This window comes from Ursus maritimus, unplaced genomic scaffold, assembly GCF_017311325.1.
Source record: "Ursus maritimus isolate PB19 unplaced genomic scaffold, ASM1731132v1 scaffold_6, whole genome shotgun sequence".
In the NCBI taxonomy this organism is placed as follows: Eukaryota; Metazoa; Chordata; class Mammalia; order Carnivora; family Ursidae; genus Ursus; species Ursus maritimus.
The window spans coordinates 19,090,948-19,163,036 of record NW_024426774.1 but is presented as its reverse complement, the minus strand read 5'-3'; the positions used below and the strand labels follow the sequence as shown (position 1 = coordinate 19,163,036).

General features: G+C 43.5%; 1 protein-coding gene across 1 annotated transcript; it reads left to right on the top strand.

The window, feature by feature from the left end:
• Positions 1–16,996: 16,996 nt before the first annotated feature.
• On the top strand, positions 16,997–46,096 carry DNAJC27 (DnaJ heat shock protein family (Hsp40) member C27). Its single transcript, XM_008700366.1, has 7 exons — positions 16,997–17,165; positions 24,558–24,640; positions 28,769–28,838; positions 36,279–36,443; positions 37,097–37,219; positions 42,569–42,729; positions 45,722–46,096. Exons 1-7 carry the CDS (start codon positions 17,079–17,081, stop codon positions 45,852–45,854), a joined length of 822 nt encoding a protein of 273 aa, XP_008698588.1. The 5' UTR covers positions 16,997–17,078; the 3' UTR covers positions 45,855–46,096.
• The last annotated feature ends 25,993 nt before the right edge of the window (positions 46,097–72,089 follow it).

Below are 72,089 nucleotides of genomic sequence, written 5' to 3'. Positions count from 1 at the left end.
TCTAATCCATGTAGACGGCCTCCCATTTATTTGTCCATGCCCTTTTTGAATTTTTAACTATTGGGTCAAAGTTTTCTTTTCTTTGTAAGGATCTGGTTTCCTAAAATCTAAGGTACTGCTCTTACTATGCCCCGAATTCCCACCCATTCCTTCCACTTTCTCATGACCTCTCCATCAGGGGTCAGTTCTTTCTCAATATTTACTGATACATTGTTGGCAAGTCAAGTCAAGAATCTATCAGATGTCCTCTCGACAGACTAAGACTAACAGGGATGCTAAAAAAAGAGATCCCAGAATTAGGTGAGACATTGAACTTGCTGACTTGTACACTTTTCACCAAGATCAAGATTCTAAGATATCTCTTTTCTCCCCTTAGACTAAACATCACAAACTTTTTGATCATATTTCATAAATATTAGTAAATGTTTAGGCTTTACTGGCCATAGAGTCTGTTACTGCTATGCCAATAGAGCACAAAAGCTGCCACAGGGCCATATAAAGAGGTACTGATACATGCTACCACGATGAACCTTGGAAATGTTACACTAAGTGAGAAAAACCAGACACAAAAGGCTGTATGATTCCACTTAGATGAAATGTCCAGAATAGGTAGATCGGTAAAGACAGAAAGATTAGTGGCCTCCAGGAGCTGGGTGGGAGGGAGAATGGGGAGTGACCCTTAATGAATATGGGGTTTTGGGGGGGGTAAAATCAGATAATGGTGATGATTGCACAACTCTGAATATACTAAAAACCACTAAATTGTAAATGCTAAAAGGGTGAATCTTACCGTATGTGAATTACATCTCAATAAAACTGCTTTTTAAAAAAAAAAAACAGCTATAGATAATATGTAGGCAAATGGGTGTAGGTGTGTTCCGATAAACACATATAAAAACAGGCTGGATTTGGCGGCAGTTTGCCTAGCTTTGCACGGTAAGATTCATATAGTCAGAGCTGTGCCTTATTTATGATTAACCTCCAGGACCTAGTATAATACCTGTCAAATAAGTAAGGACTCGATAAACGTTTGCTAAGTGAATGAATTCAAGGCCAACATGGAACCACTATGCCTTTAGTGAGTATCTTGATAACATTATCTCTGGTGTCTGCATGAAGCCACATCCAGTTCCACCCTCCTGGACTTAGCTTTTCTAAGCCACATAACCACTCCTTGTCTTTATTTCAATCATCTTCTAGTCTCTTATCCTCCAAGAACAATGACCCTGCTTGCCCATTAATTGCTCTACTGCCCTGTATCAACCTTACCTCTCCTTCGGTTCACTGCTTATCCCTCTCATATGTCATCCCTTCTCTTCGCTACCTGCGATTCCTCATTAATCAATTCATTGATTTATTCAACAACAAATATTTATGAAACATAAAATACTGTTACTTATATTCTCTTCTGCTTCCAAAAAGGGTGGAGCCTGTTGTAACCCAGAAGTTAGCCTGAGCTCCATGGTCCCCAGTCTCTGCAAGGTGTCACAGTCAAGTAAACAGAGTCTGGCAACCAAAAGTATTTAAAAGAAAATAGCAAACTCTAGTTTGCCCCCTTCAAAGGCTATTAATAAAGACCTAGTCTTAACTTAAGAGTAATACTTCTTAAAAATCTCCTTCTCCACTATTCCTCTTGCTCTTCATGTCTCTCTTTCACCACTGTCAATTCTTTTTCCTTCTCCCCCAGTACAACATCTGTGGTTCTCCACAAAGAATGATATGTATCATTTTAGGCCATCCACTGTTCCTTGTATTTATACTCCAGCCCTCTCTTGGGGGAGCGCAGTCTTAATGGAGGACTCTAGAGCTGCTGCCAGATTCTTAGTTATTCATAGTTTCTGCCTGAAATTCTTAAGGTTGAGGAATGCAGAATTTCTCTAGGAGGAGTTGCCTTATCATATACAAGACAAGATATGTTCGCTGGGTAAAAATCCTCAAGACTGCAGGCTCCCACCCGCTGTTCCTCTTGGCCATAGCTGAAACAAATATGGGGCCATACCCTATCTGTCCAACTTTCAACTGTGGCCAATAAATTGGGGTCTGAAAAATGCCAAGGGGTGGGTGACTGAGTATTCACAGTGATACTGCTTGTAACGCACTCTACACACTGAATGCAAACCAGGTCATGAAGTATCCAATCTGAGCCCACTTGGCTTTTAGAGCCCCTTGACTGCGTTTGGAGGGCCGCTGACCCCCAGGCACTGAAACTCACTGACCAGAGATCTGGCTTGAGACACAGAGGCCCAGCTACATCACCTCATTTGCTGCTCCAGGCCTTAATCTGCCCATCTGTTTTCTTTTTCTAAGAGCCATCTTGGTTTCTTTTTTGCTTCTTCATCCCTGAACAATTCGCCAATACTGAGAATCAATGGGACCCTTGAGGTTATGATACATCTTGAGTACATATTTTCTAGTATACGATCATTCTTATGTTATCTTGATTCCAGTGCCCCTGATTCTCCAGACCTTGTTCCACTGACCCCTGTGAATATCCCACTCTAGCAGGAACACATCATAGATCTGTTTTCCTCTTCTTGCTGGTTATGACTTTGACATTTGGATCCCCAAAATTATCCATCCACCTTGTATTCTTTCTTTAGAGAATAAAGAAGCTTCGCATCAAAATTACAGTTTTTCTGTTTGGAGGTCCATAAACACCTTCTCAGGAGGGGACTCTGGAGATTGTCACTTGGCTAATGGCATTTCTTGGCCCCCAGGGCTTTTCACTCCTGTACCAGTGCCCGGGCATGTGTTGACCAGGACTCAAGTACTCTTCTCAGATCTCTGACCTTGCCCTTTCTGTACATTTCTTGGCTGTCTGGCAACCATTAGCCTGAAGTAGTAGTTCCACAGCCCACTTGAGAGCAGCTGTGGATGTTGGTACCTGGTCTTCTTCATGGGCCGAGCTGGGCAGAGCCTTGAGCTGTCACAGACCTCCTGTTCCTTTCCAGCAGAAGGCACGTTAAAAACAAGCATCTGGTTTGCAACTACACAAGGGCATTTTTTGGCTTCCTCAAGTTAGTGTGATTATTAATGTAGTTCTCTTTCTGGAACCAACCAGCCAGTGCTAAGCAACCCATTCTCTCCCAATTGCATCTCCGACGCTAGTATCTTTTCAGAGGCATTGGATTTCGCAGCCAGAGCTTAGCTCTGTCCTTCCTCTGCTTCACATTTTAGTGAAGGTTTTTGGTCAGGTTAGAAGGTCTGTCCTGAACACATTCATCTTCATCTTAATGGGGAGCATGCCATCCCTCACTAGCATTCCTTTTGGCCTCATAAGATGTAGCACAGAAAAAATCCAAATTTTGTTCTTTGGCACCATCTAATTTGCTGTTTGTTTCCAATATCTTTGCTGCTTATTATTTTCTCCTAACATTTATTTTTTGAGTAGTCAACAACTGCACATGGTACAAATACAAAAGGTACCAAAGGGCATTCAGTGGGGTCTCCTCCTCTTACTTCTCAACCCTCAGCCCCTCTCCCCAGGCAGCCACAACTGCAGTCTCTGTGCAGGTCCGAAACCATGGGTGTGCATATTCTTTAAACAACAACAACAACAACAACAACAACAACAACAACAACAACAAGAAACCTACACTTGGTGGTACTGCTTCGCACCTGGCTTCTTCCTTATCTATTCCTTGGAGAGAATTTTCTGTCACTGACACAGAGCTGCCTTGTTCTCTTTCCTCACTGCCTGTGGTCATACCATCATAGAACCAAAGTCCCTCCCAATGGACATATGGGTGGTTTCTGATCTTTTAGTCTTTGTTTTCATGATCAAAACTGTTAATCAGATGAAGAGAGGTGAAAACAGCTCTTGAATACCAATAGCCTCAAGGTTGCCACCCATCCTACATAAGGCTTTATCCTACTCTATGACATTTCCCACACAAATCAGCTGGTGAGTGTTTAATGACTCTTGGCAGGCTTTCTGTCAGATCTTGGATATCTGTTCAAGGAGACTGAACACCTCCTGGTGGGGGACAGCAGGCATACATATGGCCAATTCTGAAGACTCATCTCTAGGTTCCCTTCTCTCTTGTCTCTCCTCTGTTTTTATGCTATATGTGATAAAATAGCAAAATAAATGGCAGAAACAATAGGGAGCATGAGAGTTTGGAGGGAAGAAATTTATATGAGCTGGAGAAAAACAAAAAAAAGGTGATTTTGGAGAAAATATTTGAACGAGGCTGGGCCAGGGGCTGGTAGAAAGGAGGGATTTGTGAATTAAAGACAAGGAAAACAAGGGCACCTGGCTAACTCAGTCCATGGACCATGCAACTCTTGATCTCAGGGTTGGGAGTTTGAGCCCCACGTTGATGTGGGGATTACTTAAAAATAAAAATCTTAAAAAAGAAATAAAGGCAAGGAAAACAAAAAGAACAAAGTCAGAGAAGGCAGGTAATAGCCCAAGCTTAGAAGATAGGGAGAACACCAAACGGACTGGAATGAGCATTTCATGCTGAGGAACGATGGACTATGAGGTAGGTTCCAGAAGGTGGGGGATGGTAATGGACAATCTGAACTCATGGATGATAAGTTTATACTTCATGTCGGAGGGTCTAAAATAGGCCTGGCTACCTGGCAGGACAAGTTTACCCAACTTGTTCTTTTTCAGGAATGTCTTAACAATTATTGGTCCTTTTCTCTTCCATAGAAAATGTAGAATCATCTTGTCAGGTTCCTTTTGGGATTGTACGTGTAATGGCATGGATTCTATAGATCCATTTAAGGAGAACTGACATCTTTATACTTGTTTGGGACACTTTCGTACTCTTAATTTTTTTAAAATTCTTGGGAGATTTCATTTTAATTCTCAGGAGAGCTCTACGAATAATTTTCCAACTCGGAGTCAAAAATAACCAAGCATAAAGGGAAATAAGCCAGCACAAGAGAAGGCTGGCAGAAAGAACAGGCAGTGGAGACAGACCAGCAGGGACTTCAGATATAGAGCTTCTAGGTACAGATTATAACATAACCATGTTTACTCTATTTAAAAAAGTAAAAAAAGGCTCCTGAATATCTGCAGGGATAAGGAAGCTATAAAAGTTTGCAGAAACTTGGTTTTGTTCACTGCTGAATGGCCAGGGCCTGGACCATTACCTGGCACATAATAAGTACTGAGCAAATAGTTGTCGGGGAAATGACTGAATATCTATACCCTCAGCCTCTTGCCTGGGCTCTTGTCACATAGCCAACTGCCTGGCAGTCATCTTTGCTAGGATGTTCTTTTGTTTGTTAGCCTCAACTCATGCTCAACACACCAGAAAACTGCAACACGTTCAACACAGACCTCACCATCGTCTACACGGCTTACCCTTATTTCTGTCCGTGTTCTCCTCATTATCTCCGTCACTTGGGCTCTAAAACTTGGGTCACCTTTTTCTGCTCTCTGTTTCCCCCATGCCTAGGGTTCCCTGAGTCTTCTTCCATTGCTCTTCCTCTCTCTGTCCCTTGCTGTCTATCCCATTGTCATTAGAGTGTAGGGTTGTTTTTTTTAAGATTTTTAATAATTCATTTGAGAGAGAGCAAGTGAGAGCATGAGCAGGGACTCAACCCCAGGACCTTGGGCTCATGACCTGAGCCGAAGGCAGATGCTTAACTGACTGAGCCACCCAGGTGCCCCCAGAAGGTCTGTTTTTTTTACTACATACCTGGGTAACTACCGGGCTTCTGTTTGTCAACCATCCCTACTTCCGTCTATGCTTTCTTTTTTTTTTTTTTAAAGATTTTATTTATTTATTCGACAGAGAGAGACAGCCAGCGAGAGAGGGAATGCAAGCAGGGGGAGTGGGAGAGGAAGAAGCAGGCTCATAGCGGAAGAGCCTGATGTGGGACTCGATCCCGTAACACCGGAATCACGCCCTGAGCCGAAGGCAGACAATTAACCGCTGTGCCACCCAGGCGTCCCCCGTCTATGCTTTCTACAACTCCTAAATGAGTCTTTCTAAAATGGCATTCTGTGCATGTTATTCCCTTCTCCAAAATGTCTATCAGTTGCACAGAACAAAAGCCAAGCACTTTGGCCAATACGGAAGCCACACATGCACAGCTTTCTCAAACTATCAATCTCTTTTAGTCATCCAGCTCTCCTACAAATACTAACTGAGATTCTGTTCCGTACCGAGCTCGCGGTAAGTGCTGGGAAGTAAGGGAGTGGCAGAGACCCAGTTCTTGCCCTCAGCAAACTTGCTGTCTAGAGCGGAGGATAGCGGCTTCAGATAACAACTGCAGTTCCTGTGACAAGCGTTATCATAGAGGAAGTTCACAGCTGGTACAGAAGCCCATGGCAGAGAACTTGGGGAGGGCAGGTAAACAAAGAAAGTGTTGGAGAAAGCTTCAGAGTAAAGAACTTTTTAAAGGAAGCTCTACGCCCAACGTGCAGCCCAGCATGGGGCTTGAACTCACAGCCCTGAGATCAAGACCTGAGCTGAGATCAAGAGTCTGACACTTAACCGATGGAGCCACCCAGGCACCCCCAGAGTAATGGACTTTTAATCTCTTTTCTTATTATACCCCCCTTGCAACTTTCTGTTGTGTTAGTCACCATTCCTTCTATATCTTATCTTTCCTTCCAGATCCATGGGTGTGAGACCTGGTGAAAAAATTAAGATCTCCTTCTCAGCTCTGATAGTAACACTAAGGTGGTACAGAGACTATGTTGAATTTATGTATGTACGTAATATGTATACACATGTACATGCATCAGGGTGAATCACACAGACATCACTGAATATTTAACCATTTTTAACCCACAAAAATGGCAATTCCTTATGGCCCAACCATATGACTTGAAAGCTTTGCCTAGAGCCCTCCCTGCATAAATCCATCATACAGACTTACAGTTTAGCTCCAAGACACAAACTTACAAAGCAGCCCCACAAACGCTCTCTTATACAGCCTACATATCGCCGTAAGTGTAAATTCTCATTTACATATTTTACATCTGATCACACGTACGTATAGAAAAACACGAAACGACAAACTCATTCACAAATGTCCTCGCGCACCACACACCCGATCCACACACACAAAACTGACAGATGCACACGACGCCATCTGCACATGCTCTCTCACACACACTCATCAGAACCAACACATTGCTATACACATAGACTTCCACAGATATCTTACTTGTCTCCAGATATAGCCAGAACCATTCTCAAGCTGAACAAAGCCAGACATGCATGCACCGTTTCGGGGAACATTCCACCACCCCCCACTTTTAATTGGTCTTTTTATAGACCTAGAACACTGGATAACGAAGTGTTATAATTATGTTTAAAATAAGAATTAATAAGCTCTGCGCAAGACCCGAAGAACTCTACTGCAGGTGAAGTGCGCGTGCCCGGACGCACGGACCCTGGAACAGTCACTGGCACTGCTCGAAGACATTTGCACCTGCTGGCAGGTTCCACTTGGGAGCTGAGGTCAGCTCATAAGTGAGCTCTAGGTAGTGAGGTGTTAGCATGCCTCATCCAAAGGAAGCCTTTTCTATTTCAAGCCCCTGCCAGGCCAGCACTTCTGCTGGGTTAAGTAAAATGGAAACCAGTCACGGAGAGGACGAGCAGGAGCTGGTTATGGGGTGGCTTCCCAGTAAGTTATGACAAGCAATCTTTGTCACAGTTGTCCTAGGCAGACAGTTGTGTTAGCAGGGAACTGGCGGTGGCTTGAGTGGGATCCGAGAGTATGTTGGGGTGGGAGGAGATGCCAAGAGTGTCTGCTCCTTGGTGGCACGTGCCTCTTCCCCAGGCTCCAATCCCTTCCTGCTTGCTTCCCCACCACACACTCTGTCTGGTTTCCATGGACACCAAGATCTATCACAGCAACAGCACGAGAAACTCTGAGCAGAGAAAACCATCAAGCCAAGGCTGCTTTTTTAGCTCTTAGACCCTTCTGAAAATTAGGTAAGAATTGTTCTTACAAACTTTTTTGTGTTGAAGGGTGGCATACTACAGGGACATGCACAAATCCTTAGTGTGGAGCCCAGGGAATTTTCACGACATGCACACACCTATGTGACCACCACCCAGACCAAGAAACGAAACGTGACCAGCATCCAGAAGCCCTCTTTACACCCCTTTTCATTCACTATGCCCAAAGAGAACCCGGATCTTGACTCCTAATACCACTGATTAGTCTTATCTATTTTTGAATCTTATATAACTGGATCATCCAGTAATACTCTTTTGTGTTTAGTCTCTTAAAATCAACATAATTATGAGATTCGTACCAGTAGTACAGTATCGTACAGCAATAGTATAGTATTCCATTGTAAGAATATGCCGCAACTTACCCATTCTGCCACGGCTGGACAGATGAGTGGCTTCCAGTTTCCAACTACTACTTATAGGACTGCCACTTCTGCCAGCTGTATGCATCTAGAATCCATAAAGACTTTCAAATCAATAAGAAAAAATAAACAACTCAATAAAACATTGGACAAGATGATTGAACAGACATTTCCCATAAGAGGGAAAGACCTATGAAAAGGCACCCAACCTCATGAGTCATCAGGGATAGACGAATTGAAACTACAACTAGATACTATTACAAACCTATAAGGGAGGCAAAACGTAACAAACTGACAAAATTCCATGAGAATTTGGAAGAACTGGAACTCTCTAGTCACTGTTGGTGAGTATAAATTGATAAAGCCTACTTTGGAAAACTGTTTGGTACCACCTACCAAAGCTGAATATATATCTACTCTATGACAAAGCAGTTCAGCCCCATTGACATGTGGACACCAATAATTTTGATGGACTTTGCAAAACATTAAAATTGCATCAAGCTACTAATATGCATGACTAATCCATAGCAAATTGGTCATTTTAAATCTTTCCAACACAACCATCAGAGTTCCTATTTTTTAATGATTATCCACAACTCTTGTCAACCTCCCTGCTCTATCTTGACCCGAACTGCTAAAGAGAGCTGGGCAAAAAGCAGAGTCCTATGGTAGCACTAGTGATTTCCCTCTTTGAGGGGGGATGTGGGCAGGAGAGAGAATCCAAAGCAGACTTCACACCCATCTCAGAGCCCGGAGGCGGGGCTTAATCACAACGTGAGACTATGACCTGAGCTGAAATCAACAGTCAGATGCTTAACTGACTGAGCCACCCAGGCACCCCCCTTGTTTGCTTCTATTTCTTGTCATTCCCTTCCCTTCCCTTCCCTTCCCGTCTTTCTTTAACTTATTATTAGGCAATTCAGTGCCATTAACCACAACTAGATATGTAAGAGGAAACACTGGTTTGGGCCAAAGTCTCTCCTCCCTGGGGGGACTCCAGACCAGTGTGCCTAGAGCACTTGGAGATCTGAGGAAGAGCATTTTAGGCAGAAGGAAGCTAAGTACAAAGGCCAAGGAGTTCAAATGAACTTGGCATTCCAAGAACATAAGGAAGATGGCATTTGAACTCTTTCTGTAATTCACCTGGTACCCCAGGATGTCTCCCCCAAAATTGGCACCTTGCTCTGAGCTCAAATTCTTTCGTGAGCTTAATGGCAATGTCTACCTGTCTACATTACTGAGTATCATCTGCTATATATTTCTTAATTGCTACATTCCGCTTCTTATTGGCATCCTTGTTTCATTGCCTTGGCACATTCAAGATGGCTCATTCCCATGGCTGGCAAGTTGGTGTTAGTTGGCATATGGGAACTCAGCTGCGATTGTGGGTGGGTGTGGAGGACCTCTGCTCCTCTCTATGTGGGCCTCTCCATGAACTGCTGGGGCTTCTTTACAGTTGATGTCTAGATTCCAAATGAGAGCATTCCAAGAAAACTAGAATTTGCATTGCCTTTTACTAGTTTTCGAAGAGTCATAATGTTAATTATGCCACAGTCACAAGACTCCCCAGGTTCAAGGGAGAGGGAATATAGACCCTCCCTCCCATCAAGGGGAGAAGTGTCAGTCCCATTGTAAGACGAGCATGCGGGAACCTTGAACTCATTATGCTAAGTGAAATCAGCCGGTCACAAAAGGACAAATACTGTACGATTCCACTCATATGAGACATAGAGACAGAAGTGGAATGGTGGTTGCCACGGGCTAGGGGGAGGAAAGATAGGGGATAGAGTGGGTACAGGGTTCTAGTTCGAGAAAATGACAAATTTCTGGAGACGGCTGTTCCTGTGCTAGTGGTTGTACAACAGTGTGAAACTTAAAAATGGTTAAAATGGCAAATTTTCTGTATATTTTAATTTTACCAAAATAAATCCTATGGGAAGGGAGAAAGTGTCTCATCCACATTTGGAAAATGCAGCCTGCCACACAGTCCTTGGGACGGTAGTAGAGTGAGCGTGAAGATGTCTATATGGTATCCTAATATCCACGTCCTTTGATACGGTGTTGTGCAGGCTCAGAACTAAAATCCGGAACGCGACTCGGTAAGACAGAAAGGGCTAGGCACAGTCGGCATGTACTCAAGTCCTTTTATTGCTCAGGAGAAACTCATGCCATGCCAGTCATTTCTACAAGGCTTTTACTCCCCTCCACCACCTGTCTGATTTTTATGACTCTTCAGAATCTCCAGATAGCTGTTTTGCATTCCCCCCCCCGCCGAGTTTATACTTATCAGTGGGACCGTTGGTCTGTAAGGACTTGCAGTGTCACACCGAAGGCAGAACTTCTCAAGCAATGGAATCCGTAGATAAAAAATTTTTCATTTTCCATCATTCGTTTTCTATTGCCACGTAACAAATTACCACAAACTTAACTTCAAACAACATGCATTTAATATCTCACAGTTTTGTAGGTCAGGAGTCCAGGCATGGAGCAGCTAAGTTCTCTAAGCCAGAAATCTCACAAGGCTGCCATCAAGGTATCAGAGAGCTATGTTCTCACCTGAAGCTCAGGGGCTCTTTCCAATCTCATGTAGGTTTTTGGCAGAATTCAGTTACCTGAGATTGTAGGATCGAGGTGTCCATTTTCTTGCTAGCTGTTGGCTAGGGGTCGCCCGCAGCTCTGAGAGACCACTCTTAGGTCCTTGCTATGTGGTGCCTTTCATCTTCAAAGCCAGCAATGGAGAACCTCCGTCATGTTGAATCCCTCTCATTCCTTGAATATCTCTTGCCAGAAGAAGCCAGTCCCACTTAAGGACTCACCTGATTAGGTCTGGCCCACGGAGGATAATCTCCCTATCTTGATAACAACTGATATTGTTGCTAGAGCTGAAGCCGGGAAAAGGGTCTATGGAACATTGATTACATTATTCTCTCTACTATTGTCACCATATGAATTCTGTCACATAAATTATTCCAGCATGGAAAATGAGACAAAATTTCCAAATGTTTTTTATGAAGCAAGTATAATGTGACTATTTAAACCAGCTAAAGTATCACAAAATTACTTAATTTATTATTTTTAAGAATATTATTTAATTCTAATATTAATTAAGAATATTGATGCAAAATTTCTCAAAACGTTACCTTACAGAATTTGGTAATATATAATAAAACTGAGTATGCATTTACCTTTGACCCAGTAATGCTGCTTTTTAAGAAATTTACCCTAACGACATGCCCACAAAAATATGGAAAATACATAAATGCCCATAAATATATAGATTGTAAGAACCATGGCAAATCTGTACAATGAAGTACTGTTCCACGTGGCTGCAAACAAGAATGAGTATGATCTTTGTGGACTAATATGAGTGCTTTCTAGGATATGTTAAGTGAAAAAAGCAAAGCTCAAAAGAACACACACACTTTTGCGTAATAAAGAAGGAGAACTAAGAAAACATACATGTAACAGCTTACTTTTTATAAAAAGAAACATAAGAAAGAAGAAACCAGATTCTAGTGTGACTGGTGGACCCCAGGAGGTAGTTGGGAAGAAGGGAAGAGGATTGGGATGGGGTGACGGTGACACTTTTCTGAGTCTACCAGTTTGTATCATTTTGACTTTTGAAACTACATTCATGTTTTACGTATTCAGAAAAATTAGCAGCGTCAACAGTAATGCAGGGGGAAAACTAAAGTAAAGTACAAACAGAAACAAATGAACTAAGTGCATTTCAAATGAAAACTAGAAGCACACCGAAGAGGGAAAAAGGATTAACCCAATGAACTTTTGAGCATAGTACTTATACTATATGAAAAACTATATTCGTCAGTTTGAGACAAAAATAGCTATAAGGGCAGCCTGGGGGGCTCAGTTGGTTAAGCGGCTGCCTTCTGCTCATGTCTTGATCTCAGCATCCCAGGATCCAGTCCTGCATCGGGCTCCCTGCTCAGTGGAGAGCCTGCTTCTCCCTCTCCTCCCCACCAGTGCTTTCTGTCACTCTTTCTGTCTCTCTCTCTCAAATAATTAAAATCTTTATTAAAAAATAGCTATAAAAATATGTCAACATATACTGAATTCTAGTTTGGAATGTTTCCCTTTTTTGAAATGGTATGGATTAGCAATTCTGAAACTACCTCCTTGTGTACTGTGATTGGGCAAATGAGTAAATATATTGAAGGTAATGAGAGCCAGGTTTCTCACTGTTGAAGCAGAGAGTTATAAATATGGACAGGGGAATGAATTCTGTCATGCTAAAACGGATTGGGGATATCAGTGTGGACTATGTGTTAATATATGGATTTAGATGTGTGTGTGTGTGTGTGTGTGTGTGTGTGTGTGTGTGTGTGTGGCTCAGTCGACTGAAAGGGCCCAAAGCAAAGGCACCCAGATCAACGAACACACCTAGCACCCAAATCTTGGTTTCCAAATACCATTCTCCACTAAAAGGACCTAGGGATCCAGGTCTCATTGTGCCAGAAAGCACAGAAGTACTCAAAAACAAAAAATGGTGGAGACATATCAAAAAGACATAAGCCAGCTTTTAGCATCAAAATAAATAATAGTAATAACAGCATATTCAAGGAGTAAAATAAGCATATCCAAGGGCATCCTGATAAAAATTAATAAATGAATGAATAAGGAAAGCTCTTCGTTATGGTAGACTGCTAAGTAATAAATGTGGGAGAAATAATGGAGTTTTAAAAAATCACCATTTTTCATCCATCATAGCAATAATCTCTTCAGGCATGAATCCTCATTGGATTCTGAAACTTTATGAGTGAAAGTCCAATGCAGAAAGGATATCTATATAATTTCAAAGTATCCCCTTACAAATTACTTATGACAAAGGGAAAAAATCACTTTATTGTGAATTAACCTAGTAAGCACTGCACCTTAACTAACTAAAGTTAACATTACTAATAAATGGAACAAATTGACATCAACGATTTTCTAATATGATACCCTTAAAAAAACACAATGTCTTTCCTGTGGTATTTTAGCCAAACATTATTGAATCTAATTATAAGAGTATATCAAACAAAAACAGGGATATTCTAAAAATAACTGACATTTTGGAAGATAAAGAAAAGCTGAGGAACCATACTAAATAGAAAACTAAAGATATATCACAACTAACTGATGCTGGATGAGACTCCAGACTGGGGGAGAGGAGAACATAGCTATAATGGATATTACTGACACAAGTGGTGAAATCTGAATATGAACTGTGGGTTAGATCAAGGTTTCCCAAATGTTCATTTAAGGTGCCCTTAGTATCTCAATTCTTTTCATCATGTTCCTTGGTCAAAGGAAATATCCAGGTTCAACAACTTCTTAAATATTTATGCCCTAACAATTTAGTTGCCATTTGAAAAAATAATACACATAAATTGAAAATTTTTTATCTCATCTTAACCACAATGGGATTTGTGCATCTGTTGGGCATTGCACAACTTCTCAAACCTTGGAATCAGATTGGACAAAAGCACCCTCATTTCCTGTTTCACATTGATTTTGGTGCTATACTTGCTTTTTTATCGCAACCCCTGAAAAATCCAGTTTCCCAAATAGATGAGATATCCAAGGAATGTGGTGCCACCTATTGTTGAAATTGTAAACAACCTGGAGCTAGTAGTAGCTTTCATTTTGTTTGCCTTGGAAACTTAGAATGTAAAATATCCCAGATTTCCCCTCTGATAACCCTGTGAGGGTGTGGAGCACCCCCAGTGCACAGCTGGAGAACCACAGGATTAGATGATAGTGTTATTGTTACAATGTTACATTTCCTGATTTTGATAAATATCCTATTGCTATGTAAGAGAAAGTCCTTCTTGGGAAATGCACATTGAAGTATTTATGGATAAAGAATCATGTCTGTAAATTACTCTCATATTATTCAGAATAAATGCGTGTATATATATGAATATATAGTGAGTACAACTGATACCGTAAATGATGCAAAATGTCAACAGTTGATGAATCTGGATTAAGGGTATACACGATTTTTTCTCCTACTATTCCTAAAACTTTTCTGAGTGAAATTACTTCAAAATAAAGATTTTTAAAAATGCAACACAATACTACATTTTATGGTGTATATACATATGTAGTAAAACAATTTTTAAATCCCTGGACATTAAAGGCACAAATTCAGATAGTTGCAACCTTTTATAAAGGGGGAGGATGGATATATTGGGAAAGAGTACAAACAGTTTCAGTGATATCTCACTTGTTAAGCTACGTGGTGGATGCGTAAGTATTCATTATATTATTCTTTATACCTTTAACCATGTCCAAAATATTTCATAATTTACTTTAAAAACACACATTTAAAATACATAGTCTTTAATACGTAAAAATAAAAAAACCATGGGTACAGGAAAGCATATGGCTGTTTACTGGGGAACTACCATGTACTTCACGAGCATTATCTCTTGCAATTCTTACAGTCACCACATGCCCATCTTATGCCAACAAAAATATAACAGGGCTGACTCCAGAGCTTATGTTCCTAACCCTCACTTTCCAGGTTCACACTATACACAGCTAATGCACACTTCTTTCTTCTTTTTTAAACATTTTAATTATTTTTTAAAAGATTTTACTTATTTGAGAAAGAGAGAGAACGAGTGGTGGGGAGGGGGCAGAGGGAGAGAGAGAGAGAAAGAGAAAGAGAAGCAGACTATCTGCTGAGCAGAAGCCCGATGTGGGGCTCAGTCCCAGGACCTGGAAATCATGACCTGAGCCGAAGGCAGCCGCTTATCCAACTGAGCTACCCAGGCACCCCCACACTTCTTTCTTCTTTCTGTATTAAAGACTGGAAAAGAAAGGGGTGGGAAGAACCTGGAAAAAAAAAAAAAAAGACTGGAAAAGAAAGCTAACTCTCTTGCTTTTTCGATTCCAAACTAACACACCCAGTAGAAAATATGGCTATACATTTTCAAACCTCAGAAACATCAATATGAAAAATGGTAATAAATTTTAATCTTTGGCCTGTTTTACTGCCCATATGCTCAATAGTATCATACCTAATCAATCTTTTAATAAATTAAGATTAGACATTTTGCAATTATTCTTCCACAACACCAATTGTTTTACAGGACCAAAGGTGAGCTACCAAAGAAATAGATGTTTATTGATTTATTAAATTATACTGAGAGTTCATCATCTAGACTTGTGAAGAATCAGTATAAATTCAATTCTTTTGAACTTTAAAATATCAAAATTCTGATCTGGACTTATATTTCATGGTGGTAAAAACTCTTAGAAGTTTCATTAAACTAAGTTTTATTACTGTTGATTATAAATACAATCCAGAGTGAGCTTCTTTCTTTTTTTTTTTTCTTTTTTTAAAGATTTTATTTATTTGACAGAGAGACAGCCAGCGAGAGAGGAACACAAGCAGGGGGAGTGGGAGAGGAAGAAGCGGGCTCCCAGCGGAGGAGCCCCATGTGGGGCTCGATCCCAGAACGCCGGGATCACGCCCTGAGCCAAAGGCAGACGCTTAATGACTGAGACACCCAGGCGCCCCCAGAGTGAGCTTCTTTCTTAAAAATCATGTTTTAAAAATAAAATGTTTGAAAATCTGACTTAAGATAGCTAAAAAATTTGAGGCTTTATTCACTGTCTTCCTACAATGTATTTCCTTTAAGATGTTTAAAGCCATAACATCTGAGAACAGAAATAATGCTACATTTACCCTTGTAATTTACTCAGAAGTTGGCATCCATTCTTTTTCAGGGCATTAATCATTTGTCAAGTTCTATTTAACCTCTGTAACTCAAGATAATGACTCAAAAAATTACTGTTCCTCTCAGACTGTTTCTTATCCAAGCAGTTGCTTTTCTCATCCCCTGGAATGAGAATAGAAAAGTGATTATCTTAGGATTCATTACTATTCTACTGTCATATTATCAGTTACAGGGAGGGTTAAGTTTGAATGTAAATGGGAGGGAGAGGAAAATGAAGGCGCAAACAGCTACAAGCACACACCGCTTCATAGAACTGGAAGAGTGTAAGAAACGTCTAATCTGAGCTTTCTTCCGACAGACAAGGACTATGTAATAGAAGAGCAATGACTAAACTAAAATCCGTCTTGACTCCAAGTGGACAAGCTATTTTTTAACGATAGTAATGCCCCTCTTCCAGAACCAGGGCCCCGACTTCTCCACTTCCCCGGGCTCCTCTGCAAGCCCGAGAAACATCATATGGGGGAGGCGGGGGGTTGTTAGCGTAGACGGGCCCATAGGGATTTAAGAATTCAGGAAAAAAACACCCCCAGACTATGGTCTACTTCGAATTTTTAGCGCGACTGGGCCTGAACCCACAATTCCAAATACTCCCAGCCCGAGGATCTGCCCCAAACCGCCAATACATTTCTACCACTCGGCTGCTAAGGTTAACAAATGCTGCTGTCCCGGCGCCCAAGCCGCGCTCCCGGTGGAAACCCAGCCACCCCTCCACACAGACTTCCTGCTGAGGGACTCAGCCCCGCACACTGGAGCGACTCCTGGGAACAGGTAATCAAAACCTCGTCTCCAGAGCCCGGTGATGACGTCACGTCTCCCCTTTCTAGCATCGCGAGACTGTCTTCTCCCACCCCCAGCTCCCAGCGCTCCCAACCGCCCGCGCCCGCTGCTAGGCAGCGGCGGGGATGGCGAGCCGCGGAGCCGGGGCGGTGACGATAGCAGCGATTCCGCCATTGGACGACGAGGCCTGAGGGACGGGCCAGCCTGGTGAACAAGGAGATAGCGAGGCGGGTGGCCCCGAGAGAGCGAGGGCAATGGAGGCCAACATGCCCAAGCGGAAGGAGCCTGGCAAGTCCCTGCGCATCAAAGTCATCTCCATGGGCAACGCTGAAGTGGGAAAAGTGAGTACCGCGCTGGGAGGGGCGGGACCTCAGCGCGGCGGGGCGACGTGCCGATTGGCTGGGAGAGCGGCCACTCAACAGCCCGGGGCCCAGCCTCCTTCCCGCCCCTGAGCAGGCCCGGGTCTCCTCCTAGGGGATGCGCCTCCGTGAGGAAAACTCTCCTGACCTTTTTGACCTTTGGGTTGCCCCCTCCTCCTCCACTGACGTCACTCTCCATAAGAAGGTGTCTCATGTGACCGCTAACCCTTGAATGTATGCCCCAAAAAGTAAGGAGGCCTAGGTGCTTATGTCAGATCGTCTGCCTAGCTACCCTATCCGCGTTCTAGGTGACCTGTCCAGGGCTTAAAGGTGAAGAATAAAAGTTTAGTTACCCCAGCAGTTCTTGGGAGCCTAAGGGAACTTACTGGGGTGCATGTGAGGAGTTTGTAAATGTTGCCCTGCAGACATGGAGCCCAGAATCTATTTTAAGAGCGTAACTGTTGGTGACATCCTTCACAAGGGAAATGCAGTGGCTGTCAAGGAGCCTGCATTATTTTGTTTTGTGTGTTGCTTTTATTTTTATTTCTGGTAGTCATCATATTCATTCTCTCAAAGCCTTGGTTCCACCGCCTTTCTGCTGGATCTACTGGGTACCAGCTATAAAGCTCTCCTATAGTGTGTGTGCCTGGAGGGGAGAGGGGAGGGCAAGAGGGACCAGAGGCCTTCCCCCAGGTGAATTCGAAACTGTCTCCTCTTTACTCAAATTGTCTCCCCTTCTGGGTGAGTGGAAGCTGTTGGTTAAGAACCTCCCAAGGTCATCAAATCAATGACAGAGACAGGATTAGAACTTGGGTCTTCACAGCCTACTGCAGTTCTCTCTCCACCATCGTATGCTGTGAAAATCAACTCCAAGTAGGACCTATATGCCAAAAGAGCCGTTAATGGAAGTGTTTAGGCCAGTGCCCCCTGAGCGTAGTTGATGCTCAGTAAATGTTTATTAGTGTCTTGTGTTTCCATTTAGCATTACCCAGTACTATTTATGTATCTGTGTGTATGTATGTATTAACATAGCAGTCACTGAAAGTCAACATTGATTGAACATCAACTATGTGCTGGGGATTAAAAAGAAAAGAATAAAGCCTCTAAAAGGTTTAATAGTAAGCTGGCTAAGTAAGCCTGCACCACATTTGTAATTTTCCTCTGCTTAATGGCGCAACATTTAAAATAGCCCCAAATACCCAATGTCACATTTATTTAACGTTGTTCTAGATTTATTAGCCAATGCAATTAGGCAAGAGGAAAAAAATAAAATATGAAATACTGGAAAGGAGAAGGCAAAATTATTGTTATTTGCTAATGATATGATTATTTATCTGGAAACCTAAAGAGAATTAACTGAAAAGCTTTTAGAAACAATAAGAAAATTCAGTAAGGCAAAATTAATATACAAAAATTAACAGCTTCAGTATATCAAATGATATGTTTTAATATATAATTGAGAAATTATTTTAATTTACAATAACAGACAAAATAAAGTGCCTGGGTTTAAACTTAGGAAGAAATAGGTAGGACATATATGAGGAAAAATTTCAAGCTCTACAAAGTGACATGAAATTACTTGGGCAAATGGAAAGATATACTTTCCCCTTAATTAAGATCACTTGACATTTTAGAGATGTCAATTCTTTAAAATAATCTACAAATGTAATTCAATCCTAGTTAAAATACCAATAGGTTTTTTTTTCCTTTCAAAACATAATAAAAAGTACTAAAGTCCTTATGAAAAATTAAGTGTGCGAATAACCAGGAAAACTGTGAAAAAAAGAAAACACTACCAGATAATAGGACATATTTTAAAATTACCAAGCTTTTCCTATTGATGCTGGAAAGGACATAGAGAGACATCAGTGGAATAGACTGGAGTCCAGAAATAAATCCAAATGCATAAGGAAGTTCAGTTTACAATAAATGTAGTAAAGTGGTGGAAAAGTAGGGGCCATTTAATAAGTACTGCTAGAACAATAATTTACTCTTTGGGAGTGAGGTGTATTCCTCTTGCATTGCTTTCTTAAAAATGAATTTTAAGTGGATCAAAGAATTAAATGTAACTTTAAAAAATAAAATTAAAAAAACCCATTTTGCTGGAGCATCTGTGTGGCTTAGTTGGTTAAGCGTCTGACTCTTGATTTTGGCTCAGGTCATGATCTCGGGGTCATGAGATTGAGCCCCATGTCATGGAGCCTGCTTAAGATTCTCTCTGTCCGTCTCCCTCTGCCCCTACCCCTCCCCTCACGCACACACGCATGCTCCCTCTCTTTCTCTCTAAAAAAAAAAAATTGCCTTAGTTATAAAAGTAGCACATACTCATTTTAAAGAATTTGGAAATGTAGAAAGATAAACAATCTTAAGTTAAAAATTAAGACATGCCCTAATAAATAATCTTTGGACCAAAGCACAAATCAAAACAAATGATAAAATAACTAGAAAGCAGTGAAAGGGAGAGAATCTATACTGAAACCTTCAGGACAAAATTAAAGCTGTAGTCAGAGGAAAACACATTATCTTATTCATTTCTAAAGAAGAGAGAGAAAAACTAAAGGAACTTAATGGTTTTAAACTTTGTGAGTATACTGAAAACCACTGAATTGTATACCTTAAAAGTGTGAATTTTGTGATATGGTACAATATCTATGGTACAAAATACTAAAGGAACTTAGTACCTAAGACATTAGAAAAAGGTCACAAAATAAACCAAAAGAAATTTTGGAAAATGAAAATTAATAAAAAAGAAAAGTGCCTAAAAAATCTATTTAAGAAAAACAGAGAAAATGAAAAATTACAAGATTAATACTGGAAGGGAGACATAATCACAAACTAGAAGAGATTAAAAGAATGACTAGAGAATATTATATCCAAGTCTATAGAAGCACATTTGAAAATGTAGAGGTAATGGAGGACTTCCTAGCAAAACATAAATGACCAAAATTGACTCAGAAAGAAGTAGAACACTAGTCACATAAGAAGAAATTAGAAAAACAATTAAAAGATTTATCCTCCAAAAAGGTATCAGGATCAGATGGCTTCGTGAATAAGCTTTATTTAAGCTTTAAATAACAATTTCTGTTACTTTAATTATTTTAAGGCAAAGAAAGAGATGAACACCTCTCCAATTTATTATATGAAGTCATGGTAACTTAACTAGCAAAACTTGATATACTGTCAAAAAAGAAGAGTAGATCCCAATTTCACATATATAGAAAGATGCATAATTTCTTAAATATCAACAAATAGAACTCAGCAATATGTCAAAAATAATTCACTATCAGCAAGTAGAATTTATCCCTGGAATGTAAACATGGTTTAATATTAAGAAGTTAGCATAATTTATCACATCAACTGACTACTGGAGAAAATTTTTTCAGTACTGGAAAAACATTTGATACAATCAAGTAGTCAATCCTAATAAAAACTTTAAGCAAAATCAGAATAAAATGAAACTACTTAAATATGATAAACAGTGTTTATTATTAATCAACAGCAAACATCATACCAAATGGTACAATGCTAAGTCCATTTCCATTAAAATTAGGTATGGAGAGGATACTTGCTCTTTTCCTTTATTACTCAGCATAGTTATAGAGGTTCTAGAAATCCAGTAAGAAAAAGGGGATTTCCAAGGGCTTAATCTCTCTGGGAGAATCCTGAAAGTTCTCTGTGGCCTTTGTGTATCTAATTCAGCTTTCTGCCTTCAACCTACCCCAAAGACCCAGTCCAGTTCTCAGTGTCCTCTAGGATCAGAAGTTTCCTAAAGTGCTTACATTGACTCTTTATAACACCCAACTTTGAAGCTTGCCCTAATTTTAGATTTCCAGTTATATTTAATAAATATTTTCGTGTCAAATCAGTTGAATTGGGTTTTTAAAGGTCTTACAATATTGTATATACTTCTTGGAGTTTGCTTTTCTTTCTTAACAATAGATATGATAATCCCTCCAAGTTATCTGATACAGCTGTACTCTTTTCATTCGCATAATAGTCCATGATATGCAAGCATTCCTCTATTGATAAGAATTCATGTCCTTTCCAGCTTTTCCCCTACTACAAACAATGTTGCAATAAATGCTGTGTGTGTGTGTGTGTGTGTGTGTGTGTGTATACACACACTTAAATACTGGTCCTCTAATTTCTATAGACTAGATTCCCAGGGGTAGAATGCTGAGTTGAAGAGCATGTTTTTAAATTTTAGTAGCTATTGCCAACTGCTCTTCAAAAAACTGTATTTCTACCAGCAGTATAGTATGCAGGTACCCTTTTCCCCCATATCCCTGCCAACACAGGTGTTGTCATTCTTTTAATGACTCCCAGTCTGGTTAGTGAGAAGTATTACTTTAATTTGCATTTCATGGACTACAGATGAAGTTGAGCACCTTTTCATATGCTTTTGGGCTATTTGGATTTGCTCTTCTGTATATTTATATTCCCTACTCATTTTTCTATTGGATGAGGTGTCTTTCTTATCAATTTTTCTGGTTCAGGGACATCAGAGATAGTAACTTTTTGCTGGCCATATGAGTAATGAATATTTGTCTGAGTATGTCATTTGTCTTTTAATATTTTTATAAATATTTTGCCACACGGTTGCTTTTGTGATCATTATTATTTCTATATATTCAGTTATGCCTCTCCTTTCTTTTTTGGTTTTTGAGTTTTCTTTCTTGGTTGAGAAGGTTTCCCTAAGGTTGCACATTTCTTCTGCACTTGATCTTAGCCAAAGGGCCGAGAAGTGATGGTACACATTTTCTTCTGTTGTTTTATTTTTAAATTTTAAAATCACAAATTCAACTGAATTTATTTTTGTATTTTGAGAAGGGCCTAACTTGTGCGAGTAGCATTTTACTAAAGAAATCATCCTTTTCTCCTTAACTTTAAGTATCACCTTGGTCACTTTTAAAATTTCTTCTTTTTAGAAGTTTTTTTTTTTTTTTTAAGATTTTATTTATTTATTCGACAGAGATAGAGACAGCCAGTGAGAGAGGGAACACTGCACAGGGAGTGGGAGAGGAAGAAGCAGGCTCACAGCAGAGGAGCCTGATGTGGGGCTCGATCCCAGAACGCTGGGATCACGCCCTGAGCCGAAGGAAGACGCTTAACCGCTGTGCCACCCAGGCGCCCTAAAATTTCTTCTTTTAATGGGATCTATTTCTGGGCTCTCTCTTCTGTTCTGCTGACCTATTTGTCTATTCTTATGCCAATATAATACTGTCTAGATAGGTTTCAGACTATATTTTAATATCTATTAAGGTAGGTTCCCTCCTCTTTCTATTGCCCTGCCCCATTCCTCTTTTCATATTTTGATTAGTTCTTCCAAGATAGTTGTTCTTTCATTTGAATTTTAGGAAAATTCTATTTAAAAAGAGGGCCAAACCTGTTAAGATTTTAACTGAAATTGCATTAATTAAAAAGGAAAAGTACCTTAAAAATCTATTTAAGAAAAATAGTGAAAGCAGGGGCGCCTGGGTGGCACAGCGGTTAAGCGTCTGCCTTCGGCTCAGGGCGTGATCCTGGCGTTATGGGATCGAGCCCCACATCAGGCTCCTCGGCTATGAGCCTGCTTCTTCCTCTCCCGCTCCCCCTGCTTGTGTTCCCTCTCTGGCTGGCTGTCTCTATCCTGTCGAATAAATAAATAAAATCTTTAAAAAAAAAAAATAGTGAAAGCAAAACATTCTCTCTGTATTTATGTTATTTAACTTAGCTTATAAGACCCTAAGGACCAGGAGCCCTGTCTATTTGTGTTATAGGGAGTGGTTATTAATACAATTACTTAAATGTGTGTCTTGTTAAATACTTAGAACTAGTGTTTAAATAGTGTTCTGTAGTTAAGGACTGCCAGGCCTCTTAGTCTCATGAATAATTTAGAAAAAGGCTATATTCATTTTTCCCAAGCCATTGTGAGAGAAAATGTTTGTGAGGTGCGATCACGCTCTAAAATGCTTTTAAAAGTATAGCCTCTTAGCAGTAGTCACTCCAAAGAAATTTTCCCTTCAGTTCACAATAAGCTTATTAACTGCTTTTTAAATTAACTGTCCTATTTAATTTAGGTTAACGTTCATCAGGGAAGGATTTGAGCAGAATAAACTCCATTACTAGCACTCCCAAGTAAATTGTAAGTTTCATGAATGCTAAGGGTTGTTATTAATATACAAGTCATTTAAAATTGGTTTTCGCTGGCACTGAGCAAATTTCATTGACATGAGCAAAAAGATAGAAGTAGAATACTGGTGTTTGTTGTCCTCAAATAGTTTACTGTCTAGCTGAAGAGATACGGTGAATATACACACGTGAAATGATAACTAACAATACAAAACAATGTATGACTGCTGGCGTGTGTGTGTGTAATATATGTGTATATATTAGTATGCATGTGAAGTGTTAGAAGAGTTCAGATGCAGGCAAGATCTCTTATAACCTGCAGCTCCGAGTTTGATCTGGGCTTTGAAGGATAAGTAAGATTTGGAAAGAAGGGAGAAAGCTCATTCCAATAGAGGGGAAAGTAAGGACAAAAGTCAGGAAGTCAGGTCTCTGGGAGTTTTGCAGAAATGGAGAGTTTATATTAGAAGGGTTCAGACAGGGAATACAGATTAGGGCCAGATTATGGAGAACCTTGAAAAAAGGACAAAGGAATTTGGATTTCAAACTTGGCATTGAGAAGCCACTGAAGGTTTTTGAGTTAGGGAATGTCAGGGAATGAAAAATGTCAGTGGTGTGCAATATTGACCAAGGCTGGGAGGAAGGGAAGGCAGAAAGACCAGTAAAGAATTTCCTACAGTTGTCTAGGAGTTGATGATGAGGATCTAAACCCAAAAGGTGTCAATGGGAATTGGAATGAAGAGAAAGAGGCAAGAAACCTTTAGAAGACTTAGGCTCAGAATCGAACATGGCTTTAATATTCTAGTCCTCTGAGGTTGGGAAAATGGTGGTATTATTAACAGAACCAGGATATCAGCCCAATGAACTGTTTTTATGTATAGGATTAGGTCATTTTTGAACATGTCGAATTTGAGGTAACAGCAAGACACCCAAGTAGAAAGTAGTCTTAGTATTCGAAGATGTAGATATGCTTTTGAGAAAGGAGGGCAAGGCTAAACATTTTGGTGGTATTGTTGGAAGCATAAGAGTAAGTCTTTAAAAGAAAAGAGCACAAGGTTGGAGAACTAAACTGAAAACATGTTTGGTATTAAGGGAAGAACATTGAAATAATTTTTCTTTAAAAGTTTCAGTTTTAGCATTTGTTTCAGTTCTTTGAAAATGCTTTCTCTCTCATTGTGGTGGGTGAAGAAACCATAATGAAGAACTGTGCTAATTTTGTGTTTCCTGAGTGTATTTACTAAAAGCATGTGTTTTTTACCTTTTTAGAGCTGTATTATAAAACGATACTGTGAGAAAAGATTTGTGTCTAAATATCTTGCAACAATTGGAATTGACTATGGAGTCACAAAGTAAGTACATTGTTTCTTTGGACTTGTAAATTACACAGACGTTCAAACCACTCTAAAATGATGTATCTTGAAATAGAGATTCTGAAGATAAATCAGGAAAGATAGGAATAAGAGATCTTTACAGATATGTAGTGATCATATAATTTGTTCATCACTGAGCACATTTTTTTCATTGCCTTAGGTGTAGGGTCAACAACAATGAGCAGGTTAATAAAAAGCCTAACTGGCCAATGTACTTTTTAGGAAACATGTTTCTGCATAAATAGGTCCTATTAGCAGATATGTTTGTAGAGCATTTTGAGATATTCTTTCTAAAAAGTCTAAATATTATAAAATTTTATATTTTAATATTATATTATATATAATATTAAATATATATTATATATTTAATATTATATAGATTATATTATATATATCTATAGATATAGATATGTATACCTAAATATTATAAAATTTTCTACCAGAGAACATCCTTTATTGGTTTATGATCTTTATAACCTATTGGTATCTAGAAAATGGTCTAGCAGAAGTAAAATTGGAAAGAAGTGGGGATTGATCTGGAGATAAATCGAGGGTGGGTTGAGCTTGGGGAGATAGGGTTATATTAATAGGAAATAATCCTGCCAAAGCATAGAATTGAGGTATACTGCACACTCTCCGAAGGTGGAATTTCAGGGGCTCACTCTTCTGGCCCTAACCTGCCCCCTTTCTTTCCCTCTTGTTGCATTCCTTTACACACTTTACCCTCCATCCACACTGCACTGCTGTCCTCATATTTTCCCCTCTCAGTGCCATTATTCATTCTGTCCACCTCAAATGTCCTTTCCCTTCATCTCTCTATCTGTCACACTCTTCAAGGTGTAAAATTTGTTCCCATAAGGCCTTGGAATACCTCCTTTATCAGTCAGGACTCTTTCTGGTTGCAAGTGACAGAAATATTGAACCTCTGTATGCTATTTATGGTTCTTAGAATAAATTGCCACGTGTCATTATTATTTATATATGTTTAATGTCTCCTGCTAGATTGTAAGCTCCACGAAAAAGGGGCTATTATCATTTCCAAGTGCCTGGTACAGTGCTGTACATAGTAGATACTAAAAAACTATGTATTATTGGGGCGCCTGGGTGGCACAGCAGTTGAGCGTCTGCCTTCAGCTCAGGGCGTGATCCTGGAGTTATGAGATCGAGCCCCACATCAGGCTCTTCCGCTATGAGCCTGCTTCTTCCTCTCCCACTCCCCCTGCTTGTGTTCCCTCTCTCGCTGGCTGTCTCTATCTCTGTCGAATAAATAAATAAAATCTTAAAAAAAAAAAACTATGTATTATTGGGTAAGATAGATACATCTGAAGAGGAAGTTTGCAAGATTAGAATATGAAGGCAGCTTTCAAGAAGGTGGACTAAAGTGGTGGGGTATATCTATACCTTAGGACACAGAATTTCATCAGTGATATGGCAGGAGATACTGTTTAAGGCAGTTTTGTTTTGAATCCATATAAGTAGCTAATTTATTCACCTAAGAAATGAGAATCACCATATTATGCCATAGAACTGTGGTGCTTTTAGTCAACAGACTATTCTATTTCAGGCTGAAAATTTTTTTGGAGAAAGATGGTTGTCCCATGGTGAATCAGGAGAATATAATTGATAGGAACCCAACTCAAACCAACTCAAGCAAAAATAAAAAAATAAAAATAAAAAATAATAATAATGAAAAATAAAGGATATTAATCGATTCACATAATCCAATTACGAGAATGCTGGGCCTTAGAGATGGCCGGAACCAGGGACAGATCATTTACTTCCACCTGTTAGCTTCCTTTACACGGCTGCCAGCAGATCTCAGTCTCACATTGTGAATTTTACTTCCAGAGAGGGACCAAAGCTAGTATTCCAAGTTTAAAAATCCCAGGGAAGGTTTGATTGTCCAGGTGGGGACAGGTGCCTTTCCCCAGCTCAGCTGGCTGCGGCCAACAGAGTGGGATCACTAAGAACATGTAGCAGAACCCATCTGAACCACAACTGGGAGAGGAAACGGGGGTACTCCGGGGAAGTCAAAACAATAGATACCCATTCCATCCTCCCTGTTTCCAACATGGTGAAGCTCAAATCCCAGCATATTGAAGAATAACGTGTGGAGTTTGTAAAAATGCAGACTCCTGGGACCCGCCCACTAAGATTCTGATTTGCCAGGTCTGAGGTGGGGCACCGGAATCTGCATTTTTAACAGCCTCTCATAATAATGATGCAGGTGGTCTTCAGGCCACAACTTAGGAAAGCATGACCTTGGGGTAATGAATTACCATTTTTCTTAAGATAATTGCCTCTGTCTGGCATCTGAATTAAATTAACCCTTTGAGTTTCAGTGTGTGAATACATTTGTGTTCATTCCTACTTTATAGCCTTTAGTTACATCCCCTCTCAGCTGCTATCTCTTTAAGTCAGAATTTTCTAATATAAATTATTATACCAGATTTTCTCCAGATGCTCTCAGACTCTGTTGTTATTCTGTTTTACTGTTCTCACATCCTCTTTTATAAGATGGATCCTGATTTCACAGATGTTAAAATGAAAACAAGTACACATTTTGGAATTGATGAAATATTGTAGAGAATTTAGGAATAAAGAAATGGTTAGTGGTTAGCTTAATTTAAATCTACAAGTAATATAAAACAACTGTAGGAATTATGGTTTCAGAATAGAAAAGGGATGTTATAACTGTGGAAAAGGGAATAATAATAATAAACAAACCAGGAAGTAGTGTAGGGACAGTGAGAGCAAGTACTGATGTCCTTGTATTCCGTAGGAGGGGGTCATGTCAATGCTGTCTAAACTGAAACACGCCACTTAAAAACATAATTATTCTAATCTGTTAATTTATTGTGAATAATTCCTATTCTTAACTTAGACGGGTCTATTAGGAAATGTTTCTTGTGATCAGGAAACATATTTAAAGTTCAATAATTCTAGTTCAGTTCCTTTTTCTTTTGTTAAATTCAGTAACAAATAAATTTTATACTTTTTGTTTTAAAATAGCACGATCCCATTTTTATAAAAATGCATATGTTTATCAGTCATATCTATGCATAGAAAAAGACTGCAGTGATGTTCATCTATATTGATGATGGTTTTTTCTGGGTGATAGGATTTGGGATAAATTTTAAACTTTCATCTTTGTATTTTTCTTTGGTGTTTGAAGTACTTACAATATTTCATTAATTTATTTACCAATAGTGATTTTTCTTGAAAAAATAAAAAGGACAAGATGCAAATATGCTATGATGTTGACAGTATTTAATTCCAATATGAATAGCTGTTATGTTCCCTTTTTGTTCTTTTCTCCATTTAAAAATTTTGAAAACAAGTTGACTGTTGCTCTTGCTCAATGAAGATCACACACCTTAGTTACTGTTCTGCATGGTAACCACACATAACCAGTAGTAATGTGTGTGTGTGCGTTTTTGCCCATTTTTTTTAAAGGATTTTTTTATTTATTTGACAGAGAGAGAGAGACAGCCAGCGAGAGAGGGAACACAAGCAGGGGGAGTGGGAGAGGAAGAAGCAGGCTCCCAGCGGAGGAGCCCGATGTGGGACTCGATCCCAGAACGCCAGGATCATGCCCTGAGCTGAAGGCAGACATTTAACAACTGAGCCACCCAGGCGCCCCTACGTTTTTGCCCATTTAAAAAAATTTTTTATTATGTTATGTTAGTCACCATATAGTACATCATTAGTTTTTGATGTGTTAAGATGTCTTATTAAGTGAAATAAAATATTTTGTTTTCCTTCATCTCACTCCTACTTGTCCCAGATCAGTTTTCTTAGTTCCATGGTAATAGCCGGTATCTGTTAGTTAAGGGATGTGGTCTGAAGTGTCTTGAGGTAAGCTGAAGGTCAATGAGGGTGCTTATTACAAGCAGTCTCAGTGTTCTTAAAATAAGGAGGCAGGATGACCTGCCAAGTTGCCAGCTTCTGTTGTAACGATTATCTGGTATCAAAAAGAGGCACTAAGAAAGCCTCTGTTAAATTTCATACCATACCTTTTTAAAATTCATAAATGACATAAATAATATGAATGGGAATGCAGAAGCCATAACCTTCTTTGGAATTGTTTCCATTTGAACTTTTCAGGGTACAAGTCAGAGACAGAGAAATCAAAGTTAACATCTTTGATATGGCTGGCCATCCCTTCTTCTATGAGGTAAGAAAGCCTTTTTGAGAAAACCTGTATTCAGTATTGTCAGTGGATTAGGGAAATATCCTGAGTTATCTGAAACAACCAGTATGCAAATCATGTATAAAATTAGGTGAATTTAGCTGGTGGTTGTGGCTTCCTTTCTTAGCCTTAACTGAATGAAAACCTTTTGTTCCATCCCCTTAAGTAGTGGTAGGAAATTTCATTGCTAATGTTTCAAACACTTAGATCAGACATTTTAACTTTCAAAGGACTGTTGCTTTATACTTTGTACCTTAGCCCAGAATGTGAAAGGATAATTATATTCACACTTGGACTTAAGAATTCAGGAATGTGACTTCTTTCATAGCAAGGTACTAGAGTGATCTTTCCAGTTCACTCCTCAGCCTTTCGTGTTATCTCTCCGAGATAACGAGGACCCCACCTGCTTATCTGTTCTGAGTCACGAAATGAGTCTCATGGCCATTCTCTTTTGTTTTTCCTTCCTTGGGTGGTTCATTTTCCCTGAAGAGACTCTTTGCTCTTTTCTGGTTTGGCCATTTGACTTCTTTTATCTTTATTATTTCCTTCCTTCTGCGTGCTTTGTGTTTCTTTTGCTCTTCTTGTTCTAGGTTCTTTATGTGGGAGCTTATGTTATTGATTTGAGACTTTCTGCTTTTCTAATGTGTCCATCTGGTGCTGTCAGTTCCCCGCCCAGCACTGCTTCGCTGTGTCCCACACAGTTTGATATGTAGTGTTTTCAGTTTCATTCATATTTCATTCATTCAGTGTGTTTTTTTATTTCTCTTGAGACTTTCTGTTTGACCTATGGATTTTTTTCGAAGTGTGCTGTTTAGTTTCCAAATGTTAGAGATTTTTTGGTTATCTTTCTGTTACTAATTTCTGGTTTGATGCCATTGTGATGAGAAAACGTACTATATGATTTTGATTCTTTTAAATTTGTTGAGTTTTTTTTCAGGGCCCAGGATATGGTCTGTCTTCGTCTTCCGTGGGCACTTGAAAAGGGTGTGTATTCTGCTGTTGTTGGATGGAGTGTCCTACAAATATTTATTAGATCTTGTTGGCCAGTGGTGTTGTTGAATTCTTTTATATCCTTGCTGACCTTTTGTCTGGTTGTTCTATCAATTGCTGAGAGAGGGGTGTTAGAGTCTCCACTATGATTGTGGATTTGTCTGTTTCTCCTTTCAGTCCTATCATATTTGCTTCGTATATTTTGCAGCTTTGCTATTTGGTGCATACACATTTAGGATTGTTATGTCTTCTTTTTATAGTTTTATTTTTATATAATCTCCCCCTCTGTCTCTGGTAATTTTTTTGCTCTGATGTCTACTCTATCTGATATTAATATAGCCATTTGTTCTTTCCTTTGATTAATGTTTGCATGGTATATCCTTTTCTATCCCTTTGCTTTCAGTCTGCTTATATCATCGTATTCAAAGTGACTTTCTTGTAGATGGCCCATGTTGGGTCATGTTTTTCAATCCATTATTCCAATTTCTGTCCTTTAATTGATATCTTTAGACCATTTACATTTAATGTAATTATGGGTATATTGGGGCACAAGTCTGCCTTTTATTTTTTGTTTTGTTTTCTGTTTGTTCTGTTTTTCCAGTTCTCTGTTTTCTGTTTCCTGCCTCCTATGGTTTAGTTGAACACTTTTTGAATTCCATTTTGATTTGTCCATAATGTCTTTGAATAAATCTCTCTGAATAGCTACCTTAGTGGGTGTTGTAGCTGTAAAACTATTGAAGTTAGCACAGTCTTTTGGTGTCATCATTTTAACAGTTTGAATGGAATTTTAGAAACTTTTCTTCCCTTTGCATCTCTTTATCTTCCCCCATTGATAATTGCCTTAAAATTTTCTCTGTATATCATTAGAACTGGATCAGATAGTTTAATCTTTGCTTAACTGTCAAACATAATTTAGGAAACTCAAGAAAGAAGGGAAGGTTGTTATATTTACCCATATTTTTGCTTACTCTGTTCTTCTGTCCTTTGCTGTATTCCATAGTTCCATTTTCATCGTTTCCTTTCTGTTTAAAGAATTTCCTTTAGCCATTTTTTAAGCATAAATCTGCTGGCAACAGATTCTCTTAGTTTTCCCTGACTGAAAATGTCTCGATTTCCCCTTTGTTCCTGAAGACTACTTTTTCTGGTTATAAGATTCTGGGCTGATATTTCTTTTCTTTCAGCGCTTGAATAGCGTACTTCTTTCCTCTGGCCTCCATGGATGCTGATGAGAAATCTGCTATCATTTGAAAATGTTTTCCACATAGAAGAGGTCATTTTTCTGTAGCTGCTCTCATGATTTTTCCTTTGTCTTTAATTTCTAAGGTTTAATTATGATGTGTGTTAGCATGGATTTCTTTGGGTTTTTCATGTTTAGGATTTTCACAGCTTCTTTATTCTGTAGGTTTATGTCTCTTACCAAATTTAGGAAGTTTTCAGCTGTTATTTCTTTGAGTACTTTTCAGCCCCACCCTGTTTTTTCTCCCCTTCCTGAACTGATCTCTTATAATTGTATCAGTCCCTGAGACTGTTTTTTTGTTTTTGTTTTTGTTTTTAAGTTTATGTTCTCTCTGTTGTTCCAGATGGGGTAAATTTTACTGTTTTGCCTTCCAGTTCACTGAGTTTGTCCACTGTCTCCTCCAATCTACTGCTGAGCCCAACTATTAAGCTTTTTTAGTTTAGTTTAGCCATTTTCAGTAATTTATTTTTCCACAATCTCCCCCTCAGCCTTTGCTTAAGTGGGTGGGGTTGGAGAGACAGATTGTTCCTGAGGCATCTGGCTGGAGTAGGGTTATCATCTAAAGTTCTTTTGTCTTATGAGGCTACCCCTTTCCTGCTCCTTTGGCTAAAGAGAACAGGCTTTTGTTGGGCTTTTATTTGTCTGTACCCACTGGCATTTCTAAGTTGTACTTTTTCAGTTCCAAGTCTTAGATATATGAGGCAGAAGAAAATCCAGGAAACAGAACAGTGTCATTTGTTGGATCCCGAAGTCCCTGGCTTACCTGTCTTTTCTCCGTCTTCCATGTGTCCTCTTATATGTGATTTGTATATAACGCTCAGGGTTTTTACCTGTACTTTGCAGGAAGAATAGGGAAAAGTGTATCTACTTTACCTTCCTGGAGAAAAAATAATATATTGGCTGTATAATCTTCCATCTTGTGAGTATACCCAAATATTTAGGTAGAATGAATTCTTTTTAAATGTGAAGGCTTACTGAGTTAAATCAATTTTACAAGTATAGAATATTGTCAGTGATAAAAGGAATGGAGGCTCTAGGTGCCTGCAAGCTTGGCATAGATTCTAACTACCAGAAATGCTAGAATAAATCTTAGATTTCTCCAAAGTCATAAAAATGCAGAGTTAGAAAATGCCTGAGAATTAGTGTGGTCCAGAACTCTGCCACTGCAGGATTTCTTTCTGTAACCTTCCCTATTAATGGCCATCATTCCTTCACCACATACCAGTGTGCCAGTTTCTGTGTTGGACACTGGCAATACACAGTCCCTGTCCTCATGGAACACAAATCTGTCAGAGAAGACAGATGTTAAACAAATGACAGAATACTTGGGAGCATTTAATATCTAGCCTAGCTTATCTGGGAGGACAGGAAGTCTTGTTGAAGGAAGTGATGTTTAAATTAAACATTGATGGATAAGTAAGAATTACACAGGTTGGTGGGAATCCAGGAATGATATGATACACAAGATAGTTTTGAGTGGTACAGACTGTAATAGTTTGCAGAATGAATGTCTCTAATGATGGGGTCACACTGCTTCACAAGTTCATCCTTTATACAGTTAAAAACTGGACTAAGAACTCCCTTTTGAAGGCTGCCTTCCTTTGACTTTCACTATTGATCTTGGCCTTGTTTTTGGAACAACATAGACTGACTCTGTGCTTCCACAACAGAACCTTTCTAATATTTGTTAATCTGCTCCTTTTCAGGTAAAGTATTTTCTAGTCTCGTCCCAGCTAGGCTTCTCAACATCCTTTGTGGATAATCTCTAGTTAGCTGATAAGGAGCTGAGAATTGAACACAACCTTCCAGATATTGTCTAGTGAAAAACACTTAGTGTTCCTTTACTTTCTGTCATTAGACAGTAGACATCTTATCAAAGCAAATTGAAATTACAATAGCTTTTTTCCCCCAGCAGCTCAAAAAGATAGAAGTATAATTAATAGAAGCTCCTTGAAATCACCACTTCTGAAGTACCTTTTCTCTGAATAGCTTTGATTTTTTTCCTTTTTTGTCAAATATTTACTTGTCTGTAGCTCAAACCCTCCTTTTTGATAAGACCAAAGCCATCTTCTCCCTAAGCTCCAAACTGACCAAAGAAAATTTTGCTCAACACACACCTGGTGAGGCATCCATAGGCATTCTCATGATCCTTGGCTTCCCCCCATCCTTGAGGCCTGTCCTCCATTGAAGCTAATACTGTCATCTGTCCTCTTGACAGGTTTACCCAAAGGGCCTACTGAGAAAGGACAGTCTGCTTAGCATGTGAGACATCACCCTCAGAGGAAAGTGTCAAAGAGAGGACCGCAAGGGAATGCTGGGCCTGTATCTTAACAACAGTCTTGCTTCCACTGATGCACACATCATTCTGGGGCTTGCTGGTATGAGTTAGATGGTCTATAGAAAATTCTTGAGGCCTGAGTGATATTAAACTAATGGCTTTCTCTGACCTACAAGCTAGAAAGTTTGCCATCTCCACCCTAAGAAATAATAGCAATTCCCTTAGCATCCTATTTAATTAAACTTTGGATGCCGCAAAATTTCCAGGACTAATATCAGAGAGCTGTTTTGGGAGCCAAGAATAAGAGAGCTGTGGGGGACCATTGAAACTTCTCCTTTTTCATTTTACAGATGAGAAAACTAAACCTGGAGGTGATAAAACCACTTACTCAAGATTACAGAGGTAGCTAGTTGCTGAGCCCGGACTTGAACTTGAGTCAGTTGAAAGAGAAATCCATGGAGCTTGCCTAAATCTCTATTACATGCAAATCTCCCTCTGGATAGCATAATTTGCATTTTGAAATTCTTTGGCCTCTACTTACATTCTCTACATTCAGTTCTTCTTGATTGAAAATGTCTGGAATACTTACACCTGCTAGGCCCTGTTGGCGACACAAAGATGGACACATCAAGATGCATGCCTTCATGTGGCTTGCAGTCTACTGGGGAAGGAAGCTGTATATGCTACCAACTATAAAACCAGACAGGAAGTGATATGAGCACTACTAGAAACACAGTCGGTGGTATTCCAGGGATACAGAGGTTAGATTCTGTTTGGCAGGGGTTGGGGGTTAGATGGTGAGGCATGGGGCAGGAAAAACTCCATGAAAGATACAGTGTCATAGCTAAACTTGAAAGATTAAAGAGGTGTCTGTTTCCAGATGGAGTTAGAGAGGCACAGGGCAAGTTTGGGGAATGAGAGATTATCCACTCTGAAGGACAGGAGGTAGGAGGAGGATAAGACTGGGAAGCTGGTGGAGGACTGATCAGAAACTTTCAACACCAATTAAAAGAATTTGAACTTTAGGGGGTTGCCAGTAGGAAAACACTAAAGAATTTTTGAACCAGGGCTTTAAAAAGATAAATATGCAATATGTATAATGTTGCTGGGGAGGTTACTTAGAAAATTCTTGCAGTAGTAGGCAAGAGATAGTGTAATGTTGGCATGTGGAAATGGAAAGGAAGTGACGGGTGCAGGAAGCCTGGCAGAGGTAGCTCCTACAGGATTGTTTGTACCTGCTGAGTGAAAAGGGAGAGGAAAGCAGCAAAGGTTAATGCCAGACTTTCAATCCACGCGACTCAGAGAATGGTGTGCTCCTTTCATCACTAGAAGTTCAAGGGAAAGAAAAGGTTGGGAAGGTATAAGTTGGAGGGTTACCTGTTGTACATATTGTAGTTGAGATTCCAAAAAGACATTCTGCTGGCAGAGTCTAGAACTAACTAGAAACGCAGGTCTGGAAGCACAGATGAAAAGGCTCATCTTGGAGGTTCTCGCAGTTGAAACTTTGCAAGTGGTTATGTTGTCTGAGTTGGAAGGAAGGGTTGAAAAAGAAAGGCTGAGGGCCTGAGATGGGATTTGGGGAATTATAGCGGCCAGCTGGAGTGGGAGCGGTGGAGAGAGGAGGAGTTGGTTAGAGACCGGACAAGCACCCGGAGGATGTGGTGTATGGGAGCCAAGGCAGCAAGTTTCAGGAAAGAAGGGAGAGGCCCGTGTTCACTACTACAGGCAGGCTGAGGACGGTGGGGACTGAGGGGAGAAGACCCCGATGTCCATCACTTTAATGCTTTCTGATTTTGTTGGTTTTAGTTTAGGGGATAGCTGCTTCTGTTTCTACGAATTAATAGACATTTGCATTCTTGGCCCAGGAGTCTGTCTGTACTCAGAAACCTAAATTTCATGCCTGATGTGTGTAAGATGTCTTCATATCTTACTACAGACTGGTGTGGGTGTGTACGTACTGGAATTCTCTGAGAAGAATGAGTAATACATGGCCTCTGTCAAGGTTCTTACTGGAATTTTGACCTGAAACTCCCGGTCTGTCAATGTTACTCCACACCCACTCAACCTACCATTCTTCTGCCACTTTCGTGTGCCCTGTACTTCATGCTGCCTCTTCCTAGACTTATAGATATGCCCCGGAAGCAAGTGGCCATTTCTAGCAAAAAATATCAAAGGAGGACAATCAGAGAAGGAGTGTGAGGAAGGCAGGCAGAAGGTGCGAATACACATTGTTTTGCAGGCATCATTTAGATGCTTTGCCTCATAATCACCCTGTGAAGTAAGTAGTACTATCCCCATTTTACAGAGGAGGACACTGAGACGCAGAGAGGTTAAGTGACTTGCCCAAGATCACACAACTAGTAAGTTAAGTGTGAACACAGATCTGTCTCCAGAGCCATGAAATCCCACTGAGGCTCTGAGTTCAGAGTTCTGAAGCTGGTGTGCAGACCCAAGAGTCAGAGAAGCCCTGCCTTGCAGCCTGGGGAAGCCAGCTTTGGGCTGTGGTGCTTACATGGCTGTACCTCTTGCTGATGCTTGTGTCCTTTTTGCGTTAAGTTCTTCTAAAGTGTTCACTCATCCTCCAGTTCTTCCTGAGGAGGGCTTCACTCTGTAGAATTTGTGTTATTTTAAGGTCCACTAGCGAGAATTAAAGATTGATTGCCTCTAGGGAGTGGAGCTGGAGATGAGAAGGGATGGGGCAGGAAGCTGTTGCTTTCATCACAAGACCTTGTACTAGTAGGGTTTTTTTAATCATGTTACTTTGATTTTATAAAAAGTCCCCTTAAGACCAATATGTATTGAGATACAATAACAAATACTATGAATACACCAAAGAACACACTTTGGTATGTTAATGACTGTGAGATAAATTATAAAATCACAAAACCTACAATTTGCACATCTGTTCTTTTGTGTGAAGGTTCGTAATGAGTTTTACAAGGATACACAGGGTGTAATACTGGTCTATGATGTTGGGCAGAAAGATTCCTTTGATGCCCTTGATGCGTGGCTGGCAGAGATGAAACAAGATCTCGGACCTCATGGAAACATGGAAAATATTGTATTTGCAGTGTGTGCCAACAAGGTAACTGCTTCGAGAACGGTATGCTCAACTTCCTGGGTTCATATGGGAAGAGTGCAGCTCTGAGTTTTGGGGAACAAATGAAAAGAAAAGAAGTCCTTATTCTACACCATAGGAATCAACAGCTTTTCAAAACATACATCCCCGAAACATGAAGAATAAAAATATAAACTCCTGTATGTCAGGATATTTATCTTCTTTTTTCTGGTGCTGTACGCGGGGAAGGGTATTGGTGGCTGAGCAGGGAGGTAGATCCTAGTAATTACACTCTGACCTGTTAGAGAAGGGACAGTCATTAGGTGCAGCATGCATTATGGAAATGTATGAAGAGCAGACTGTGGCCCCTTGAGCGTGGGAGAGATCACGAAGCCAACTTGGACAGAGGTGAGGAGCAGTTTTCTTAAAGGATAAAGTGGAAAGTGTGGGAGCAGGAACTTGTCATTTTGCCACAGAAAATCAGTCTATGTTCAATATTGGCTTTTTTTTTTTTTAATTTTTTTTTGGTCCCTTTTGGTCCTCGTAATTGTATATACTGATCCTGGCATTCATTTAAGAGTAGTTTTTGCCTCAGTAAAGGGTTGATGAAGACCTCACTGGGCCTGTGCTAGTGGGTCAAGGTTGGGGTCTTCTCTCTGCCCCCCAACTTTCTATTTCAGATTGACTGTACCAAGCACCGCTGTGTAGATGAAAGTGAAGGGCGTCTGTGGGCCGAAAGCAAAGGGTTCCTGTACTTTGAAACTTCAGCACAAACTGGAGAAGGAATCAATGAGATGTTCCAGGTAAGCTAGCATTGTTTTGTTTGTTCCAAGGCTGACCGTGCCAAATTTTAGTTTAAATTATGAGAAGCAAAAATGTGATAGGAATTTCTCATTAGAATAAGCTCGTTCTTTTCAGAAGCTGGTGAAAAAAAGATTAAGAGAGAGTGTGTTTGTGTGTGATGTCTGCCTGCTGTGTGCTCGAGACCACACCTGGCTGACTGTCAGAATTACCCTGGGAAATTCTTCAAAATACAGCTTTCCGGGTTCCAGACCTACTGGAAGCTTCGTGCTGTGGTGGAGCTTAGGAATCTATATTTTGAAAAAGCTTTCCAGGTGATTCTGACAATCATCAAGTTTAACAACAGTTATTATATACTTACTTATAGTAGAATAAAGATTTTCTTTAACACTACCTTTGGTTAATGGTGTTACATTTGCATGAATAGTTAGATGGAAGCATTACTTTGGCAAAATTTCCTTGCTGTAGCTAATATAATCCTACATGGTAGGAGTGCAGTTAGAGGATAGGAGACTGGCATTGCAGAGTCCAGCCAGTCACACATAAAAATAAGGTCTTACCCACCATGTAGGCAGTGGAAGGATGTATTCATATTGCAACCTGAATGGATGGTGATTTTTTAAAAATTACTAACCTTGAGTAATTTTTAAGGGAACGAGATTTGTTTGTTTGTTTATTTATATTTTTTTAGAGAGGGAGGGGGGCAGAGGGAGAGGGAGAAAAATAACCTTAAGCAGGCTCCAGGCCAACACAGAGCCTGATCCAGGCTTGATCTCACAACCCTGAGATCATGACCTGAGCTGAAATCAAGAGTTGGACACTTAACCAACTGAACCACCTGGGTGCCCAGAACAAGGCTTATTATTATTATTATTTTAAGATTTATTTATTTGAGAGAGAGAGAGAGAGAAAGAGAGAGCACGAGCAGGAGGGGCACAGGGACAGGGAGAGAGAGAAACTCACGCAGACTCCGAGCTGAGCATGGCACCCGATGTGGAGCTCGATCTCATGACTACGAGATAACGACCTGAGCCAAAACCAAGATTTGGATGCTTAACCAACTGCGCCCCCAGGCGCCCCCAGAACAAGGCTTTTTTAAAACAATAAATTAAAAAGTAAAGTCAACTCTTAATTACAGATACATTTGGAAATAAGTGATGGCATGAATTATGCATTTTTTTTCTTATGAATATATCTGATATTTTGGGAATTTTTAGCATTTCAAATAATGTAGCTATACTATAAAGAGTTGCTCTTAATTATTGAGTGGGATTTTATTTAATCTTTTATGCTGAATTTCTTTCTCTTAAGATGTCACCACCCCTATTAGAAGACAGGTTTCATCCTTGACTGACAGGGCATCAGCAGCTTCTATTTCAAGACTAAATAAGGTTGCTGTTGGCTTGCCACACTCCCTATTCTATTGAGTATATGAATCTGCGTGAGTTTGTACCTCTTTAGGTGTAATAATGATACTTAATCATTTGAATAGTGTTTTACAATTCTGAAGAAGTTTACGTGTTTCATCTCATTTGAGACTTACTGTATGTGGCACGTTTTATTATCATTCCAGATGTTATAACATCTAAGAGTAGTAAAGTGACTTGTCCAAGGGGTATAAATAATGACTGTTGAAGATTAAATTTCTTTCAGCACTTTAAAGATGTTGGTCTATTCTCTTCTGGCCTCTCTTGCAACTCATGAGATGTTAGCATCCATTCTTACTCTTATTCTTCTGCGCATAATGTGTTGGGGGGTTTTTCCGCTCTAGCCACTTTATCTCTGACTTTCAGCTTTGGACTATGTGACTAGATGTGATTCTCTTAAAATTTATCCTCTTTATAGTTATCCTCTTTATATTTATTTTTATAGTTATTTATTGGTGTTTCTTGAGTTTCTCAGATAGCTAGGCAGGTGTTTTGCACCATTATTTGTTCAAAATTTTTTTGGCTTTGTTTTCCATTCTTTTCCTTCCTGATCTCCATTTGATTTTGTCCCACACTCCTTGAGACTATGTTATTTTTCTTTCCTTTTCTCTATTTTTCAGATCGCATAGTCTTTAGTGGTCTGACTTTCAACTGCTTTTAAATCCACTGAGTGAATTTTTCAATTCAATACTTTTCAGTCCTAGAATTTGCATTTGATTTTCTTGTGTAGTTCCTGGTTCTCTGCTGAGATTCTCTATCTGTTCACTTATTAAGACTATATTTTCCTTTACCTCTTTGAAATATTTATAATAGCTCCTTTATTTTTTTTTTAAAGATTTTATTTATTTATGTGACAGAGAGACAGCCAGTGAGAGAGGGAACACAGCAGGCGAGTGAGAGAGGAAGAAGCAGGCTCCCAGCAGAGGAGCCCGATGTGGGACTCGATCCCGGAACGCCGGGATCACGCCCTGAGCCGAAGGCAGACGCTTTAACGACTGTGCTACCCAGGCGCCCCTATAATAGCTCCTTTAAAGTCTTTGTCTGCAAAGTCCAATATCTGAACCATCTTGGGCCCAGTTTCTATTGACAGCTTTTTTTCCCTTTGAATCACATTTTCTTGTTCCTTTGTGTGAGTAGTGATTTTTGATTGAACACCAGACATTGTGCATAATATATTGTAGAGGGTCTAGATTCTTTATTTTGCTCAGCAGAATATTGGTTCTTGTTTCACTGGGCAGTTATTGACAGATTACATTTAACTTGCATGGGCTTGCTTTTTGCTTTTGTAGCAAGAATCTGAAGGAAGCCCAAAGTGTTGCCCAAGCTCTTCTAACTTGGTAGAACTCAGCCTTCAAATTCTGTCTCCTTTGCAGATCTTGTCAGCTCTTGGGGTTGGATTTTGTCAGGATGAGTCTACTACAAGCCATAGCCTTTCTGTGATGTCTCAGCTAGATACTAGGGGTACTAATGAGGTAGTAAGGCAATCTCTGTGCTCTGGCAAGGTCAGACTGTAGTGTTTCAGGAATGCCTCTTCCCAAAGCACCACTAGACCTCCAGTGTATTTGTTCTATTCTCAATCCCATGGTAAGCCTCAGGTGATCTCACCCTCTGTATGTATAACCTAGACCTCAGCTACAGATTAGTGGGGAACCCTCACATGGACTTCTGGGGCCCAACCCTGCATCGTTCCTTCCTCTTCAATGCCCTGCTCTGTAGATTCTAACCACTTCCATATCCTTAACCTCTGATCTCTGTCTCTTTAATTCAGTGGGACTTTGGGAATACTCAGACCAGCTCTCTGTTACCTGGTCAGGAAATGGACTCCAGGTAGAAAACCAAGTGGCAGTATTGCCCTTGCTGTTGTCCACTACCTGAAAATAGTTGCTTCATATATCTGTCCATTTTGATAGTAGTTAATGGCAGGAATTCTAGTCCGGTACCCATCACTCCGTCATGGCTGGAACTTAGACACAGAATGTAAATAGAATTTTGACTTCAATTCTACTGTTCACCACACCACAGCTGGCCCTTCTAAACCATGTCTGTTATGAGTGAATACTTGTGTCTTCAGAAATCTGTGAGTGTTTATATTTTAGTTTAACTTATAAACTGGGGGAAAACCTTTCTGATGCAGAGCACAAGCAAACATCTGTGAACTGTGATGACTTTTAGGTTGCCTTTATCATTTCAGATAAATCTTGGGTAGCACTAATGGATAAATTAATCTGTTTAAAAACAGGCTAACAAGGAATGTAATAAAGCTATTATGTAAGCAAACACTTAGAAGCAATGCTTTCCTGCTGGTTCAATTTAATAAATATTTTCTTTGTTTCCTATATACTTATAGACACTTTATGTCAGAAAGGAACTTAGTTTTGTCTTATTCACATTGTGAACAGAGAGTAAGATAGAATAATAAATCATGTTACCTCTTCTTTTGTCTTGCTATCTAGTGGCTTTTCCTTTGGCACCCTTCTCACAAATCAAGTCTTCTTGTTTAGGTTGCCAAGCTATTAGCTATTACTGGAGATAAGAAGGAGGAGTCTAAGAGAAATAGAAAAATTTTAGACAATAACAGGAGCTATAGAAATATCTGAAAAAGAAGAGGAAGAGATTAAAAAAGAGATGGAGGAAAGAAGAGGTGTCAATTTGAAAGCAGTATAATGTATTAAATGAGTCTTTTGAGCAAAGTTATCTAACAATAGTAACGGGGCACAGGGTATGAAGTAGGAGCAGGATCAAAAAATAGTTTTCGCTTCTAAAAACATCAAAAACATAGGCAAAGAATCTGAACAATTTACAGAAGAAAGAAACCCACTGAGCATATGAAAAGACACTCAATTTCACTTAAAATTAAAGAAACTCAAATCCAAACTGTGTGCTACACATAGGTTTGGCAAAAGTGAAGCTGTACAGTATGCCCGGTACAAACAAGGGGATAGTGGCCGACACTGTGATGGGGCTATAAACTGGCACAGGTGTTTTGTAGGAAAGTTGTCAAAATCAAAAATGAAAATGTCTGTACACCGTTATTTAGTACTTCTCCTTTTAGGAATTAATCTGAAAGCAGTATCTCCACAAGAGTGCAGATACACACACACACACACACACACACACACACCCAAAGTATTCACTAAAGCACTGTGTGTAGTAGCAAAACCTGGAAACAATCGACTTGTCTAAGAAAATAGGGAGTGGAGTTGGTTAAATAAATTAAGAGTCGCACAGTGACATGCTGAACAGTCATTAAAAAGGATGAAGAAAGTGTCTATATATACTTTCTCTCTAGAGAAGGAGTCCAGGATGTATTTTTTTAAGAGATATTATTTAAAAGTAATCTCTATACCCAACATGGGGCTCGAACCCACAACCCCAAGTTCAAGAGTTGTACACTCTGCCAACTAAAACAGCCAGGTGCCCCTGTATTTTTATGTGGAAAAAATGCAAGGAGCTAAGCAGTATGTTTAATATGCTTTCTTTTATGTCACTGTTTAGTGTGTAGATGGTTGTACTGGTATTCCGATAGAAGATTTTTCAGGAAAGATACTCAAAGAATATTAACAACGGTTACTTCAAAGGGAGGAACGGAGATAGTTTTCATTTTATACTTTTATTTACTATTTGAATTTTTCTAACAAGTGTTCATCTACTACCTCTTAACCTCACGTGTGGTTGTTTGAGGGTAGGATTATGAGCCATTTAAAGTTTATTCCTTATACTTTTGTGTGCTTAAAAAAATACACAAGCACGTACATACACATGTAAACACACGTATAGAATAAAAGAAACAATCTTCCAAACTATATATTTGCTTTGTGGTGAATTTTAAGTAATTGGAATATATTAAAATTCTTTAAGTTATACTTAAAAGGAATTCCTATTTTCATAATATCAGTTCTATTCTGGGATGATTTCTTTTTGCAGACCTTTTATGTATCCATAGTTGATTTATGTGAAAATGGCGGGAAACGTCCTATCACGAATAGCAGTGCTAGTTTCACCAAAGAACAAGCAGACACCATTCGCAGAATTCGAAACAGTAAAGACAGTTGGGACATGTTGGGAGTCAAACCTGGGGCCTCGAGGTAAGCAATGCTCTGGAATATTAGTGCTGAGTTCTATCCCGGAGAAGAACTCAGCTGTCGACATCATGAGTCTGATATATCTTCTTGTAATTGGCTGGAAATAGGAAGATGTGTGGAAATGCATTAGATTATGTAATAATTCTTCTTCAGTGAATTAACTGAATGCCAGAGAAACAAAGTAGAGGGCACAGTGGCCTGATGAAGGAACTCTGCAGCGTATTCACATGAATACTTTCGGAAATGGTGTGCTCTGCTTTTGTCTGTGTTGAATGGGAGCCCTGAAGCAAATATAACCTTAAAAAAATACCTTACAAAAGAGAAATCTTAAATCAGAATTTCAGAATTTTAGAAGAGGAAAAGGATATTAGCATCTTATCCAGACATTTCATTGTATAGGTGAGAAAACTGGAATTCAGTGAGACTAAACACATGTCCAAAGACCCTAGGAGTTAGTGGTAGAATTGGTTCTTGACCTTGAACACTGTGTGTCTGGCTGGCTCTGTCTTTCTGCGGCCCTCAGAATCCTGCTAGGTCCTCATCTGTGGATGAATTTATGTTAAATGGTTTTATTTTTAGCCAAAAGAAATATTTGGGAGGAAGAGAAATACAATCACTATTCTTTGTTGCTTGTGCAAGGAGAAATCCTTGTTCGGTATGGTTATATAACTTCTAACAATAGAACACTTCTGTTACTGTACATATTATGAATTTTATTGTAATTACAAGGGTTCTCAGATCTTTTTACTTTGCACCATAGCTTTCTTCCCCATCCTTCTCCCTTTCTACTTTGTCACCTTGATTCCCACAAAAAAAAAGAAAAAAGAAAAGAAAAGAAAAGAACGTGTTGAAATACCTTGTTGGTACCAATGGCATTAAGTTTCTCTTTTCCGTTTTGGTCTCATAGCCTATCTTCAGGTCCAGAAGGCGAGACGGCAGGGGAAGAGGAAGATAGTTACTGGTCACCTCGGCTTGCCAGGCCTTACAGAGAAGGCTTTAAACACATGAACAGTTTGGGTGATCTTGTGTATATAGCACAGTTAATTGGTGTCTTTTAAATGTCCTTTTGGATCTCCATAGTCTCATTCTAACGTCTTCCGTTTCACCGTCAAGGGAGACTGGCTCTAAACGGAAGAAACTTTACTTATTTAGAACAGTGTTTATTAAGGAAAAAGAAACTCCGTGTTCCTTATGTATTTATTATGTTAATTGGAATCTACCAAAATGTACGGGACCTCCATAAGTTCTCTACCACTGACCAATATAAACATGTGCTTCTCTTACCTCTGTCTCTCTGGGTCTATCAAACTAACTTTGTGTGACAGTGAGCACATTTGAGCAGAACCTAACAACGATGTTTGAAGGTTATAAAGAGTTTTCCTGTTTGTTCACTGCCATGTTTACTGTTCTTGAACTTCTAGAAAATCTTCATCTTCAGCAGAATTAATATATTTGTTACTTTGTTAAATGTGTTTGTTAATACATTTGTTATTTTGGAGAATTCTGGCAATTCAAATTTCTTCAGAAAGGGAGAATATGATTCTTGTTAGCTAATATCTATGTAAAAAAAGCCCCATGCATGTTTTAGAACAAGAGAATTCAGGGTTTAAGAGCAGAAAAAGCCTTAGAATGCATACCCCAACCCTAGAGGACCATGAACATGGCCCTGTGACCTCAGTCTTTCCCAGTGGACACCCAAGACTTTCCATCACATGCAAACAATCAAAGACCATGTCTCTAATTTGGAGAGCCAAACAGAAATCCTTCTGATAAAACGTAAAGGACAAAAGCTAGGGCATTTGGGAAAGCACCATATCCAGGCTTATTGGGTAACTGGAACCCTGAATCACAAAAAGAAGGTGGGAAATAAAACTATCTGGTAAGGACAGAGGTAAACCTGACCAGAGGAGGAGCTGGGTACTTAGAAGCTTCTGAAGGCCTGACACCAGAGGATGGTGAAGGGCAGGGAGATGGGCAGGTGGTCTCCAGGCTCCTCCCCAGCCAGTCCCTGCTTATTGAAGAGCTCAGAAGCCTAAAGACCCCTCCCGGAGCTCTCTTGGTCTTTGGCAAACACTCACTGTACTGCCCTTTTCCTCTCTGGGTAATGTTCCCTTCTCTTTTGTTTCTCTTTGGTCTCAGGAGCTTGCTGGAACTCTTGGGTACCCCCATCTGCAGCATCTCTTGGTCAATGGTGTCACCATCTTCCCTGAGTCTCAGCATCCCCCTGACCCTGGAACTCATTTCCGCCCCTTTTCTTCCATCTCCTCTACCTGTATCTCCAGCTCATCACCTGCTTCTGCCGACTCTTCTTCTGTGTTAATCTCTTAGCCTCCCTTGATCCAGGCGCTTGTACTTGTGCTGGGCTTCTCTTAACAACCTCCTACCTGTCTCCTAATTTCAAGAAACAGCTTTCTCAGCACCTTTTTTGTCACAAAACACCTACTGATGTCATTGTTTATCAAATCTACTTTTTTGTTGTTGTTTTAAGGCCCTTCTCTTACTGACCGCTGCTTCCTGGCCAACTTCGTTTTTGTTACTCCCCCAGCAGTGATCTCGTGGACCTTCCTGCCACGGCCATGGTGTTCCTAGTTCCTAGCCTCTGCCAGCTCTCCCAGTTGCTCTTTGTTTCCCCACTTCCTTCAGAATCCCACTCCAGAGGCCTTCGCCGATCACCCCGTGCCCTCATCGCTTCAGTCAACAAAGATTTGCTGGGTGCCTGCTCCGTGCCAAGGACCTCTTCCATGGATTGTTCTTTACCAGGCATTTTCTTGGTGTTTTGATACTCACTTCACATTGTATTTCTTTTTCTACTTGTCTGTAATGTATTATTTGTTTATTGTTTGTTTCTGAGTCCTTTAGTCCCACTTTTGAGAAAAGGTAGTAATGATTTGGGAGATTCTTACTGCAAGAGATATGATGTCAGTCCAGACAGCCAAAGTGCCGTGAGTGGGGGCTGACCCTGTCGCTGACGTACAGCTTGGCTTCTTTCTCGTAGGGATGAAGTCAACAAAGCCTACCGGAAACTCGCTGTGCTGCTTCACCCCGACAAGTGCGTGGCACCTGGTAGTGAAGATGCCTTCAAAGCGGTCGTGAATGCCCGGACAGCCCTCCTGAAAAACATCAAGTAGGAAGTAAGAGAAAAAGACAAGTGCGGGCCTCAAGTACAAACTGTCCCAGAAGTGAAATAACCAACATGGATTTTTTTTTTCCTCCACAAAAATCTTACTGCTTTTTCTCTCATGTTGTCATTTGTAAATTAGAAATTCAGGTGCCTGTGACCATTTTACAGAGCGGAGGAGAGAACCAAGCGCCACTTGTACGTATAGTTCGTTTCCTGTCTTCAAATAATCTGAACTTTGTTCTTCCTTCATTTGTGAGCTCGATAATGGTAGCATCCCTCACGCACTTCACTCAGGGCAGTCCAGGAGGTTTCTGGAGAGAGGAAGGGGCACAGGACGACCCTTTCGCTTTTTCTTTTCCTTTTTTTAAAGTTCATCAGGGAAGGAGACAGCAGAAACAGAAGGAAACAATAACAAAACCCCTGAAAGTTTGGTGGGACCTCACAAGCAAGTTGCTCCTTGTATGACTTCCTCAGGTAGTATTTGAACCATCGATTAATCTCTAATTAATGAACTCCTGAGAGCCCTTTGGAAGTTGGTGAATCGAGGTGACACAGTTCCAAATTGAGCAGCCCTTTGAGGACATGCACTCTGTCCCCTTCTCCGGCCACCAGGGGGAGAGACAAGCTAGTCCTTGGAGAGAAAAGGCGGTGGCAGCCCCGAGTTCTGGGAACACTGGCTGCTGCTCGTCTTGCCCCTGGATCTGAGGCCTTTCTTTGGCAACGGAACCGGGGCTGGTAGCAGTAGGGAGCATGGTGCACCTGGGAAGCAGGAGTCAGACCCCACACAGACGTGCTTGCAGGTCACACCAGAGCTCGTGTACGCGTCCCCGAGGGCAAGGCCAGGGGCACAGCCAGCCTGGCTTGGACTTGTCTGATGTCCCTAGGAGAGCCTGTGGATGAGGCTTCTGCCTTTTCTTGTTTCTGCGTCGTTTGCCACGGATAGGTGGGAAAGGCAGGGGCACGTCTCTACAAGCCCGGCCTCTTCTTCACTTATCTGCGTGAGTCCCTTCTTTTCCTCCTCTCTCCTTCTCTCTCTCTCTCTCTTTTTTCTTTTTAATATACCACATCTGTCATGTTTCTCTTCTTGAATCCCTGGCTTTTGACCACTGCCTCTTCTACCCTCCCTAATGAGCCTTGACCTTACAATCCTCCCATACAAGCCCTGGTTGACCAGAGACAAGTATGGATCCTTTGGGTGTCGGTGGAAGGAGAGATCTTACGGCCTGTGTGGGAAGAAGCTCTTATTTTTGCTTGGGCTCCATATTTCTAAATAGTAATATTTTTAAACTATAGATTATGAAAGCTAATTTCACGTAGAGAAATGCATTCTCTTGCCATAGTCTCCTCCTCAATATCCGAGGAGTGGATGAAGGTCAAGTATATCAGGACTGGCCATTCTTCCAGAGCTTTCAGAACTGGTCTCGCTGTTTGACCCATTATATCATCAATCTCAGTACAATACTCATACTTTTAGTTGTGCCCGTCCTGCACTAATTGGGCTTTAAGGTATATAAAATGTGAATTTTAAACAGCTATCCCGTATTGATCACCACATAGCATTCACCTTCTACCAAGAAAGAGAAGCCGCTTTGGTTTAATTCCAGCCCTCTGCAGTCTTCTGGATTCCTCTGCTTCTGCTGGGTTCTTCTGGATTCTTCTGCTTCTCCAAAGCAGCTTCCCTTTGTATGGCTGCACTTGGGCTGCACTGAGCTTGTCATCAGGAAACCAGAGCATTGTTTTCTAGTATGACTTTTCATCTTGGTGATACTGAAAATGCTTCTTTTTTTATGAATTGAGTCTAATACATGATTTCCTGGGGATTTTTCTCTGGACTTTTAATTTTAAATAGCTTCTGGGATTGCAAAACTCCAACCCAAAGTTCTTCTGAATTTAAATTTGCTTAAGGCCTTCTTCGTGCCTAAAGTAATTAAATGTAGGTCTATTCTTGCAGCAGAACTTGAGTCAAATAAACGAGGAGGGATTGTGCATGGTAACGTCAGCCCGAACTGACATGACAGCTCACTGAGTACATGGCCCTGTATGAAGCCTGTGCCAGTTTTCCTCACTTAGTAAAGACCAGATTGGTCGCCTCATTCAGCTGCGGTGTGCCGAGGAGCAGTTTCAGCAGTTCTTAGTGCTTCCGTTCCTATATAGCGAGTGATTGTTGAAATTTAGCCTGATTTTGGTTCAGGGTCTTGGAACTCAGTTCCCACTCCTTCGTTATTCATGTTAAGGATGGCCACGAACTACTTCATTTATGTAAAAGAAAGAAAAGAAGAAAGTTAAGCTTCAGGGTCCTAGAATTTGTCCGAGTGCCGTAATCCTTGAGTAGAATGTAAAGGGATAATAAAGCGTGATCTGCAATGCAAAGTTTTTTTGTACTAACTTCATACAAAACTTTGCAGACCTCTGCGCATTAAATTTATATTCTCGGTGCAAATATGTACTTTGTAGTTCAACTTGATGAAACTCCTTCAGCCAGTTTGTATTAGGATTTCAAAATACACCGGCAAGAGTAACAACTAGCAGAATCATTCCATTGGCTAAAAAAATGTGATGGAGAATCTTGTTTTTCAGAAGAGAATAAGTGTGAGCAGTTCTTATGAAAGCCATTACTTCCGTGTCTGAGTCACCAAGAATGAACAGTTTGAAAGCTTGTTAGAAATCCCTTGAGGCATTTCCAACTAATTGCCCATCCTACCTAAGCACTTTAAAATACACCGTCCTTTTTTCCCTCTGTTCCCCTTTGGGGCTTCTTTTGAGTTGATGTCCTCAGCTGTCAACCGTTCTGCTTTAGCCTTGTCATTTCGCGTCTTCCCATACGTGTGTCCTGGGCTCCGTCAGCCTGTTAGCTCGAGTCCAGGCCTCGAGTAGAGAGCTGCTGCGCGGGATGAACTGCCGCATCCTGTTCTTCGGGGGCACACCGTTCTGAAAGGCTTACATTTACCTCAGGAAACGTACTCTAGTGTGTTCTCATGCATTGAATTCTCAACTGGTAAATAATTTCTTTAAACCCGTCAACCAGTATCTAATTCACTGCCAGTTAAAAGAGCCATAGATAAGGCAGCTGAGTTTCTGAAAGAAAGCCAGAGTAAGTAAGCAGCCCCTGCAGGCCCTGCATCAGTACCACAGTTCCTCATAGAATCGTGACCGAATCTCGAGGGGGAGGGAGGTAGTTCAGGCCCAAGTTAGAAAGGGTGGGGCCGCGTGCGGATTGCCTCTGACAGTGACAGTGACAGCGCCCTTCTCAAAGGCACTTTCAGTGGGCGCTGGAATGTCACTCCCTTCCCCACCGTGCTCCATCTAGCTCACTCTGAGTCTGCCAACGTTTTGCAAAACTTTTGAAAATGACTTTAGCTGCAAAAGAGAGCTACCCACCTTCCATTGCAAGTTTTGCAAAGTGAAGAAAGGTCCACACTTCTCATATTTGGTATTAGCACAATCGTAAGACAGTCAGTAACATTTGTGCATTGGTTTTTCCATTAAACGTTTCTAGAAAAGACAAAAGCTTAAATTTGTGACGTGGGGAAGTTAGAGTGTGTCTAACAAGCAGTGCAATATTAAGCCGTGCCAAAAAGGCCCTGGGGTGAAGTGACTTGTTGGCAGGTTGGACGGTTTGGGTTAGTGTCCTGCAGTGATTTCCCGCCGGGCGTTTGTCCCCGTGACTGTGAATGCAGAGTCTCTAAAGAAACCCTTCGCTCTTACGAGGTAATTTACGTATTTGCGTTCTGTCGAATTAACTGAAAATGTTAAATCTGACAGTTGTTTATGTCTTGTATAGAGAGTGTCATATGTATTTATGTTGTGTATTTTTATAAAATAAAGCCAAAACTCAAACACTGGTCTGTGGGCTGCACTTCTTCGTTGAGACGCTGGTCTTTAACGTAAAACGTACTAGTCCAGAAGCAGCCCAGTCCCTCACCAACTGAGACCTGACAGAGGACATCTTGCTTGAGTTTCCTGTTGGGAAATGGAGGAAGTGTTATTCATCAGTCCCTCAGGTAAGTCTAACCTTATTAAGTCCTGGTGAAAGTGTTTTGATCTCTTAAAGAAGAATACTAATATAATGTTTGCCTTTTTAATCCAGATGAAACTGTTACCATCCTATTTTAATAATGCAGCTCTCGGCTGAATAACTTACTAATTCAGTTAACTGGTCCCTGGAAACAAGAATCCTTAAGTAACAGACTGTTGTGAACTCAGAATTTTGAAAGTGAAAGCCTGGTAGCACCAACCCAGCGAAGGCAGTGTCTCTTGGAAGCCTTTACACAGGCCTGTAATTTTCATTATGAACGATGTATGTTCTCACCTGAGAACGCATGCCACTCTTTTGCGGAACTGCTCTACTCTCTCCAAACTGCTAGCAAGGGGAGCTGCCAAAGTCTCCTCTGAGCCACCTTTTGCTTCCTAGCCATCCAGATTGGTCCATGAGATGGGAATGTCACCCAGGCTGAACCAATTGGCATCCTTCTCTGGGATCGTTCTCACTGGAGCTAGGAAAACAAACTTCCTCTCGGGAGAGGAAGATGGGAGGAGTCCTGCTGGTGCTGGCAACCATAATTCCAATGTCATGGAAAACATTCTGAAAGAATGAAGCAGACATTCATAAAGAGACAGAGTCCTGGGGCACCTGGGTGGCTCACAGTCATTGAGTGTCTGCCTTCAGCTCAGGTCATGATCCCAGGGTCCTGGGATCGAGCCGTGCATCGGGCTCCCTGCTCGGCAGGAAGCCTGCTTCTCCCTCTCCCACTCCTGCTGCTTGTGTTCTATCTCTTGCTGTCTCTCTCTCTGTCAAATAAATAAAATCTTTAAAAAAGAGAGAGAGAGAGTCCTGATGGCAAAGACTTGCCTTCTAGTCCCTGAGGTCCTCTGAGCTCATTGTCCTTTAAGCCCCTATGCCACCCCAGAATCCTTCCTACAAACCTCCAACCCCTGTTTTCTGCTCAGGTTACTTGGAGTTTGCTGTCCATTACTTGAAACTAAAAGGATATTAGAAGATAGTAGACCTCAAGGATTGTAAGCGAGGGTGAGAAGGCTATGGTCTGCAGATGGGTACAACATTCGATAGAGATGTCATTAACACTTATATATTATCATATATTCCATTACTTGATATTTCTCAGTTGGAGTCTTTGGCTATGACTAATCCAATAGTAGCCAGTTGTAAACTGAAAAGCAAAATTAGGTTTATTCAGTTTATTTCAGGGCCCATTTAAGATGCAAAATACTTGTAATTTCTTAAATTTCTAATTAAATTTTATTGTTAAAGTGTTCATTTGCCATGCATGTATTGAGCACCTACTATGCGTCGGCCTGTTCTAGGCACTGAGTGTATAACTGAGCTCAGGACCAGCAAAAATCCCTGCCCTGTGTCACTTAGCATTCTAGTGTGTGTGTGTGTGTGTGTGTGTCTGTGTGTGTCTGTGTGTGTGTGTGTCTGTGTGTGTGTGTGCGTGTGTGTGTGTGTGTGTGTGTAGTTTTGAAGAAAGGTTCTTTCTTTTCCTTTTTCTTTTTTTTTAAAGATTTTATTTATTTATCAGAGCGAGAGAGAGAGAGGGTACAAGCAGGGGGAGCGGCAGGCATAGGAGGAAGCAGGCTCCCCACTGAGCAAGGACCCCGATGCAGGATTCCATCCCAGGACCCTGGGATCATGACCTGAGCCGAAGGCAGACACTTAACCAACTGAGCCACCCAGGCGTCCCAGGTTCTTTTTTTTCTATAGGCTTATTTATTATTTCCTATAGGTTTATTTCCAAAGAGGCAAGTTTGTACTTTTTGAGAAGTATTCAAGATATGCAATTTGGACTTAATACTCCGATTGCTACTAATCTATGATACTGTAGATCATAGGGGTTGTTAAAATGCTGTATTAAGGGTTTTTTGGAGAACTTAGTCATTATTATTATTCAAAGCTCAATTTTTCATATTGGCCTAGAGGAACTAGTTCCAGACTTAAGGAGTCTCTTTATGTATTTTTTATATTTGTAATGAATGTATTCTTCCAAAGCAGTTGATAAGGTTGTGTTTATTTGGAGGGAAAATATCTAGAATTTAAGTTGTTTTAGTCAAAACAATAATGTGTACCTCTGATATCAGCCAGTGAAAATTTTGATCAGTTGACTGTTGTAAAGGATGCTATGACTTCAAGAAAATTATTCTCTCTGCATCCAAAACCGTTGTAAGTGATCATTATAAAGCCAGCAATTGCAGCCCATGCTAGCATTTTACTGAGGGAAGAGACAGTAAGAGTTTGCTATGATTAAGGGAAATGAAGATGCGGGGTGCCTACATGTCTCAGATATCAGAATGTGAACATTCTGCTAGTTTCAGAGCATGAGAGAGAACAAAAAGGTTAATAAAATAAAGCTAAAGAGAGTGAAGCATCTTAGTGGTTCAAAAGGAAAATAAAATGAAAGAAACTGTTTCCATTCTGAGTAGCAGGGAGTAAGGAGAAGAGCCCCAAGTCAGCATCCGTCAAATGTTTTTTTATGGACAGAGCCCTATATTTCTAGTGAACACCCAACACGGGATCCCTGAATGTAAAACAGCTAAGAGGAACACTTTAGGGAGATAAATTTGTAAGATGACAGTTTTAACATCATTCTTTATAAAAGCAACCTACCAAGCAGTTCTGCCTCCCAAGGTAGATGGCAGAGTTTCTATCGAAGATAAATGCCCATGCCATTCCCTCCTGCTCACGGGCACAGGTTGGGGGAGCACCTCACCCGAGAAAGTATTGGGGCTCAAGAAAACACTGTCAGTTATGAGCTGTGGGCGTACTGGGCAAGGACTCTGTTTAATGAAGGGCCCTGATGACATTTTAGACATAAGGGAAAGTACCATGGTTTGTGTCGTGAGGCAAAGAACTGAGCTGCTCTTCTTAAGAAATGAACAAGACTTCTAAGGGTTGGGGCTGACAAAAGAAGAGGAAGAAAGACCAGATAAGATGAGGCAGAAGGCTGAGGTCCTGAGAAGGAAAATTGGAAAGATATTAGGTATTAAAAATTATTAGATGCTAGGGAATAGTAGAAAGATAGCCAAAGAGAAGTGCCCAGTGACAGAAACAAACAATTGACTTTTAAGAAGATAGATACGTTTTATAACATTATCACCCTTTTACAGATGAGAAAACTGAGGCTCAGAGAGTTTAAGTGACTTGCTCCAGGCCACACAGGAAGCTATTCAGACCCAAGCTGGCCCAGTTCCAGAACCCAGGCTTGCAGTTTCAGCCTCAGGATCCAAATTTGAAAATATTCTGCTTCGTACTCCTGAGTAATATTGTACCCTCTTGTCCCATGTTGCTTAAATGAATAAATAGGCTGTATTTTTCTTCTTTTTTTTTTTTTTTTTGAAGACCACAAAGGTACAACTTTCCTTATAATGACACAAGTTTAAATCCTGCATGTGTGCACAGGAGGGAAGGCAACTTCTTTCTGAGCATGTCCAAGCCAAGAGGGAGTTAGCATGGCAACGTAAGTTAACAGTGTGTTAAAATATGGAATATAGGGGCAGCTGGGTGGCTCAGTCAGTTGGGCATCTGCCTTTGGCTCAGATCATGATCTCGGGGTCCTGGGATCAAGCCCCTCAACTGTCTCCCTGCTCAGTGGGGAGCCTGCTCTCCCCTCCCCCTCCCCTGCTTATGTGTGCTCTCTCTCTCTCAAATAAATGAATTCTTAAAAAATCTTTAAAATATGGAATATAATACATGTGGATATACTTATTAACAAGTATTTTTTTAAGTGATATTTTAAACAACCCTTGCAGAACTTCTGATGCCTCTAAACAGCTTGAAAATCATGCCTTAAGGGGCATCGACCCAGGTCAGCACCTGAAGGGTAAGTAAGCCTGCGGATCTGAGAGATAGATCCATTACGGCCTATGTCAGTCTAAGGGTTCTGTTTCTGGGTGATTTTCACACCCTTAACTTATTCTCTTGTCATGGTTAGAAGCCATGCAGCCCTAAAAGCGTGGTTTCCCTCCCTCCCTCCACCCGAAGCCCAGCCGTGGCCTTTTGTGTTAGAATCACCAGCACTGCAGGAGGAAAGGTGGTTTCTAGAGTGTCTGGGGAGAGGGATGAGGTCAAGATAGTTTGACTTTCTACCCTATGCTTGTCTATATCATTTGTGTTTCCCCAATGGATGTAAACTATTTTAGTCATCTAAAAAGTTAAATGAAACAGCAACAAAAAAACTAAATGTGGTATGAGTTGAAAAGAAAGAAAAAAGAGAGAGAGAAAGAAAGAAAAGAAAGAGAGAGAAAAAGAAAGAAAAGAAAGAAAGAAAGAAAGAAAGAAAGAAAGAAAGAAAGAAAGGAAGGAAGGAAAACTGACTCCCTCCAAACTGTGGGAACCTCTAAGCAGGGTGGCTCTGGGCTATAATTCAGTCTTGCTTCTTTAGTAGAAACTTCATCCTAAGAGAGAAGCTTTTGCCTCTTACAAGTTTGTTTGAAAAGCTAACTTAGCAATCAGTGCTCTCGACTGCACCGTCAAATTCCCTTACTGTAGTTACAGATCCGTAAACTCTCCCCTGTAACACAGAAGCTTCAGAACTGAGATGGGTAGAGCCTTCTCTCTCCTCTTAATGAAGAGAGTCACCTGGGGCAAGGGGCTTCACCCCTCAAGGTGCACTTTCCTACATTATCAGGTGAGGCTCTTGGTTAAAGAACACCTAAGGTCCTTCCTAAAGGCCATTACTAAATCTGACAAAGGTCATAAATGCTGGGTCCCCCACACCACCTCTTGTATATCATCCTACTGCCACTCTGCCACTCCAAAAACAGAAGAGGGAAAGGAAAAGAAAAATGATGTTAGAAAAATGTTGGTGAACTAGGCTTGTGCTAAAGTTAGGAATAATAGGCATGGTCAAACGCTTTCGTTTCTTTTAATAAACCTTGAACTCCTGCTACACGCCATCGTGATTTCAGCAGCTCACTTTACAAAGGCAAGTGGTGTTGGAAATTTTTAGTAACAAGTCCACAAGACTCAGATGTACAAAGACATTCTTTATTCCTATAAAACGGAAGTCATCTTGAGTCCTGAGCTCACATTTTCCACCAAAGGTGGGAAAACTTAAAATTGGCCTCTTAAGGCGAGTTAGTCACTTCTGGTTTTAAACCTGATGAACTCTAGATTAAAACCCAGTAAACGCAAGACCCCCGCCTCCTGATGCTTCTACCCCCTTCTTTGCCCAGGGGAGATCTAGACTTGGGGCAAAGGGCGCCTTACCTCTCTTCTTGGCCAAGAGAAGCATTTTGGGACCCTCTTGCTGTCCCCCACCCTAGTGGCCTCGCTGGCCTCTAGCTGGTCCCACCTGGTCTGCCATTTGCTGCTGACATCACGGTCCCGCCATAGCCTCCAGACCCGAGGTCCAAGCACTGTCCTCCTGGTTGTCCAGGCTGGGCCTTGACCTCTTCTGCTCTGTTCCCTGGGCCTTTGAGCTCCTCTGCATCCTGTCCACCTGGGGGGTCAGTAACTCCAGGCCACTTTTCCCAAGCCCAGCCCTGAGGCCCAGCCCCTGGGAGCCCTTTTGGTCATGGCCACTCTGGCTTGGTTCCTTGTCAGGTGCAACTTCACACCAGGCTTTCCCCAAAATTGCAGCCTCCAGGCTATACCTTGAAAGCACCTTGAACTTTTCTGTCTGGCCCTAGGAGTTACTGGTGTGCTGGTAAACTGGCTCTCGGGGAGAGGGGAGGAAGTCCTGATTTGTAGCTTTTGCCCCGTTGGCATATAAATACTCTCCATGTGGTTGATTTCAAGCTGGGAAGATACACCAGTAAGCTTTTGTGAGCCATGATACAGCAAACTCCAACTCGGCACTGTGTACCCGGGGAAAGCGTGGGGGTGGGCAGGGGCCTTTATCCATCCCCCCACACCTGAGCTTTCCCCACAGCCCTCACAATCCTCCCCTTTTACCTCCTCTCCTCACCTAGATTGTTAGCTCTTTGGGGCAGGATTACGTCTCAAAGCCCTATCTCCCAAAGCACTTCTCCCAGTCACTCGCCGGAGGCACTCAGTGCTTACGTTGACTGATGACATTCTTTAACAATATTGCCACTAAAGACTCCGTTTTTTTACTGAAGTATAATTGACATACAGTATCCTATTAGTTTCAGGTGTACATCATCGTGATTCAATAATTTTATACATTATGAGATGATCCCCGTGATAGGTTTAGTAACCATCTGCTGCTAAGGACTTTTAAAACCTCACTGTTTTGCTATTAGAGGCGTAAAGGTGGCTCACTTCTTGTGATTTTCTCTACAGATCAGATGAAATTAATCCAATGCCCCACGGCTCCTCGACGCTGCACGGAGAGCTTGCCTGCCATATTGCTCGGGATTTTTTTTTTAAAGATTTTATTGTTTAAGTAATCTCCTTACCCTCCCGTGTGCTCTAGGCGCCCTGAACCGGTTTGTGTTCTCTGAATACATTGTCCTGTTCATGGCTCTGTGCCTTTGTCACTCCTGCCCCCTCGACCTGACACACTGTGATGGACTGAATGTTTGTGCCCCCCAGCCCCCCAGCTTCAGATGCTGAAGCCCTAATCCCCAGTGTGATGGTGTTTGGAGGTGGGACTATTTGGAGGTAATTAGGTTTAGATGAGGTCATGAGTGTGGAGCCCCCATGATGGGATTAGTGTCTTCATAAGCAGAGGAAGAGACAGCAGAGCTCCCCCTACCCACCATGTGAAGACGCAGCAAGAAGGCAGCCATCAGCCAGCAGGAGGGCTCTCACCAAGGACTGGATCTGCTGGCACCTTGATCTTGGACTTCCAGCCTCCAGAACTGTGAGGGATAAACGTTTGTTGTCTAAGCACCCTGTTCTAGCAGCCTCAGCTGACAAAGGCACCCACCCTTTCCCTCTCCTCTTTGCCTGGCAAACTCTTACTGAATTTTTATATCCAGCTCAAATGCTACCTCCTCTGAATTTTTTCTACACTCACCTCTGCTACTCAGACACATTTAGTAGATTTTCTCCTTAGCAGGGTAAGTTCTCCTCAGTGTATCAGTTCTTGGCAGGCAAGGACTTTATCTTTTCTATGCTTGCGTCCTCAGTGCCAAATAAAATCATAGTAAGTATTTGATGACTGAAGGAACGGCCTATGTTGCTGCACTGTGGGAATAGACGGTAGACCCTTCAACCACAGAAGTCCCGACAGGTTACGAAAAAAGTTACAGAATACGGTTCATCATTGACTTAAAAAGGGGCCTAGCTGAAAGTAAGAAAATAAAAGAGTATGAGTGCCCTTAGCACCCAAATATGTGTGCCCATTTCCAAACCAAATCAATCAAATCTTGGTGTATTTTCTTGATGAAATTCGTCTAAGTGGTTTGTGGAAATTCTTCCCTGGTTTGTGGAACTTCCTCACAAAAATGACAAGAGAGTGGGCTTTGCTGGGAATCAGGCTTGGCCTTTGAGGGGCACCAGAACCAACACCATTGATGGCCTATCCAATCGTCATTCCTCCCTTCTTCCTTGCTGGCAGATTCCTAATGTTATCCAGGTATGTATCCCTCCACAGCGTGACTCAGTGGTAACTCAGGAGTGATTGAAACTGTCCGTAGCGTTACAAGCTCTCTTGCCAGTGTTTGGTTTGGAAATGGGCACATGACCTTGACCTAGTCAAAAAGACATAGTGGGCATTCTTTTTTTCTTTTTTTTAAGGTTTTATTTATTTAGAGAAAGAGCACAAGTGGGAGAGGAGCAGAGAGGAGAAGCAGACTCCCCACTGAACATGGAGCCTGATGTGGGGCTCGATCCCAGGACCCAAGATCATGACGTGAGCTGAAGGCAGACTCTTAACCAATGGAGCCACCCAGGTGCCCCCATAATGAACATTCTTATGGGGAGCTTTTGGGAAAGAATTTTGTACTCCTGAGAAGAGGCGTAGGAGGAAACCGTTCCTCCTCTTCTGTGGTACAATGTCCTATCTGCCTATGATGCTGGATTGTGGCACCATCTTGCAACTGTGGGGAATGTTAGCTTATGATGGTGACCCTGATATGCTAAGGGCGGCAGGGCAGAAGGTGGTAAGTTACATGGACCTTAAAAATGGTATCTTATCACCGAATAACTAACCTTAGACCTGTGCTATCCAAAGACTGGGTAGAGGTCCTATCCAAAGACGCAGTATAAAGGTAATGCATTTCTCTACCACTTAAGCCATTTTGTATTGAGTTTGGGTTTACTTAAGACAGAAATCAACCCAGCAACTATCATACAATCCACCTGCCAAAAATATCTCCAGGCGCCCACCCTGGGAGAGAAGTCTGAGAACTCCACCATTTTCAATTTATTGAAGAAAGTTCTGCATGTCACACAGCAAGCTTTACCCTTGAGAGGGATCAATCACTAAGCTTTTAACACTTCAGAATGTATTCATTGATTCCTAAGCATCCCTTCCCCCCACGCATTTATTCAGTGTCTTCTGTGACAGTCACTCTGCTATACTCTGGGATGAAGATACAATGAACAGTGAGCATCAACTTATAGCTAACATGTAAATCCTCCTTGCTGTCATTCTCTCTAAAGTTATTTAAATGTGCAGCTGACCCTTGAATGGCACAGGGGTTAGGGCACCAACCTCCGTGTGGTTGAAAATCTGAGTATAACTTCTGTCTCCCCCAAAAGTTAACTACTAATAGCCTACTTTTGACCAGAAGCCTTAGTGATAACAAAAAAGATTTGATTAACACATATTTTGTGTTCTATGTATTAATACTGTATTCTTATGAGAAAGTAAACCAGAGAAAAGAAAATGTTTTCAAGAAAATTCTAAGGCAGAGAACATACATTTAGAGTACTATACTGTATTAAAAAAATCCACCTGTAAGTGGACCCATGCTGTTCAAAACCGTGTTGTTCAAGGGTCAACTGTAAATTATTTTTGTTTAAAGTCATTTTTGAACTTAGACTTCATTAAAACAAAAAACAAAAACTAATTTCCACTTATAGCTACACGAATACAGAATTATGAACATGATGAAAACTCTCCAGCTCCATCCAGGTTAGTCTCTGAGCAGCTTTTATTAAAAGAAGCCTGAGCTCCTGGGCGGCTCAGTCTGTTAAGCGTCTGACTCTTGATCTCAGCTCAGGTCTTGATCTCAGGGTCGTGAGTTCAAGCCCCACATTGGGCTCCATGCTGGGTGTGGAGCCTACTTGCAAAAAAAAAAAAAGGAGAAGCAAGGAAGTGCAGCCCCCGAAAAGCCTACTTCTACCCCATGAAAGTTCCAAAGAGGGGGATGCAGGCCAAAGCTGAGTGGGCCAAGGAGACAGGAGATGAGTTCAGCGCCCTAAGATGGGAGCAAGTCCCTGACAGTGCAGGAAGGAGAGAGCAGAGGGCTGCAAGCCAGCAGGAAGACTGAGTCAAGGCTGGCAGGTCCTAAAAATAGCAGAGCAGGGCTATACACTTTCCTGTCCAAACAGATTTAAAGCGGACAGGTAGCGTGGGCTCTGTGGGGCTGTCAATGAAGGGAAGGGCTAGAGTCCTCTTGACCCGAATGCCTTCCACTGAAAGTTCTAGGTCCCCACTCAGCAGCACGGAAAGCCGTCAGGGCAGGTTGCCTGTAAGGCCAGAGACCTCCTAGAGGGGAGGGAAGGTGAGAGACAGAGCTACTAAAACCCCCTCTGAACCTATTTCACTGAGATGACTTTTAATCAAGCAAAAAAAATTTAAGTTAAAATAAAAACTCTAGTTTAAAAAAAAAGAACTAAGCTCTTGATCCGGTTTTGAGAAAGCTTAGCACATATTCCACCGAAGAGAACACTTTCAGAAAGGTGCCTGCCTCCCCCACGTGGCGCAGCAAGATTGAAAAAAGGATGACAAAGTGGGTAGCTGATTTATTTCCACTGCCCCTGTGCAGTAAACAGCATCTTTTTTAAGAACTCAAGAGGGAAAACAATGCCAGCATGAATTATTTAACAGCTATAAAAATTACTATCTGTAAAAACACGTGAACGTGCTTGCGCAAAAACCCGTGCGTGTCCAGTCTGGGTGTAAGTCAGCACGAGGGCTCACGTGCGAGGCCTGAGTACTTTGTGGAGTGAGCCCTAGAGAGCATTACTTCATCTGGACCGCTGTCTTCCGCTAGTTTTTCTTTTGTGCCTTCTTGCCAGCTTTCCCTTGATAGTCTCTTCCTTTTCCAAACCACCTTTCCTTCCAAATCTATCCTCTGAGAGAATGTGGCTCGTCAGGACCTGTCGTTCGCCCAAATGAATCCCCAGCGACCGTAAAGTGCGAAGCCCAAACAGAACCGCTTTGGCTCAGCATTCAAAGCCTTCCGTAATCCGGCTGCTCTCTGCCTTCTTTGCCTCCCCACGACTTCCCTTTCTACACCGTTCCGCACGCCGCCTGCATTCCCCATCCCCGTGTCCTGGCTGGACTTCCGGCCAACCTGTCTGCGCTCGCGCTGCTCCCCGTGTGCTGGCTGGCTCTCCCTCATTCTGGGCCAATACCCTTTCCCTTCTGCCTTCCCAGGTGTGCCCTACTGCACACAGCCTTTGCTGGTCTCCTTGTCCGAAGTAAACATTATGAATGCTGCCTAGTAGACTTGCGCGACGAGCTTGACCTGGAAGAAAGAAGGTAAGGCGGCAGCTGGAGGGAATGAAGGGCCTGGAAGCGTTGTTGTTTGTGATTTAACCATGAGAGCGGCCTTGTCTGTTGAGGCGGAAGCGCCGGGAGAGAAGGGGAAGGACCAGAGTGGGGTGCAGGGGATGGTCTCCTGGGCAAGGGGAGGGGGCAGCCCTGGACGGGAGGCACGGCCGCTCTCTACAATCCCCACTGTACTTTCGGGTCATATATGCTCCCATACAATGGTGGTGGGGGCAGAGGTGGGGGTGCTCGGAAGGCCACTCTGCCCACAAAATACTGTCTTCCTTTCCTACTTAGTGAAATCTGAAAGGACAGCGTTCTTATTCCTTTGACTCCCGGCTTTGACTGGCACTCGAAGGTGTGTGTGCACGTGTGTGCATCTGTGTGTGTGTGTGCGTGTGTGTGTGTAGAGATCAGTGTTAGTGGAGGACCTCTCCCTGTTCTGCGTCTGCAGAGATCCCCTGGAGAGCTCTCCTGGCCTCACTGACTTTCTTCTGATGAAACGGGGAGCAGGAACTGATCCCCAACTGCTTGGCCCTCTCACTCTGTTCTCATTTGCTGGTTGGGTGAGAGATGGGGTGCATTTTGTCCTCTCCCTTCTGTATCCCCAAGGTAGGCTCTGCCCCTCTGGGGGACCTTTGGCCACCCTCCAGGCCTGGGACTGAGTAAAGGGGTTCAAGTCCAGAGCGAAGCATGATTGCAGACTGTGGCCACATGTCTGAGCCCCGGGCTCTGACTCAACCGCCATCCCTAGTGATTTCTGTGTCCCATCTGCCTGCTTCCAGGTCTGCTTCCTACGTAGCCCAGAAGTGGGAGCAGGCGGAGGCGGAACTGATGACCGCCTCAAGACCTCAGCAGTACACGAAAATCACTCCAGCTTCGGGTGGGTCACTCTCTGGGGTCTGGTCCTGAGGAGGGAGAGACAGAAGAAGAGAAGGTGAGAGGCCCGACACTGGGAGAGGGGGGTGGGGGTGCCCTAAAACACCAAAGGAGACAGATGGACCTCAGCTCTACATAGCTGGGCCTCACTGTGCACTGACTTGATAAATATAATCACTAAAGCTTGTACTCAGTGTTTCTTCTTTTAAGATATGAAAATGGGTCAGCAGTATGTAAATCAGGCTGACCTGAGTCCTTCCTGGGCCAAACTGCAGACCTCCCCTCGGGTGTTGCCCTGTTGTGGGCCTGCTGTCTGCTTTTCCCCCCCCCCCCCCAACTGGGCTGCCTTCCTGCCTCCCAGGCTGCAGGGGACAGCTCTAGATTTGAACAGACACACCTCAAGGCAAAGGCCCAGCCTCCCTCCTGCTTTGCTTTCCCCCACCCCACACCCTGTGGTCCAGCTAACTTGACCCCTACCCAAGCAGCGGGGGGGCGGGGGGGCAGTTACTGAGTCTGCCATTCCTCCTGCAAAGACTGATAGGCAGGGTGGGTCAGATGGCTCAGCACCTAGGTGCCAGGCCCGAGGGTCAGGTACATGGGTACAAACTCGGCAGTGCCCTTTATCTGCTATGGAAACTCTGGCAAGTTCTGAACCTAGTCTCAGTTTTCTCATCTGTAAAATGGACATAAAAATAATCATATTTACATCACAGAACTGTTGTGAAGATTGCATGAGATAAGGAGCTTGGGACCCAACCAAGGAATATCCTGGATGTTAAGGACTTTAGAATCCAATCTGAACACACTGAGAAGACCGTAGACATTTTGAGGCAGTGCAGCCTCAAAACTGTGCTTCTGGGACTCAATTCCAGCATGAAGGGGATTTGGAGCGTCTTGGAACGAATCCCCTGAGCCTCAGGCGTCCATTCTGCTGCTGGGATCACCTCTTGGTCCCAGCCAGCCTTCCTGGAACAATGGCTCTGTCCTGTTAACGCGGGATTAGGTAACATGGAACGGGGGTGGGGGAGATCACAGGCAGATGAGTTTCTTCTACGGCTTTCTCTTGCACTAAAAGATTTCAAAGACCTCTTTCCTCTTAAAAAAAAAAAAAAAGCACCTTTTCACAGACTTCTAAGATGGTTTACGATCTCCAGATTTAACCTGCTAGTCCTATTTAGTGCAGCAAGATTAGAAACATCCGGGGAAGATTCGTTTTGGAGAAATGAGCTAACATGGGTCCTTGCTCTAATGGGCACCGCCTGGACGTCCTAGCAGGCGCTTACTGGGGTAGGCAGAACAACGCCCCCCCGCCCAGCTCATTATCCTAATCTCTAGAAACTGTGAATGTTACTTTATATGGCAAAAGGGATTTTGGCAAATATGATGGAGAACCTTGAGATGGGTCTAACCTAATGCCGTGGGTCCCTAAAATTGGAAAACCTTCCCAGGCTCTGAGCACAGGGAGGTGTGGCTGTGGAAGAAAGGCCAGAGAGATGTAACGTTGCTGGCTTTGAAGATGGAAGAAGGGGGCCATGAGCCAAGGAATGTGGGTGGTCTCTAGAAGCAGGAAAAAGTAAGGAGAAATAGGTTTTCCCCTAGTCTCCAGAAGAGAACGCAGCCCTGCCAAAGCCATGACTTCTGCCCAATGAGACCCATTTTGGACTTCCGACTTCCAGAACCATAAAATAATACATTTGTACTGTTTAGACACTGCATTCGTAGTAATGTGTCGTGGGGGCTACTGTAAAGGAGTATATTTACTGCGGGCCAACTTGACGCCAAGCACCTGAGAATCAACAGTTTAAAAAACCAAAACAAGGGGCACCTGGGTGGCTCAGCAGGGGACGCGCCCAACTCCTAATTAGGCTTAGGTCCCAATCTCAGGTTTCTGGGATCAAGCCCCATCAGGCTCTATGCTCAGCGGGGAGTCTGCTGGCGATTCTCTCTCTCCCTCCCCCTCGGCCCCTCCACTTGCTCACTCTCTCAAATACATAAAAAAATCTTTTTTAAAAAAGCAAAACAGCATCTTTTTCCAACAGGACTCATATTCCATGGGGGAAGAAACAAGACTGATGAACAAATAACTATCCACTCTTGCTCTAGGCAGAGTGCGCCATAAGGAAATAGGAAGCGGGGTGAGGGAATGGATGAGAGCACTGTCCACCTTTGAGAGACTCAGGTCGAGTGGGAGACAGATGAGCAGACTGTCCTCACGGTGGTGCCCAAGCGACTGCCTCTGCTGGGGGGTCAGAGATGACCTCACAGACCAGGTGACGTGGGAAGGGGGTCTTTGAGGATGAGGAGTAGTGTAGCAGGTGGATGGCAGGGGGAAGAGAGATCTGGGCAGGGGGAATGGCATATACAAAGTGATGAGGGCATGAAGAGTGTGCTCAGAACGGTGAGGAGCTCCATGGGGCCGGGCCCGGGAGGAGTAGCAGGGCAGGTCCAGGGAATGGCGTGGACCTTGGGCAACTCCAGCATTCCTGCAGGTGTAGAGAGAACGAGCCCTCCGCGAGAGCTGGAGGCGTGATCTGGAGATGGCACCCCGTGTCCGTTTTCTTGCAGTTTTGTCCTGTACCCCAAACAGATATAAATTCACGTGTTCCACTCACCAATCAATCCCTGATGGTTTCGTGATAAAAGTAGTGATTAAAATTACTTGCCAGTTAAATCACTTGACTTCCCTCCAAATGGGAAAAAAATCGCTTCAGGTAAAACTGAAGTCTGGGGATAACCCATGAGGCGGATTTTGCCACCTCTGGGGACATCTCTGGGTACTTGAAGAAGCTCTGTGTTTGGGAAAGAGGACCCAACAGATCTGTTATTTTAATTCAACAAGGTTTATTGATACCCCCCCCCCCCCCCCCCCGCCCCGGGGCTGGCATTCCAGGTCTGAAGGTAAATCAAGGCCTTGACCCTGGGATCAAAGTCCAGTGGGTGGGGTGACAGGTGAAATGGCAATAAATCCTAGCCAGTGTTAAATATAGGTCTAGAAAATGTGCTATTGGGTCCTGTCTTAGGTTTCGGCGGCTGTCATAACAAACCACACGCTGGGTGGTTTAAAACAACAGAATTTATTCTCTTGCCATTCCAGAGTCCAGAAGTCTGGAATCACCGTGGTCAGTGGGGCTGCACTCCCTCTGGAGGCTCAAGGGGAGAACGCCCTCTTGCCGCTCCCGTCTTTGGTGGCTCCAGGTGCTCCCTGGCATGGGGCCCCATCCCCCAACCTCTGCCTCCATCTTCACATGATCTCCTCTAAGCCTGTCCCTCCAAAGGCCACTTAGCATGGGGATTAGGGCCATCCAAGCAGTCCAGGATGGTCTCATCTCCAAATCTGTGACTCAATTACACCTGCAAAGACTCTTGTTCCAAACAGGGTCACATTTACAGGTTCCAGGGATTTGGACGTGGATGTACCTTTTGGGGGTCACCGTTCAACCTAAGTAAAAAGATCACTGATATTCCTTGGGTGCAGCTGGAAGGGGAAGGTGACATCTGAGCACTTTACAAGTATTCTCTTACTTAATCCCCTAGCAGGTGGGAATTGGGCAGTCCTCTTACCTGAGGCAGGGACAGCTGGGGACCAGATTTGCAAAGAAGATAGGGACGGGATCAGATTTGGATTTGGATCGATCACCCTGGTTGGGAGGTAGAGAATTGGCTGGGGCAGGGGGTGAGAAGGGCAGGGTCAAGGGTGATTCCTGAGACTGGCTTGGCAGGAGGAGAGGCCCAACTATGGGGTGGCGGATTGTTTTCATCTGCAGGGAGCAACCTCTCCGCCCCTCCAGCCTGACCGCCCTGGGGGTCTCAGCCTTGCTCTTCTGGGTGTTGTGACTTTCCACCTATGAGAGGGACCGTGAAGTTAGAGGCCCCCATCTCCTCCAGGCCTGGGCCTTCTCTCACCATCTCTTGTTGTTCTCAAATCTTTGTCTGCTCCTTCTTATCCCCAGCAGGCAGGGGGAGGGGCTTGTTAGCATGTATCTCTATGGTGCCTCTTCCCAGAGGGGCCCCTGGCTTGAGTGCTTTTGGAAACGTGACATTTCCACAGAGGCCCCGGGATTACTCAGCATTCACACGTTGTTTCACACTCCATGGGCATGTGTCTTGCCTTCCCCAAATTTAACCTGTCTGGCCTTCGACTTCCTCATCTGGGCTGGAGCAGCATGATGCCTCCCATCTCTTCCTCTGACATCTGGGGAGTCACGATTCTACAGGCTGCCTCTGGCTGTCCACTAAGCATCAGGTCTCTGAGATCGAGTACACCCTTGGTCAAGGAAGCAGCAACTGACCAGGGGAAGCTTCCTGAGGATTCCTGCTCGAGCCGGACTTCTGTGTGGCCTATAGCACACTCGGCATACAGCCCTCTCTCTGCTGCCCCTAGCCATGGGGTCTCTGAGCCCCAGTTTTCTCATCCGTGTAATGGGGACGTCGGTACTGACCTCTTAAAACTGAAGGAGAGAGCACAAACCACAGGTCCTGGAAGGCCGGACCCCATGCGGCATGGGTGCTGCGGATGCTGTCCTCAAGCCCCGTGCGGAGGCCCAGGACCAGTGCAGGGAAACTGACATGTGGTTAGGGTTTACTAGATGTCACTTCGGGGGCAAGTTAAGGAACAGCAGATCAGTTTCAAATACGGGGCTGGAGGGATCAGGGGACCTGGTCCTGAGATGCTCACACCCAGGAACACGCCCAGCCCAGGAAAGCCAGTGCCGTGCTCTCTCTGCTGGCTTCCCTCTGCCCACCTGAGAGGCTTCGAGAGATTCCGAGGGCAGTGAGCAGGCCGTCCACGTGGGCAGAACAAGTGGGGCATGGGGACCGGAAGGAGAGGCTGGAGCCACACCTGCGGGGCACGTGCTCACTCACACGCGTGCTGATCCTGCACGCTCACACTCGGCACATCTGCTCACACCGGACACACATCACACTGATCATGCACACTGAGCACAGATGCTCACACTCATCGCACCTACTCACACTGCACGCACGCTCACTCACACACACACTGATCACACATCCTCACAACAATCACACACATCGCACACCAATTGCACATACATTCCCATGCACACTGACCACACACATTCACTCACAACTCACACTGATCACACGTACACAAAACACATACTCCTACACACAACACTGACAAACAGGCACACAACCTCACCCATTCCTCTTTATCCTCACACACTCACACACGGTGGCCCCATCAGTGTCCCAGAAGCAGAGGCACTAAGAGACTCAGAAAGGGACAGGGAGGACAGCAAGGACAGAGAGGCAGAGAAGCGGTGGACAGGCCAATGCTGCCAGAGAGGAAAATGGCTGTGGAATCAGGAGAGGCTCCCAGATGGGACCGGAGACGGCTCCAGGGAGGTGGCAGCCCAGCCCAGCATGGGGCACGCTGGAACAGCAGCGGCTAGCGCGCCGTGGGGATCCCACCACGAGGTGGACCCGAGCCCCCTCAGACTGGCTTGTTCTGTGGAGATTTGCCAACCACTCTGGTCCCCATTAAGTTCCTCCTTCCTCCCAGCGACCCCACCTGGGGGCTAGTGCTGTGTCACCACACCCCCAGGACCCAAGTTTGGGGAGGGTGAGTGACCCTCTGCGGTCCCATGCGTCAGCAGCACGGCCGGCGCGCACGCTGAGTTCTCGGACTGTGGAGGGCCAGCTTCCTTCTGACCACGTGGCTCTCCCCTCCAGGTGACAGGGCCCGAACCCCCAAGCTAGCAGCAGTGCATGCGGGGTCTGGGCCCCATCCTCTTGGCGCACGGCTCTACTCTGTCCCGCAGCGGAGGCATCTAGGTCCCGTTTCCCGCCTCGGTGCCCATCACTCGGCCCCCCTGCAGCTTGCACACCCCTGCAAGTACTCCAGAGAGAGCATTCCAACTGGTAACCCTTCACCGTGGGGCAGGGAAGCAGGTGGATCACCACTCCCCTCTCCCAGCCCTCCGGTGGAAAGTTCTGAGGAGCTTTGTGCGCGAAGGAATTGAGCCCTACTACCCACGGTGACCCCTCATCAGCACACCCTTGTATTTACTGGCTTTCCCGCCTTTTCCCTGGGAATCGCTTGTCCAATGAAACCCACTGCATGCAGGCCCGGGTCTCAGGCTCTGCCTTTAGCTAAGGCCCCAAACACGGCTCTCCTGGGGCCCAGCACCAGGGGAGCTAATGATCTTCTCTCCTCCCACTTCTCTTTCCCCAGGACACCAGGGCTCCACGCTGATCTATTGTTTGCTAGATGGAGGAGCCCCGCCACATCTCCCCAGGGGGCCAAGCTACTCTTGTTTATGCAACAACAATTACTGCTGGGCAATCACCTCTAGTCTCAGGCCATGCAAACAAAAGGTGTCTTCCGCAAAGAGGAGTTCTATCCCCAATCCTGGGTTAGGGTGGGGGTCAGGACGCCCACCAAGCTTCTACCCAAGTGAAGATTCTGTCTTCACTTTAGGACACGTGTCCTAGGCAAGTCACCCACACAACCATTCATAGTCTTAGGTTGCGTGGGCGCGTGCATATGCGTGTAACGAGTGTGTTTTAAGACAGACCTACTGTATCTTTGGATTACGAAAGCAAATGCTTGCCCGTGGTCCAGATTACAGCAATACAAAATGTAGAGCTTGGAAACTGAAGGCACCTCCTACCCTATTCTTGAGTGGGGTTATTTTTAATTTCCCTGGACCAGGGAATTTTCAGCATCAAGGAATGAGGTCTGTTGGCTCCCTCATTGGCAGGAGGTGCCCTTATCAAGTGTCATTTCTTCTTAGGGAAATCACTCATTCCATGACTGTTTGGCTCCAGGTGCTGGAGAAGCTGCCAAGAGCCAGACAGACGAGGAAGGCTTTCAGGCCTGACTGCCTGTCTTCCAATAGTTGTGTTTTCCCTGATCTCTGTCAGCAGGACCTTGAGCAGCTTTCTGGAATATTCACGCAGTTGCCTCTGGCTCTTAGGGAGGCCGGTGGAGCTTCCCACATCCACAGGGAAGAGCTGTGCCCATCTCCCAGAGTGCAGACCAGGGGGCTCTCCTACTGCTGAGCCTTTGTCAGGAGGCTCCAGGCCTCTGAGGCTGCTCCTTTCAGGACCACTCCCGAAAGGCCCAGTTTCAGGTCGCCTCTGATTGCCACCTGGGCAAAACCCAGGGTCTGTCTTGTCGGTGGATCTGGTGCTCTGTCAGAGCCAGCAGGCACCCTGAGGGTAGGGGCTGGGGGTTCCCCTGGCCTTCCCTGCTGCCCCACCCAGCTATTGAAGAGGTGTCCACAGCAGAGAGAGGAGGATTGTGGAAGGTCAGGGAGTTGGAGCAGTGCAGGTCAGCGACTCGGGCAGGAGGGTCAGGAGACCGGGGATTTTTATCAGAGATATCTGTGTGGAATCCTCTCCTCTCCCTAGGTGGGTGTGGAGCAGAGGCTGGGGCATAGGGGCGAAAGCCCAGCAAGGAACCCACACGGCCCAGGAGCTGGGCCTGATCTTGCCAAGGAGGCAGCCACACAGAACTCCAAGGGTTGTCACATGTACCAGGAAGGGGGGGGGGTGCAACGTGGGTGTCCTTTGTGCCAAAGCAGACCCAAGCAGTATTTTTTTAATTTAAATTCAATTTAGTTAACATAAACTGTATTATTAGTTTCAGGGGCAGAATTTAGTGATTCATCAGTTGCATATAACACCCAATCCTCATTACATCACATGCCCTCCTTAATGCCCCTCACCCAGTTACTCCATCCCCCCATCCAGGCCCAAACAGTATTTATCAGCTCTTTCCCTTTTATTAACACATGCCCCTTTGTGAAACATAAAAATCATGCCTCCTTTAATGTAACAATTCAAAATGAAAAACGTTGGGACTCCAAACAACTGAAAACGATGGGAAAAGGTGCTGTTTTATTCAAATAATGCTCCTCCCAAGTCTGATGCCCCCAAACTTGATAATCCAAACTGACAAGTTTGGACTGAGGTTGGCGTCGTTTCAGAATTAGTATGAGGGACGGACAGAAGCAGCTGTGGTAGGATCAATTCCCTGATGAATCTATTCCTGAGGGATGCGAGTTGACGGAGGCTTTGGAAAGGGCATTCATGGAGGACTCTCAGGAGCTCAAGGAGTCATCTCCATCCAGGACCCAGATGGCTGAGTTTCTCTCCTTTCTGACCCATTTCTTCTACTCTCCCCAAAGGAGCCCATTCCCTAAAGCTGCTGGCTGTCCTCAGCAACTCCCCCCACCCCCCACCGCCACTACACACACATGCTTTGCTCCCCTTTCCCTTTATCTAAATTCTTAATGCCTGTGGTTGATCTTGGCAAGGTGTTCTGTCAAAGCCAAGGAAAGGAATTTATACTCAGGTGTAAGAGATTAATAGGCTTAACCATTCACAGGAGCATTTGCGCTTTTAAGGAGAGTTTGTAAATTCAAACCCATCTCAAACAGGTGGAATGTGCACGGGAGATCTTTTTGAAGCCAGGTTTCTTGCAATTCCACGTGCCAGGTGCCTACTGGGCCACTCCTACCCTCTTCCTTCTCGAACAGAGCTCAGCTGCGGGCCGCTCTGCGGAAGGCTCGGGCTGCCAGGGTGGGCGGGGACACTTAGGCCCGGCGCGCTCGGCGGGGCAGGCGTCCCCAAACCTCAGCCCCGGCCTCTCCTCTCCGGGCCCAGAAGGAAGCCAGAGCGAAGGAGGCGGCGGCGGGGGGTGCCGCGAGCGCGCCTCACCTGCGGAAGGCGGGAGGGCAGGTCCCGGGCTTTCCTCCACCGAGACCGGCCTGCCGCGGGGCAGGCGTCTTCGCCCATCCTTCCTGCCCGCCGCCCACCCCGGCGCCTGCACTCAGCAGCCGCCGCCAGCTCGCCGCCCAGTGCCGGAGCGCGGGGCCACCGGGGCCCCTCCGACTCTCGCCCCCGCGCTCCTCTGCGCCCTTCTCCTCCTTCCCCCAGCGGCCCGCGGGGCTGGAGCGGGGCGCCCTCCCCACCCCCCAACTCCGGGACGCGCTCGTCGAGAGGGCGGTGACTGCGGGGAGGGAGGGGCGCCGCCCGCCTCCCGGGGCCTGGAGCGCGCGTGGCCCGGGAGCCGCCGGCGCCGCGCGGGGACTCACAGTGCAGCGCGCCGCGCCCGGACTCGGCTGGCTCCGCTCGGCGCGCGGGCGGCCCAGAGGATGCTGGCGGGCTGCCCCGGCCTCGGCCCGCTCTCCCGCCCGGGAGGGCCCCGGGTGCGCCCCTAGCCGCGCCGCCGCCAGCGCGGGGGCGAGAGGGAGGGGTCCGGCCGCGCCGCGAGCCGCAGCCTCAGGGGCGGGCGCCCCTGGATTTTCCAGCCCCCGCCGCCTCCTCTCTCCTGCGGCCGGGCGCCCGCGGATGCTGAGGGGCAGCCCTGAGCCTCTCCCTGCCGGATCCAGGGCCTGACGGCGCGGGGCTAGCGCTCGGGCCGGGGACCGGGGACCCGGGCGCTGGCGGGGCGGCGCGGCCCCCGGGCGCGCTGAGCCCTCCTGCCCCCGCCCGCCACACGCGTGACCCAGCCCCGCAGCCCGCTCAGGGACCCGCCGGACCACGCGGCTCCCGAGTTCCCGCACAGGTAAACGCAGGGGCAGGCCAGCCTTCCGGAGGGCAGGTAGTGCCCCGAGGTGGAGAGCCCGAGCCGCCAAGGGTTGGGTGGGAAAAGGAAGTAAACAGAAGGAAGATTCAGGAATCCCCGGGATGGTTCTGGCTGCTCTCGGGCACGTTTTATCTCCACCTTCTAAGGCTTGGGCCTGGCGGCGTTTTAGGTGAGGAAGTCAGGGACTGAGGGAGAAGAGAGGACACAGAGACCGACCTGGAGTGCGAGGGATGGAGAGGTGGCCAGCCAGGGACAGGAAACTGGCGAGGACAGGAGTGTGTGTGTGGGGGTCGGGCGGTGGCGTGAGCGTGGGGGCGGCTGGAGAATGGTCCTGGGGCTTGTGCCGTAGCGATTCTCTCGTGAGGGGTAGGGTGGGTCCTGAGAAACCCCAGACAGGAAGGAAGGGAGGTGTTTCTACTTAGCGATGTCCCTCTAAGTTCCAGATGATCCACGCTACCTGTGCCCTGGAGATCTGCTCTGCGTTGCTTCGGGAGGTGGCTGGCCCTCCGTGTTCCCCAGCTCTCCGAGAGCCCTGGTAGGTGGCCCATTCCAGAGTCCTCCCTCGGTTCCCGGTCCACTTCTCCTGGGCCAGTAGAAGCAGACAGCAGCCAGGATGCCGAGGAACCAGGGCTTCTCCGAGCCTGAGTACTCGGCCGAGTACTCCGCCGAGTACTCGGTCAGCCTGCCCTCTGACCCTGACCGCGGGGTGGGCCGGACCCATGAAATCTCGGTCCGGAACTCGGGATCCTGCCTCTGCCTGCCTCGGTTCATGCGGCTGACCTTCGTGCCCGAGTCCTTGGAGAACCTGTACCAGACCTACTTCAAACGGCAGCGCCATGAGACCCTGCTGGTGCTGGTGGTGTTCGCTGCGCTCTTCGACTGCTATGTGGTGGTCATGTGCACGGTGGTCTTCTCCAGCGACAAGCTGGCTCCCCTCCTCGTAGCTGGGATGGGACTGCTGTTGGACATCCTCCTCTTCGTACTCTGCAAAAAGGGGCTGCTCCCGGACCGGGTCACCCGGAAAGTGGTGCCCTACCTGCTGTGGCTACTGATAACTGCCCAGATTTTCTCTTACCTGGGCCTGAACTTTGCCCGAGCCCACTCGGCCAGTGACACGGTGGGCTGGCAGGCCTTCTTTGTCTTCTCCTTCTTCATCACGCTGCCGCTCAGCCTCAGCCCCATCGTCATCATCTCTGTGGTCTCCTGCGTTGTG

What these genes read in the sequence shown, in the direction of transcription:
- DNAJC27 (XM_008700366.1), top strand. Translation starts at nt 17,079, where the DNA reads ATGGAGGCCAACATGCCCAAGCGGAAGGAGCCTGGCAAGTCCCTGCGC. An exon ending in GCAACGCTGAAGTGGGAAAA is followed by an intron (nt 17,166 to 24,557) that starts GTGAGTACCGCG and finishes TTACCTTTTTAG; the next exon opens with AGCTGTATTATAAAACGATA. An exon ending in GCCATCCCTTCTTCTATGAG is followed by an intron (nt 28,839 to 36,278) that starts GTAAGAAAGCCT and finishes TTTTGTGTGAAG; the next exon opens with GTTCGTAATGAGTTTTACAA.